This window comes from Cibotium barometz, chromosome 22 (assembly GCF_041138505.1).
Source record: "Cibotium barometz isolate CiBa-2024 chromosome 22, ASM4113850v1, whole genome shotgun sequence".
In the NCBI taxonomy this organism is placed as follows: Eukaryota; Viridiplantae; Streptophyta; class Polypodiopsida; order Cyatheales; family Cibotiaceae; genus Cibotium; species Cibotium barometz.
Genome location: NC_141067.1, coordinates 32097115 through 32169203, shown reverse-complemented (window position 1 = coordinate 32169203; position 72089 = coordinate 32097115). Strand labels below are relative to the sequence as shown.

At 40.9% G+C, this 72089-nt stretch overlaps 1 protein-coding gene across 1 annotated transcript; it reads right to left on the bottom strand.

Moving 5' to 3' along the window:
• Positions 1 to 25569: 25569 nt before the first annotated feature.
• Positions 25570 to 40023, bottom strand: LOC147626543 (eukaryotic translation initiation factor 4E-2-like). The gene is made up of 5 exons (XM_086816948.1): positions 39766 to 40023; positions 38690 to 38861; positions 38429 to 38554; positions 26015 to 26080; positions 25570 to 25888 (listed from the first exon to the last, which is right to left on the bottom strand). Exons 1-5 carry the CDS (start codon positions 39942 to 39944, stop codon positions 25838 to 25840), a joined length of 594 nt encoding a protein of 197 aa, XP_086673074.1. The 5' UTR covers positions 39945 to 40023; the 3' UTR covers positions 25570 to 25837.
• Between the last annotated feature and the right edge of the window lie 32066 nt (positions 40024 to 72089).

Below are 72089 nucleotides of genomic sequence, written 5' to 3'. Positions count from 1 at the left end.
TTGTCCAAAGGACATTATAGTTGCCATGTAGCTCCGCTCCCACGAAGATAGCTCCTCAATCGGAGTTCGTTTGTCGGTGCCTCCCCAAAGCTCCCGAGGCGACGAAAGCCAACACAAAGGGGGAAGAGTAGGTGAAGCTCTTACTCTCGTACTGCTTCCTATGCTTCTCTTGCTTGCTTCTCAGCTTCTTAGCATTAACTTGGATCTGATATGATAAAAAGATGCAGAGAGGAAGAGAGCTTAAGCTCTTGCCAAGCGCACACACTCACACAAACCCTAGAAGAGAACCCACAAGATGAGAGGCTAAAAATTGTTCTTCTTCTTCTTCTCCACAAAATGGTTCTACAAAAAAGATAAGGAAAATACAACATAAGTACTAAAGGACTATGTACATGTAGTCTATAATGTGAACATACTAAGTGAATAAGCTGGCAAGATAAGTATGCCATAACTCAATGGTGGACTAGTAGCTAATAGTCTAGATGTAGAGAATCACTAATGAAGATCTATCATGTCAACATCCTACCAAACACGCCAATGATGTAAGTGGCGAAAACGGTCACCCAGGCATATCATAAGTGTTAGCTCGTGTGTTGAGATTGACATCTCAATAACACATTAGTGAATTTAATTTTTTATTTTTTTAAAAAAAAACTTATCAATTGTAGGTCGATGCTCATTTTGCTTCCACATCTTCTTCCTCCTTACAGCCTCGCCATCCATATGCTCAACCTTGCGCCCCAACAACTACTCCCATAGGCTCTGCGTATGGCTATGATACTGCCTCCTCCGAGTAGACAGGGTAGGAAGGTCCCTTACTTCTACTATGCTAGCGTAAATTTCTCTGCAGATTTTGATCTTCTGCGCTGATAACGGGGACAGCTTCTCCTCTGCATGCTGCTAAGATATGCAACACCTCTTCTACTGGCTCTTTCTTACGCTTCCCTTCAGTGCCTTACTGTGCTGGAATTTTTGTTACTTACCCTCGCACAACTACAGTGCGCTTTTGGTGTTCTTTTTACTTCATTTGCAGCAGTGAGTACTAATTGTTGTTGTCGATTGACTGGTTGTCGTTGTGGTAAACGTTTACTCTACAAAGGATATCATCCAAAAATGGTTACCCCGTCTAGAGAGTGAGGCTGCGTTGCTTAAATTGACTGAGGGATTTGTTTGTATTATGTTTGGGTCTTGCTTTATTGAAGTTGTCTCCTCCCACCTTCTCTTGTCTACTATGCCAAGCTGCTTCTTTTTTGCAAACTTTTTACCTGCACGACAAGATGCTTTCCACCTTGGTTGTCTTTAGGGTCTTCTTCTCGGCCTGCTACTACTCAGATTGTGCAAGCTCTTTTTTGTCACCTTCCTTTTCTTTGTACTGCTACTTGTGTGAGTTGAGGCTCTAAATGACAAGCACAAGCTTGTTGCAAAGAGAATAGAAAAGCTAGACTGCTTGATTAGCTCAAGATTTTAAGCTTGAAGATTTTCTCTCTCTAATTTACTAAAAGGAAAGCACGTAATGGGAGGTCCCGATGCATCTCGATAGCTACCGGCATACTTAGGTATGGATTGGGTAGCACTCGGCATGGATTGGGAGCTCCCCGTGCATGTCAGTAGTAGTAGCTACCAGCATGCCTAGGTAGCACCATACATGCGTTGGAAGCTACCAGTATGCCTAGGTAGCACCTGGCATGCATTGGGAGCTCCTAGTGCATTCCGGTAGCTACCGGTATGTATTAGGAGCTCCCAGTGCGTGCCGATGGCTACCAAAATGCCTAGGTAGCACCCAACATGCCTTGGTAGCACCCGACATACGTTGGAAGCTCGCAGTGCATGTCAAGAGCTACCGACATGCCTAGGTAGCATCCAACATGTATTGGAAGCTACTGGCATGCCTAGGTAGCACCTAGCATGCATGCCTAGGTGCTACCTGACATGCCTAGATAGCTCGAAGTGCATACCGATTGAAGCTATCAACATGCCTAGGTAGCACCTGACATGCCTAGATAGCTCGAAGTGCATACCGATAGTTACCGACATACATTGGAAGCTCCCAAGAATGCAAGTTACTACCGACATGCCTAGGTAGCACCCAGTATGTAATGGGAGCTCCCGGTGCATGCCGGTATCTCTCGGTACATACTTAGGTAGCACCCAACAGGTGGGTGCATGCCGATAGCTACTGACATGCCTAGGTAGCAACCAGCATGCATTGGGTAACACCCAGCACATAATGGGAGCTCCTGATGCATGTCGGTAGCTACCTAGGCATGTCACTAGTTACTGACGTACTTAGGTAGCACCCAATACATAATGGGAGGTCCTGGTACATGTTGGTAGCTATCGGCATGCCTAGGTAGCACCCGGCAGTGGCTAATGCATAAACCTTATACATAAGGTCATGCATATTATGAATAAGGCTCATATATGTTATGCATACTATGCATAAGGCTTATGCATAGCATTCATAGCCTACACACAAGGCTATGCATTCATAGCCTACATAAGCTGCATAGGCCACCGCATACATGAGGCTTATGTATTAGCCATATGCATAAGCGTAATACATAAGCCTCGTGTATACAGCTTATGCATAAGGTTTATGTATGAGCTTATACATAATCCTCATGTATGCGGCTTATGCATAAGGTTTATGCACTAGCCTCATGCATGCGGCTTATGCATAAGGTTTATGCACTAGCCTCATGCATGAGGCTTATTCATATGGATAATTCATAAGCTTTATGCATTAGCCTCATGTAAATGTAAATGTAAATGCATGAGGCATATGGCCACCTCTTAAGAGATGCATAAAGGCTATGCATAGAGGCTATTGCTAATGCATAAGCTTTATACATAAGGCTTATGCATGAGCCTCATGCATAAGTCTCATGCATGAGGCTTATGCACTAGCCTTATGCATGAGGCTCATACATATGGCTAATGCATAAGCTTTATGCACTAGCCTCATGCATGAGGCTAAGGCATATGGCCACATCTTGATAGAAGGATAGCTCTCAAAAGGCTATCCATAGAGGGGAGAAAAAATAACAAACCCTATAACATGTAAAAGCATAAGAAGAGAGGAATCATAAAAGAGAGAGATCTCTTACCTTATGAGGCTTATATGTGTGGATAACCTACAAAATCAAACCAAATTTTTTTAAGGTATTAGTAATCCTAATAGAAAGCATATACAAAACCCTAACTTTAATAGAAATCTTAATGAAAGCTTTTGCATAACATAGAAAATGTATTGATTTTTTTTTTCATTTCTCATTGAAGCTTAACTCTTACCCTAGCTTTTGCATAGAAACCCTAGTAAAGAGCTTTGATGGGAGAGCTCTCTGTTAGGGTTTCTATGTAGAAGCTAGGGTTAATATTAAGCTTCAATGAGAAGGAAAAAATAAGAAAAAAACCTTAAAAAAGAGAAAAATAAAGAAAATACTCACAAGAAAGCTTTCATGGAAAGCTTGTTTGCATAAGAGATAAAGGAAAAGAGAAGACATACCTTACTTGAGCTTGAGGGGGATAGGGTAGAAGACTCGGTAGAAGTGATACATTAGATATAAACCTGTAAAACAAACACAAGGTATCAAGGCTAGGAGATTCAAATGATAAAATCGACTCGCGACAACAAAAGAAGCAGGACTACTTTTTCCAAGACATGTTGTTGAGCAGTGTTTTGTTTTTATATAGTGTAGCCGCATTTTTTCGCTACTAGAAATATTGCTCAACAACGAAAAAATGCTGCTCAACAGATTTTTTTGCTTCCCAACATGTTCAAAGCCCCACCATTCCCCTTCCAAAAATGTTGTTGTGCTCCCGATGTGTTATAGTGTATGTAAGAGGATGCAACCCTCATGTAAGTGCATCTCTTTTCTTTGCTACAAATGAGATGTTCTTACATTGATGTCTAACTTTTATACATATATTGTCTATATTTTTTATGATAATGTGGTATGAGGAAATATATTTTTGCATTGAGCATGTGGATTTAAAGAAAATATCCCAAGATTGTGGAATCATGGAAAATTTTAAGCAAGAAAGTGTGCGAGATACCCTGCTTGATTACATTAATGTCACCATTTTTTAATACTCCCCGATTATCTATGTAATGATTTTTACTTTGTTAGTTATTTGGAACAATTAAAAATGTCTTGGAATTTCAATTAACAACTTCAAAATTTTATATATGAAATTTCAAGTGGTTCAAGGTGGTATGCCAAGGTCCTCATGCAACTGTAAGAAGGCATCCAATTGGGTTTATTAGCAATCACTTCTACCAAGATTTGGTAAGATAAAAGAGACACATTTGTGTTACCTCAACATTGTGAACTGGTAACCATTAAATAAATTTCAAGTGAAGGTTCTAATAAAAATACTTTATGTATACGTAAATAAACCTCTTCAGGTTGTTCCTCTACCTAGATTGTGTTTCAACTGGACTTGAATGATGTCAAGTGGTTGCATGTCACACAAATTGCTCCTCGATCAAAGAATGATATTTCAAAATGAGGAGGTTGAGGATTTCATGGATGAGCTCGTGGAAGTAGATCAAGATGCAGATGAAGTAGGGGAACATGAGATACCAACAATTACCAATTAAGTATGGTTTCCAAGTAGATGCAGATGAAGTAGATCAAGATTCAGATGAAGTAGGGAAACATGAGATACCAACAATTACCAATTAAGTATGGTTTCCAAGTCCAAGATAATGAAGCAAATGAGAATATGCTAGTAAAGTAGAGTATGGACCATGCATCTTCACATATACTCATTGGCATGTATGGATTTAATTAAAGACATAATTAATGAAAGGTAATTCTGACTAACCACCAATACATTTATTTCATTGTGTTAGTCCATTCCTAGGAAAAATTAAATTTGATTTTTTTTTGGGTGCGGATTCCTAGGGTCGTGAACCCTTTTTTTATTTTTAGAGTCTAGTGGGAAATACGAATTTCCTATTTGGGGGGGGGGATATTTTTTGAATTTAAAATTAAGGAGATATGGGCATTTTCCCAAAAAGGTAAGTGAAAATAAAAAAAGAACCTTTTTATGACACCTCTTACACCCTTCATAAAATGATCCCCAAAATGGACAAATTGACAACTCATGATACTCATTGAATGCTCATTAGCCTTAATGAGTTATGTAAAAAATTGATTAAAAATTAATCAAAGATTAATCCTTTCACTAATCTTTTTCTCTTTATACTAATCAAGGACTCTAATTAACTACTAATCCCTAATTAATTCACACAATTGAGCACATCATTGGGTAGGGTAAGGTAATGCTAATCTACGTGCATCAACAAATGTGTAAATTAAACTAAAATTGGAGATTAATTAGACTCTTAATTTTGGTCTCCTCTTGTACGGCAAAATTAAGCAAAGAGAGTCAAATTCCTCCAATTGATGTAATTAGGTGTTTTGATGCATCTAGATGCTCTCAAAACACTCAAAAACACTAATTTCGACTACTCACATGATCAATTTAGGTCCCAATTAACACATTTTCTAATTTTTGAGCCACATGAACAAGATTAATCACCCTTAATGACAAATACTAGTCCATTAAGAAAAATTAGTCGGATTCAAGGGATTTTTGATGGTTTTAATATTTTTTTTGAAAGTTCAGCTGCTCCTAATGCTTTGCTAACACTCTAATGCAAATAATTTCAACAAAAAGTTTACACACAACTAAGCTCAACTAAGCTCAACTAAGCTCAAATCAATGATTCCAATTCTATGTTTAACACTAAAGAGAGCTAACATTCACTAAAAATTATATTCTATTGCATTTTTTGATGCAATGGATGCAAACTAATCCTAATACAAACTATGTGCCAGTCCTAAGAACATGAAAAACCACAATAACAAAGCAACAAAAACAATAAATTAAGCTAAAAATTAAGCAAAAAACATTCTTTACAAAAATAAAAAAGAGAGTTATTCTACACTAAATCACACACAAATCCATATCTTTTTCACGAGAAACTATTAATCAAGATAATGGGAATGGGTAATGTGTAGATTAGAGGAAAAACGATGGAAAAAGCCAAGGGATATCTCCTCCACAGTGGCACCAAAAATGTTATGACTCACCCTAATCCCCCTTGAAACACACCCTAACTCCACAGCGGCACCAAAAATGTTATGGCTCACCCTAACCCCCCTTGAAACACACCCAACAAGAGATTACTTGGTGAACCGCAAATGTCATCAGGATCTTTCCAATGGCTTAGCTTGTAACCCTTGAGGTCTCCAAGCTCTACAACTCCTTGAGAAGCAATTCCACCGTGCCTCCCGTGAGCGTTCTCACACCGGTGTTTTGCACTACGAGTACTCATCTTTTCTCTCACACCGGCATTTTGCACTACGAGTACTCGTCTCTGCTCTCACCTCATGTCACTCACACACACTCACTAGCATGCTTTAGGGAGAGAGATTAGCAAGAGCAAGACTCAATTATTGTACAATGGGAGAGTATGTTGTATTATGAGAGATATTTACTTATATACATGGCCATAAGTGTTCACACTCACTTCAACTGTGGCCGGCCGGGCACTCTAGGCTCATAAGAGGCCTAATGCTATTACAATGACTACTCTCATAATATATCCATGAAGTACATCACTTAGGACTTCATCCTAACTTTATACCACACGCTCTTGAAGTAAGAATTTTCATAAATACTCTGTTATACCATTATGGGCGCCCATCCAAGTTGTAGCTTCGGATACCATTGCTTCATATCTTAAATGTATGACCCTTTGGTGTATCTACCGTGACTCCTTGATGTAAGATAATGGTGGTAGCTCTTGCCGCCTTGGGTCGTAAAAAAGTGTGAAGGCGCCAAAGAGAGAACTGGAGCGGCTGGCTGTTCGACTTGGTTGACAAGCTGACAGCGCAAGGAGAGAGACTGGCTGGAGTCGAAGGGCTGACGGGCAATTCCTGAGGTGATGGCCGCCTTGTAAAAGGACAGAAGAGGCTTCTCCAAAGAACGTAGGAGAGCAGAGACGTGGTGAAAGGGATCGTCTTGGTGGTACCAGAGACAAGGGATGGCGACTGTGAGGCTGGCAACTTGCAGAGAGGCCACCTAGGAAAACTGGTAGGGCTGGTGGACTGCTGGACGTGAGTGATGTGCTGCAACAGAGAAGAGGCAGTGGCTGCGGGTATGGTTTTTGGCTGGCGGTGACCGAAGTGTGAGAGGGGGCCGCCTGGAAGAGAAGGACAGCTGTGGGCTGGTGAGCATGGAGGGCACGCGTAAGAAGAAGCAGAGGGCTGGATGCACGACTGAAAGGCAGAGCAGCTGACAAGGAGCTATGAAAGTGGACGCATAGGCTGGTGTGGGCCGCGTAAGTGAAGCCGACAGTGGACAGAGCAGGGTGCCGAGTGAAGAGAAGACAGGATAGTGTGGCTGCTTGGCTGGTGGGGCCGGTAGCATTGCAGAGGAAGTGTTCGTGGGAGAGGCTGACAGAGGATCAGCACAGAGGAAAGAGAGAGGTGTTTGGGTAGCTGCTGGCTGGCGACACATGCAGAAGTGATGGGCTGCAGAGAGTTTGAGGGTTAGCTGGTGGGGCGCTTTCTGAAGTGTGAAGTGGCCGGGTTCATTCTGGTGTGATTGGTACAGCAGGCAGGCGAGAGGTTCATGTGGTGATTGGGGATGTAGTGTATCCTCGGCACAGTGACAGGTCTGAGTGTTTTGTTGATGGTTGTGTGAGTAAGGCTTCTGTGTCGGGAGAAGCTTGTATAAAATGTTTTGACTGGGAATATATTTCTAGGTGTTTGCTTTCTGTATGGTGCCCCTGTTTGGTGCTGTCTGTCTGGCGTGGGTTGGGTGGTGAAGCGTGAGAGAAGTGTTCCAGCCGGTGGCTGGTGGTGCTCCCGTTGGTGTGTGTGTATTCCAAGTTTGCGAGGTGAAGGGCTATAGAGGCAGGGTGTTCTTTCTTCTTTTTTTCACCTCACACCAACGTTCTCTACCACGAGGATTACCTCTGCCTCTCTGAGGTGTATATCCACGACCACCTCTAGCACCATATAAAGGCTGAAAATTCTGTTGTGGTGACCTGTCCTGCCATCCACGACCATTACCACAACCACGTGATGCGAATCTCCCCCTGCCTCTAAATCCTCTTTGGAAATAGAAAGCCTGATTTCTACCATTATCATCATGGCTAGTAGATGCATCCAGAAAGGAATCACTGAGTTTGATTTCCTCAACAAGCAAGAGTGAAACCAACTCATCAAAGTCTGGTAAACCTGTACTCCGAACCGAGATAGATGTATCAAATGATTTATACTCCTTTCCAAGACCACGCAAGGTAATGTCCACCAAATCATCATCAGGCATGGGGGCATTTATTGTTGCCAATGCATCTGCAAACTTCTTTATTTCTTGCACATAATCATGGATGCTCCTTCTATTCCGCTTCACATTATGTATCTGTTGTCGCAACTGAGACTTGCGAGCACTCTTGTCTGTGTCAAACAACTTCACCAATGTATCCCATGCATCCTTGGGATTCTCAGCATCATGTATGTGTATGAGCATAGCATCCAAAATACATATAGACAGATAATGCAACACTTTGAATGCTCTTTCTGACCATTGCTTATGAGCTATAACCTGCTGCTGTGTAGGTTGTTGGGGTAGTTCCGGCTCTGGCTCAGCACCTGTAATGAGATTCCAAAAACCTTTTTCCTTCAGAAAACTTTTAATCCTGTATTTCCATGCCTGGAAGTTCTTCCTATCCAGCTTTTCACCAACAATCTGTACTGGATTATCCGACATGTTTGCTCAATGCAATACACCTTCTGCACACGTCCAAATCTGTAAACGAGACTTCCTCAGCTCACTCCAATGAGTGTTCTAGATACTCCAAAGTAGTCAACAAACTTCAAATTTGATGTAGAAAGTCAACCTGTATGCATCCAAAATGAACTGACTCACACAATCCAAGATACCCTGATTTGATGTGCTTTCCAAGGCTCCAAATTACAATGTAGTGGTTCAATCAAGTGTGGGTAACTTGCATTGACACCTAAACAACCTCAATGTTGAATATCAACACCATTCGACATGTGTACATATCAATTTTGTCAAACCCCCTTCTCTGTTCTGAGAAAAACCAGTAAAACTAGTAGTAATTTTGCTCTAATTTCTTCAATCTTTGTCCAAATTGAGTTATACCAAGACATAAAGAGCTCCATAAAATAGGACTATAAGGATTCACAAGTTTCCAAATAGAACTCAGCTAGAATTGTTACGGGACCAAGTGTACTAGTGTACACATTGGCCACTCTTGAAAAAGCTGAGAGCCAAAAAGAGGATGAAAGTGAATGGCAATATGAAATCGAGACATGATCTGAAGCTGAAACAAAAACTAAAACATCCACGGTTCCTTTAACGTAGCAGTTGCTCCATGAGTACATATCCATACTCATGCACTAGAGGAGATTTGCACCAAAGCCTCACCATCGACAACTTCCATGTACATATCCATACTCATGCACTAGAGGACATTTGCACCAAAGCCTCACCATCGACAACTTCCATGTACATCTCTACATGGGGGGACCATGGTGGGAGAAAGCGTGGTCAATGGTACAACCCATCACCTGGAATTTTCCTTCAAATTACAAATCTCTCCAAACCAGGCTACCATCTTCACATATCAATGACTTCTAATTCTTAGTGAAGATACCTATATTAGCCTCGCAAGTCAACGTGATTCTTTCAACCTTGCCAACAAGTGGCTACTTCAACACAGAGCAGTTCAATAAGAATCTAATTGACTTAATTCTTGTACTTCATGTATATCTACTTCATAAGAGTACTTAAGTATACATAAAAATAAAAAAAACACATGGGAAGAAGCATCCAAGAACAAGTCCTACTCAACAACATTTGATAAGAATCTTGCCACACAAAGGGACATCATCAAATGCCAAATTCTTCAAATGATGAACGTCGCTTCAATGAATCAATGAGGAACTGAGAATCACCATCTCATTCTAATGATTATGTCTACGTTCCTTCGGATCCTTCTCTCTCTTCTCTCCCATTAATAACATCTCTTATTAGCGTCCCCCCAATAAACCACTAACCTTTTCATTCACTAACTAGCTTTTCTTATTCCTTTCGGAGGAACAAAGACCATTGAACGTCACTTAACATCAAAGCCATTAATAAAGCTTGTCCATTCTCCCCACACAAAGGTCTTCACCGATGTAAACACATGATCGCCACCATCAGAAGAAGGGGGAGATGTTAACCCATTCCTAGGGTTAACAAGAGCTACCACCATTATCTTACATTAAGGAGAGTCTCATGGTAGATACACCAAAAAATCATACATTCAAGATATGAAGCAATGGTGTCCATAATGGTGGTGTAACGGAGTATTTATGGAAATTCTGACTTCAAGAGCGTGTGGTAGTAGCAAGTTAGGATGAAAAGTCCTAAGTGATGTACTTTATGGATATATTATGAGAGTAGTCACTGTAATAGCATTAGGCCTCTTATGAGCCTACAGTGCCTGACCGGCAATAGTTTAAGTGAGTGGTGTGAACACTTATGGCCATGTATATAAATGAATATCTCTGATAATACAACATACTCTCCCATTGTGCAATTGAGTCTTGCCCTTGCCCTTTGATGCAGTGAGTGTGTGTAAGTGAAGTGAGGTGAGAGGAGGGACGAGTACCCGTAGTGCAACGTGGTGGTGTGACAATGCTCACGGGAGGCACGGTGGAATTGCTTCTCAAGGAGTTATAAAGCTTGGAGACCTCAAGGGTTACGAGCTCGGCCATTGAAAAGATCCTCACGACCGTTGGAGTTCACCAAGTAATCTCTTGTTGGATGTGTTTCAAGGGGGGTTAGGGTGAGCCATAACACATTGTTATATAACTTTTTATTATTGTTAGCTTGAAAATTTGAGTGGAATTTGCATAATAATAACTATATTACTTGCAACATTTCTCTCTGCTCTTGGGTTTGGGAGATTATCCCAGAGTTTTGTGGCTATATGTGTTTGAGGGATTATACCACACCTATATCTTGGTTTGCATAGTTATACAGATTATACCAGGGCTATTTCATGGTTTTCTACGTCTATATATATACAAGTGATTATACCAAGGTTTTACCAGGTCTATATATACAAGGCTACTTTGTAGCGGCGGCTAGGCCTTGTGTATAATCATGTGCATACCATGAGATGACACTCTCATTCCCCCCTCTCTCTAAATTACATGGTTAAGTTCCTTGGCTAGATCCCCCTTTCTCTTTTAGTCTCTTGTAGTGAGTTGTGATATTTACTAATATGCTCCTTTAACCCTCACATAAGGATTTTACCCTACCTCAAACTATTGTGTTTTACAATAACTTTAAAACTTTTCCATCACAATGCATGTGTTAGTGATGCATACATGGAAGGTTATAAGCTTTGTAACATGTAGAGGAATCCAAAATACTGCCCAAAAAACTTCACAATAGCATCCAAGTGATCTGAGGGGATGGCCTAGGGGATAATGTTAAACCACCCAGGTTAGCATTGCTACACTAACTCATATTAATGGCTTTGTCAAGCTATATAATCTTTTCATTCTCTTGTATCAGCCACCTTTCATTTTGTTATAGCCAAACAATGATCTTAATTATATATGGGAAACACTAAGCTTCAAGTTGTAATTCATTTTTTTAAAACCCAATCTAATGTGACCATGATTATTTTTAAGTCAACCAATTGAGTGTGTAACCACTCAAATATATAAAAGATAATTATAGAGCCATGGCTCACACATTCTCTCCATTGGCAATTGATCAAGCTTTCCATACACTCTTATGAGCTCAAACCTCTTTCTCTCTTGCAATCTTGCTCTCATTTGTGTGCATCCCTTGCTTTTGTAATATGATAGTAAGCTTATGTGGGAAGATAAACTACTCTTGCATAGGTAGAGTTGCATTTTCTCTACTTGTGATGAGGAACTCTGATTCAGGAAACCCACTACCATAGAAGACACCATAGACCTCGCCGTCCCTGACGGGATTTGCCCATATCCCTACTCCTCCCGCACCACCCAAACCCCTCCACTTACTCCACCACAAGGGGTGGAAAATCATCTACGCCGCATACAGTTCCCTCCACCGTTATGAGCTCCCCCACACACCCCCAAAGGACTCCTTATCCTCTACCACTACTGCCATCTCCAACTCCAAGTCATCGAGGCCACTAGGATCATGCAGTTTGATGATTCCCATGTAGCCTTTCCCCTAGACTTTACCCCCCCCAAGAGGCCGACGATGCCTGGCAATTCTTCCACTCCAAGGGCCTCGACAATATCTCCAACGAAGTTGACAAAACAACGATGATGATCAAGACGGAGGAGTAGTACCCAACAACCCCCCCACTGATCCACCCCAACCGTCTCCTCTAAATCAACCTCCCCCTCCTCACCCATCTTAACCCAGTAGTACGAGCTCCCAACTGCCACCACCCTAGGAACCACCCTTTTGCTCTTTTCCTCATCACAATCCTCTACACCCCCTCACCTACCTACTCTGCCTCAATCACCAACACCCCCCTCACCCCCCATCCTCCAACTCCAATTGGTCCTTCCCCTAAACCTCAAAGATAAACCATCAGTGTCAAGAAGGCCCCCCTCTCTCTTTACCGCAACCCTCTCCACCATGGTACCCTCTCCGTCAACAACCCCCCTCCACCCTCGTCATAATCTCCCCCCAACTTCCATTCCCCCACACCTCTGGAGAGGAAGGCAAAATCCCACCACCCCCACCACAAGAGAATGAAGAGGTGGACCCACCCCTCAACCCCTTCAATCGGCGTGATCCCTTGGATTGCACGGAGTTTGATCAGGCAATCAACATCCTGCTCGATCAACAACTCCAAGAAGCCCCCATCACTAGCGTGACGGACCGTATGGACATCCATGTCATGTGGACCTACTTGGACACAAAGCATAGCGCATATGGAAGCACCAGCACCCCCATTTCCAATGAGAAGGTTACCAGTGACCCCCCTCCACTGCTCGTCCCATCACATTCAAACTTATGGGTGAGTAGCCTACCTAGCATTGGCCCTTTCTTCTCAAGCCTTTTATCTCGGAACAGTATTGGCGCCACATCACCTTTTATCTGGGAACAGTATTGGCACCACATCACCTTTGGATCGATCTTGCTTATTTTCCCATCCGCCAACATTGGGCTTGGGACCTCTTCTATAAAGAGCAAGCAATGAACCCTAAACTTTACTATAACTTTCCATGGTTCGCCCCACTGACACCCCAAAGCCCCTGCACCAAGGCCACCATGCTCACGAAGATCCATGCCTTCATCGACAAATATGAGCAAGTGCCTGATCCTACCATTGTGGATACCATCTGCTTCTTCCACCTCATCATTGCTCTTTTGAAAGCCTTCTCGGATTGGAACCACTACCACGAGGGCAGCCAAGGCATCGCCTTCGAGCTCAACAAAGACTCCACTTTGAAGCAATTATTCGGCTACTACGAGCGCATCCAATGGATGCCTACCTAGCACCTACAGACCTTTGAATACATGATGGAGACCACTTTTTGGATGAGCTACAAGGTCTTCCATCAATCCCCCCACATCCCAGGTCACGGTTTGACTTTATCCGATAAGTACTCTTGCCAGCTCTGAGGATGGATCTGAATTAGGGAGGGGGGTATGTTAACCACACTGGTTAACATCATTTTTCAAGTGTGGTCATGCTTCTTATAATCCATTGTTATGTAATTGCGCTAAGTGCTTAATGAAAAAGATATATGGGATGACCGAGCTTACGACTTGTGTAATGCCGATCCATAGGAATGAGCCTAGATGTACATAGATCTAGGAAGTTAGTTTTGGGCCCCCAATTGTAAATGGGCACCCAGACATTGTAAAAAGAGAGCTCATGTATATAAGTGATTTATGAAATATGAAAAGGGACAATCCCATTATCACAATTGAGTCTTGCCTTCTCTCTCACACACTCTCTTGTGGGTGGCTAGGGTGCTAAGCTTTTATTAGTTGATGCATGCTTGCTTGATTGTCGTGTGTGCATGTAGGAGATGATTCTTGCTTTGTCTTTTCTCCCCCTTCTTCTTGTCTCTTGCTCAAGATCCCTCTTGCATACATAAAGGCATGGAGTAGAGGTAGATCTTTCCATATCTCCCTTCCTATTTGCTCTCTACCTAGCTAGTGGAAGCTCCATTTGAGTGACACATGTGGAGAAGGAGTGAGCCCCTATAGGCCTCATATTGGGGAGTTAATCCTCATTAAGGTTGGTCTTCTTCTCTTCCTCTCTTGTAGAAGGTAGTATGTTAAAATATAGTAGTGCCTAGACCTATAGAGATGGTCGTGAAGCCTCTTGCTCTTAATACTGATCATGATGGATTGATGGAGTGATAGGTTATCTAGTCTTTTGTGGCTTCTACATCTCATGTGGAGATACTTGGTTCTAGCACTGTAATCTTGGTACATGGTTTCTCTCTCCTCCTTGAGGTTATAGATATATGCAGTAGGGCTTCATCTATCTCTCCACCACCACTGGGTGGTGAGAATCCCACTGTAAAGGTGTGCCTTAGGACCTCATACAGCTAACCTTTTCAAGTGGGTTTAGGACCTAGACTACTGGCCTACTTTGCCTTCAAGTCAAAGTTTGAATGAGTAGATCTTCGTGGGATCATTAATCCATCCCATGGCCTCGCAAATTTGATCCAACATCTTTAAGTACTAAATGGGATCTAGCTCTATCAAATTTGGTTATCATCCTTGGTGGGATCATTAATCCATCCCATGGCCTCGCAAATTTGATCCAACATCTTTAAGTACTAAATGGGATCTCGCTCTATCAAATTTGGTTATCATCCTTGAGATGAGGATTGGCTTGGTTTTTCCCAACTCTAAGCCTCTTGTTGCTATGTTTGTGGCAACCCCCCTTCCCATTTCAAAAACTATCCTCAACATTTCATTTGTGTATTCACATGAAGGTGGGAAGCAAGGAGGTGGTTGTGAAAAACCCTTTGTTTCAAGATACATTAGGAAAATTTTGGACTTAAAAAGGGCCCTCTAATAAATGGCGTGTCAACTTTTTCTTTTAAAAAAATGGGCTAATGGTTAATTTTTTGTAAATCAAATCAAAAGTTGTCGGAGATTGTAGATCGTGAATCTACTCTAGAGGATCTTCATCACCAATTTAGGAACTTCTTGAATATCAAAAATTGCTCATCATGCTATATATCATTGGAAAGACCTTAAAGAGTAGATTCTATTGTAATTTTTAAAATTTTAACCATCATTCCATTTTTTACAAAAAGCTGACATTGTATTTCTTAGAGAACCCTTTTTAAGTCCAAATTTTGCCTAATGTGGGATCGCATGTCCTATGGGGTTGGGCTATGTGGTTTTTCCAATGGAGCTTGTCCCCACTAGCCTACCTTTGAGTCTACAAGGTCGCTCTGCAGTTGAGGACACATTCGTGAATGCTCACATGTATCCCTTTGTGATGAGTCTATCCATGAAATTTGGTCGTTATCCCTCCCCATGTTCCATGTTCCTCATTTAAATAAAGAAGAACTAGAACTAGATTCCATGGTAATGGAACTTCTATAATGGGCCCCTGTGGAGAAAAGGACTCTTGCTTGCAATTTGTGCACTTGTTATTACATGTACTATGAAACTTTTATCCATGGTGGTATAGTAAAAGAGATATGTCCTAATGATTAGCATAAACTGCAATTGTTAGGATGTTTACTATACACGGCAGTTGACTTGGGACACCAAATGTTTGAAACATGTGGCGTCTACACATGGTTTCACTACTTCCGTGGTGGGGAGAAATTTGGTTCCTGTGGGAGTGAAACCGTGCTTATGGGAGCGAATTGGTTGGTGTGGAGGAAAACTAGTTCCAATGAAAGTGAACCTTAAGGTTCTTGCTCCTGCTCCTTCATAGGAGCTTTGCCTAAAGATAGGGTGGGGGAATGCCTTCTTCAAAAAATTTAAGGCAGAGCTAGTTAGTGAATATCTAAAGCTTGGAGGCCTGTGCGGCTCTTGTTTTTAGGGGTTTTGCTCTTCATCCACTCACATCTCTATTTTGTTGGCTCATTTCTTCCAAAGGCTCTCTAGAGGTGGATCTAAAGAAATCTAGTCATCATAATAGGGAAGCACTTTGTTGAGTGCTAGGCGTTTGCTGGGATCAAAGGCTTAGTGGGTTTGAGAAAGTGTGTTTGATGCATTTGTTGTTTTCTACCAATATCGGGTTTGCATCAAAGGCCCTTGGTGAATCTAGATCAAATCTAAAAATGGTTTCGAACAATTTTTTTTTCTATTGCTAGGCTCACGTGTCCAAGTTCATGTCTCCATGTTCATGCCTCCAGACTGACATCTCTAGACTCACGTCTGCAAGTTTATGTATGTAGGTTTATGTGTCTGAATTCACGTATATACGTTCACGTCTTTAGACTCATGTCTCTAAGTTCACATGTCCAAACTCACACTTCACATTTCCAAGTTCACGTGTCCAAGTTTATGTCTCTAGGCTCATATCTGCAAGCTCACTTCTTTTTTGTATATAAAATCAGTTCATATACTTCCCTAGTGTGAGATAAGCCTACTTGGGGTATGGAAATCTAGGATCTAGGCCTATGATAGGGTTAGTGTGCAATTATTGCTAATAAGTGTAATTTAATTCCCTAATAATTATGAAGGATAACAATTTTCCTTGGAATTTATAATGGGTAGTACCAGATTATATGACAAGAAAATCTTCCAAGGACATGAGTAGGTATGTTCCTACAAGTCTTTATGGTAAATTATAATTGGTTCATACCTACCTTATACTCGCATCTATAGGTTTATAGATCCAAGCTCATGGCTCACATGTCCAGACTTGCGGCTCACATGTCTAGACTCACAGCTCATGTGTCTAGACTTACATTTGCAAGTTTATGTGTCTAAACTCATGTCTTTTTGCATGAGACTATGGGCTCACGTCCCTTACGCAAGAGTTGGTTTGGCCTGGTTTTTTATGGTTTTTTATGGTTTTATGGGTTTTTAGACTTGACAGATTGCATTAATGATCCTAATCTTAGTTAATAGTTATTATGTCTAAACTCATGTCTTTTTGCATGAGACTGTGGGCTCATGTCCCTTATGAAAGAGTTGGTTTGGCCTGGTTTTTTATGGTTTTATGGGTTTTTAGACTTGACAGATTACGTTAATGATCCTAATCTTAGTTAATAGGTAGTTATTATGTAATTAATTAAATATTTTATTATTTCTTTTTGATGATTTAGCATGCTTCTAATCTACCAATTTTAACAATGCATGAAAATTTATAAAATGCATGATTCAACCTAATGGAGCTTAATGCTCATGTTTTTATAGAATGGATTCTACTCCTAATCACAATTGCTAAGCTAATCCTTGGATCAAAGAAATGAAATCTAAGCCTTTTTGGGCTCCAGTTTCATTCAAATCACCAAAGAATCAGGGTTTTTCCCTACCAATAGATGAAAATATAATTTCCTAATCACACAAGTAAACAAATCCAATGTCTCCAAAATCATATGGTTTTCAACGTGTGACCTCCTAATCAACACCAAGAAATATTTAGTGATCCCCATAGCTTGGAATGGATAGAAAAATGGAGCTAAGGCCTAGGCTAATCCCCCATAGGTAGTGCCAAATATGTTCATGTCAAGAGCTTACCTTAGCCTTGCCAAAGCATGTGTCGGGTCTTACCTTTGAGGTGCACTTCAACTTTCCCATTCTGGGTGTGCTAGCTCGTCCGTCATATCCTCAATTTATTGTCACATCATAATGCTCCTTTTGCCAAAGAGGTGAAGGGAGAGCTCCCTATGCCTTGATGGAGCCAATAAGAGATCCATCTTTGCAATGGTTATCTCTCATAAAAAGCGTGGAAAGAAGAAGAATCTAATGCAAGAATCAAACCTAACTAAGCAAGCAGGCATCCATTAAGCAAGCAAGATTCAATAGCATGCAGAAGCAAGCAAGAAGAAGGAAGAAGAAGAGCTCACAAGAAAACTATTCTAAGGGAATGATTGTGTATTTCCTATTCAAAAATGTTTTATATACAAATGAGTAGTTTTCACACTAGGTCCGCCAAACTTAAAAAATGGTATGGCCTCTAGTACTAGTCTTAAGAAACTATGTACACAGAGTCCGTAGGCTTTTTTTATTTGACATTAAGTGTATGGTAGGGATGTTTTATATGTTCTAACATTGTCTTACAAAACTTAAGTGCCCATTCATGCAGGTAAGATGGCAAAGCACCTTACAGTAGGTCTAACAAGCAAAAACCATGTTAACCAATGGAGTGGTTAATAGAGAGAGAGAGAGAGAGAGAGAGAGAGAGAGAGAGAGAGAGAGAAACCTAAAGTAAAATCTCCCCCAAATAAAAGATCTTGGAGACACATGAGATAGAGTACAAGCATGGCATATCTTCCATGTAGCATCATATCAACCTTATTTCTAGTTTCTTCTCTACCCACATGTAGAGCATGCATGGTAATCTTGAAACTCATGTAGTCCAAATAGACCACATGACCTATTATATATACTCATCAGCACATCCAATACTCCTATCAGAGGTGTCATGAGCTATGAGACAATCTTATCTCCTCTGCTGAGGTGAGGATATGCCCTCAATTGGCCAATGATGATATGTATGGCATGTAACATGTGTATTTATATGTATCTTGGGATCTCAATGAATCCATCCCTTAAAACTATCAAGAAGTATGTATCCATTTATATGGTAGTGATGTGTGGACATATGCTAACCTCTTTAGGAGGTTTTTTCCCCTAACCATATGTATACACTCTTATGAGTGTGTGTAAGTGATCTTATCATGTCACTTCACTTGTACTTTACTTATTCTCATCAATCAATCTCATCACTTTTACTTCATTTGAGTGTTGTAATCACATCGATCTATGTATGTGTTGCTGCATTTATGTGTGTATTACTCCAATAATTGGTATCAGAGCAAGCTCTCTTGGCTCTTACCCCCTTGTCATCTTCTCCTCGAGTTTCTCTTTTGATTGTCTCAAATTGAGATATCCTCTTAAGTGAAGAAGGTATATCCTATAGTGTTCTATTAACTACATTAAACCATATTTTTATGTATTTTGGAGCATTTTGGGCACATTTCGGGGCTTGTTTGCACTCTATATACTTCCCATAGACATCTCATGGGAGTGTCAACAGGTTGAATTGCATTTGTTCAATTTTGGGTTTCTTACATGGCAACAGCAACATTTTGTGTGCAGACAGGTCCGTCGTCATCTTTTCAACATCGCATCTTTAAGCATATCTTCACAAACAACTTCAATAGCATTGTCAACATTATCATCAATTTTTGCATTCCTTCTATCATTTCCACACTCCACACTCTATAATTTTTCATACACCTTACATGTTTCCTGTGGAGGGTAGTTCAACCAGCCTAACTCACCCCCCCTCCCTCTCCTGATCATAAATTTAGTGCCAGCCTTGGGAGAGGCGATCACTCTCAAGTGTATATACATGATGCTAGATATATGTGATTGTCTGAGAGAAGGCATCTATGCTTAGTGGGGTCATGCCAAACTCTACTAATAGAGCCTTATGTAGCATTGATGGCTTTCTTCTAATCATGTATGACAACGTCATCGCACCTGTAACCTTTCTATTCTCTTCCAAAAGTAGCCTTATCTAGCCTCAGTCCCTAAAAACTTACACCATATGTAGTTTTTAGGTGTAGCAAAGTGTCAAAAATCTAAAACTTATGGTAGAGGCTCTTGGAAGTAGTCCCCAAACACTATCTTTCTAGGCGGGCTAGGGAGACATGGGCTCTTTCTAGTCAATCATTGCTAGTTGACTTAGTGGTAGACATGGTCAACCATTGCTAGTCGATTAGTGGTAGACAGTGCCTCTTTCTAATCAATCATTTCTAGTCAATTAGTGGTAGACACGGTCATGTAAAAGCGGGGGCCTGTAAAGGTGACTTTGAGGTATACATGGTCAACCATTGCTAGTCGATTAGTGGTAGACAGTGCCTCTTTCTAATCAATCCTTTCTAGTCAATTAGTGGTAGACACGGTCATGTAAAAGCGGGGGCCTGTAAAGGTGACTTTGAGGTATACATGGTTCTTCACCACCTACCTGAGCCCCACGATAGTGAACCTATCCCCCAAATCTTCCAAAAAAGGTGTCCACAAAGGCTTCTATGTTTAGGAGAGAGTGAGAAACATTGTTTGACCCCAATAGTGCTACATATGTCCCTAGAGGGTCCACCTAGTGCAAAAACATGACCAATCTCTACCTCATATGTAGTACTATTGTTTGACCCCAATAGCACTACATATGTCCCTAGAGGGTCCACCTAGTGCAAAAACATGACCAATCTTTACCTCAGATAAGGCCATCACACCCCGAATCATGTTAGATGGGATTTGGAGCTCTTGCAAATGACCAAAGAGATAGGGGGTCACAGAAGTAAAACAAGAAAGACAAGTTTGGGAGAGAGAGAGAGGGGGGGGGAGTGTGTGTGTGTGTGTGTGTGTGTGTGTGTGTGTGTTTGTGTGTGTGTGTGTGTGTGTGTGTGTGTGTGTGTGTGTGTGTGTGTGTGTGTGTGTGTGTGTGTGCTGGTAGAGTGAAAAAGAGCCCTTGCCCTTCTTGTTTGCAGGGTTCTAGAGCGAAGAGGATGGCCTATGTGCATGACAAAAGATCATGTAAGGAGAAAAATAGGAGAAAAATATGCCATGTTTATTTGCACAAGGAGAACTTTAATTTTTTATTTACTGCTACAAAAAAGGTTTTGGTGCCTTGTTTAAGTTACTGGGAGAAACCACCTTCTTTGGGGCCAGGGGCCTTATTTTTTGTGCCCACACTTTTGTTATTGTATGACACACTACTCCCAATTCCAAACTATCATAGAGTTTTAAAAATCACCTTATGATTATAGAAGTAGCTTTATAACTTCTTTTTTGGAAACTCTGATTAAAGAAGTAGTTATATATCTTCTTTTGTGGAAACTTTGATTAAAGAAGTAGTTATATATCTTCTTTGTGGAAACTTTGATTAAAGAAGTAGTTATATATCTTCTTTTGTGGAAACTATGATCCCTTTTTCCATTCACACGAGCATGGAATTGGGTGAGCGTAGAATAGGGTTGTAATATCCATCAAAAGTCCTAGCTTTCTATGTAAGTTTAGCTAGCATGATGAGTTTATGTGACCATTCAATATTCTAGCTAAGATACTATGCTTTTCTATGATTTTATGCATTAAAATATTAAAAACATTAGAAAAACTCTTGAACTATTTGCAAATATTAGCTCTCTACAAGATTTACAGTGCTTAGTAGAGGCTTCCCTTGAGTACTATTAAGCCCAATCTTGACCTATTTTTCTCAAAACAAGCCCTAAAACCATTTTTCTTGTTTTCCCCAAATTTTAAAATTCCTTGCAAATTTTTGGCCACTCTCACTCACCCTAGCCTCTGCCAAATCTTACCAAGCCTTATGAGGGCTTCATTAAGGCCTTTTGAACTCTAACCTTAATAAGGGCTTCATTAAGGCCTTGTGGACTCTAACCTTAGCAAGACTAAACCCTAAAGGGGAGGTGACTTCAAAATGGTTGTAGGCACCAAATCCCAAGGCCATAGGTGTATGATGGCCATGATGCTCTCTATCAAGTGCAAGACTGCTTCATTAGCTTGTTTGCAAGCTTGATGAGTGTTTTTGCTATTTCTTAGCCTTTTTGACTAGATATTGGATCTTGGGTACTTCTTTGTACTTCTTGAAACCCTAGCTTCCTTTGCTATGGGGCTTCATGTTTCTTTCATAAAGAGAGGCTTGTACCTACATATGATGCTCTCTTGAAGCCATTTGGACATTCTCCATGCTTTAAAGCCATTTGGACATCCTCCATGATTTCTTGAAGTCTTGGCAAGCATTTCTTGCTCTCGTGAAGCATTTGTGAAGTTTCATCATTTCTTATGAATACATATGCCTATGTTGCATACAAGTTTCTTCATCAATTTCTTCATCATTTCTTGTGAATACATATGTCTATGGTGCATACAAGTGCAAACCCTAACTCTAGGGTTACATAAGAAGAAAAGGGCTAATTTGTGTTGACTATCTGCATGGAATGTTGTTTACTAATTGCAATAATCTTGCAAAAAATGGTGTCGATGGCATATAACCAAGTGATTTCATGCTATGATTGGATTTTCAATGCATTCTTGGCATTGACATGCTTCTTGCAAACATTTTAAGAAGAATCATGTGATTTTGATGCATTTGGAAATGTCTTTGATTTCTTGGAAGCCTTGGTAAGAGGAATATGAGATTTTTGGTGAAAAAGGCAAAGATTTGGAGCTTTTGGAAGAGTTGATGATGCAATGGTGATATTGATGGTGAAGAGACAAAGCTTTGGGGCTATTGGAAGAGTTGATGATGCAATGGTGATATTGAAATGTGATTAGGATGAAGTAGCATGAGTCCATGATAAGTGGGAATGTATGAGAAATTGTAAGTGGCTTCAATCCCACTCTCTTGTAAATCGCATTTCAATTTCATAGAATCTAGCTTGTGGTGAGGAGTACCCTTGGCAAGAGGAGGAAGAAGGGGCCAAAGGAGAGGGTTTTCTTGAATCTCATTACCTCTAGGCTATGGGAATGCGAGGGTTAGGTACCGCACGGTGTGGATTGGAGAAGGGTTGATCACTTGTATGGCCACATGGATAGCAATTGAGGGTTATGCAATAGCTCAATGCAATATGTGTATGTGGACATGTATGGCAAGGATTTGAGGGCTATGCATTAGCTCAATGGGACATGTCAAGTATACCTTATAGGAATGCTTTTCACATGGAATCTACAAGGAATGGATGATCACATGCATGATAATGTTTACAAATGGTTTGATGATGCTTATGGTGTCATTTGGGTGTGAAGATACATGCTTTTGGTAAATTGGAGCAATGCCTATAATCATTGGATACAACGTAAATTGAACATTTGGTTGTGTTCCAGCCATCAAATTAACTCTCTAACAAGCCATCAACCGTGTAAATCAAAGTTTTCACCAAGGAATTACGTCCATTTTTCCTCCACATGCACCCCCAGAGAGCTCTTGGTATGATTGAACCATCTTTTGATTCCCCATTGCAACAAGCCCTAGAACACCCAAATCAAAGTTTCGGGCTTGGATTTATGGCCATTTTTTGGGTTTTCGGTACATAAAAACAAAGAGTAATTGGCTCGGTCTAAACCAAAGTTTGATCATACCTTTTGATTCCCCCATTGCAAAAGCTTCCCTACAAGACTTAGAACACTCAAATAGGAGTTTCCAACATGGAGTTATAACCATTTTTCGGTTCAAGTGCAAGAGCAATCTAGTTGGTGGTGTTCGACAAGTGACTTCACAATTGTGTTTTCTTCGCCATTAGAGCTTCCCAACTAGCTCTCAATCACTCAGTTTAGGGAACATTTTCTTAGTCAAAAAGTCATTTCTTCTATTGCCATCAGCCAAGAGAAGGCCCTAAAAAGATCGTAGATGTACTTCAAGAAGTTGAGTGGGGAGCAAGAACATGGGGATCATGTTGATGATTGAGGCAAGATTAATACAAAGCTTGCTCATCGCTACTATGGACTATTCAAAGTGTTGAGGGGATTTGGTGAGGTAGGTTATCAATTGTTACTTCATTCTATTACTAGAATACATGATGTCTTTCATGTATCACACTTTGGATTCAATGTGCTTCCTCCCATGGATGAGGAAGGCATGATTGAGTTTGTGCCGGAGAGTGTTGTGGGCAAGAGGAAAAGAGTGCTTCGCAATCCCACTATGGTGGAACATTTGTTCCAATGGGAAGGTTTACCTCTTGAGGAAGCTTCATGGCAGCCCGCTCCCATGTTGGAGGGGTTTGAAAGGCTTATACATGCATTAGTGGATAATACTTGAGAAAAATGTGGGTTATTTACTTGCTGGAATTACAGTTTTGAAGGCCCCGTGAGTAGTGGAATTGAATTCCTATTCGTGAGGACTTTCATGGGTACTATGTGGAGTTATGGGGAGTTCATGGAGGGCTGATTTGAAAGCATTACATGCAATTTTTTATCACATGGTGGTCATCAGACTCTCATGATATTTTAGTACATCCTTGCATTTTCATCACTCTATGATATACATGGTTTACATAGTGTAGTGATGAGAGATTCCATCTCATGAGCTAAATGCTTATGGTTTCAAGGACAAAACCTATTGGTGGGGATGGTTTGCAAATGGTGGCATTATGCCCATGTACATAATCTAGCTTATGGATTAAGTTTGTATGGCCCCAAGGCCATAGTCATAAGGCTGGACAAGTATAAAGGTCAACCGATTATGAAGTGTGAACACATGGGGCTAGTATAAAAGGATAGTTCATCGGCGCTAATGGAGGTTAATCAACTTACTAATAAGTTTCTACCTTCTTGGAGCTCATGCTCTATAGTGTCCTCTCCCTCATGAGAGTGAACTTTTGTGTACTCCAAAGTAATGAGTGCAAACTCTTCTTCTCCCTTTCATCCACGAATTCTATTTTTTATTCCATTGATATGCATGGAGTTATTATGGTATCTAATGGTGGCATAAGGTGGTATTCAATAATTAGTCATGCTAAATTTTTTATGGCATATTTGAGCATCATGCTTGAGCGCAATGGGCACTGGGAAAAGTTACACACTCGGGGTTGGATGTGAATTTACCACATGCTTGGCTAACCTAATTAAAGGCTTATATCTGAGGTATTTCTGAGAGATTTTGTTTACAAGAACTTAGACCAAGCAACATACACCTCTTAAGGACTTAAATCTGACATAGAAAAATCCGTTGGGAGGACTTCGACAAGGCAACATACATCTCTTAAACACTTATATCATAGAGATGAATTCTTTAAAAGAATATAAGATGATGTCCAAGGTGGATGACCTCTACAAAGCATGCGAGTAAGAAAAGTGAGCACAGCTTTTGTCTTTGAGATGTGATTTTAGCGGTTTTGTTTGAGATAGAATTTAAAGCATTTTCTATAGATGCTACAATCTCCTCAATCTCCCTCCAAAAAAAGGTGTATTAATTATAATCCAAACCAAATTTTGCCAAGAAGTCATGCAAAACTTCACTGTATGAACCGACAAAGGGTATACAACTCACATATCATTCAAAAGATCTTGCATTGACATTGGAGATCACAAGTATAGGTATACTTGTGATTCAATCTTTGCTTCCCTATGATAGTGAAATTGTACATGTATTCTTGGCCTTTGGTTTTACTCAACAATTCTCTTAATTTCTTTGTTTTATTTCATCTTTCAAGCTTATGCCGTTTGTTATTTTACTAAATAGTAGCATAAGTGACCCATGCTTGTTCATCAAACAATGGTCCTTTAATGTTTAGTTAATTTATTAAATATCATTGATATGAATGGTAATTTGTTTGCATGCATTTCAAGGTAGTGCAAAGTATCCATAAACACAATATTATAACATTCTCCAAGATATCATTTTAGACTGCAAGTCCCTCTGCACGTGTACATGCATGTGCTTGGTCTCTAAAAAATGCCTATGCATTTCTTTGCGTGCATATGTGCGCATGTGTATAGCTCAAACCCTTCTAATTTCCTCACGTGTCTGCAGCACCCTCATTATAAAATCCATTGGATGTAAGTCCTTGGAGAGCACATAAAAACTAGTACCATAAGAGTGAAAACAATATGAATAAAGCCTGGTGGACCCCATACGCTTGCATATTGGAGCCTAGGCATTATACCTATTTTTGGCCAATCTCTCATCTCTTTTAGCATCCTCCTGGAAAAACAAAGGGTGGCTTATCAGAATAAAACCAGATATTAGTTCTGAAGCTTTTCAACTGGAACATCCAAACCACTACTGAAATAGAACTGACAGATAAGTAGCAAAAGTTCGAAACCTTACATGAGCTAAAAACCCTATCTTCTCATGAAAGTCCAGCAAATCTTTCCACTGCCTTCCAATGCTCATCTGCCAAAACATGAGAACACGGTACAAGAATGAGTTTTAGTGCAACAGCATACCAGTTAGAACACTTGGGCGTTAAACTAGACTGGTGGTCTCCTTGAAAAAAAAAAAGACAGGTGATAATAAGCACTAAATCACTTTCACCAAGAGTGTAATCAATTTTTGACCCACATGGCCACCTATATTGTATATATTATAATCATTCACACATGTTTTATCATCTGTGGATTACATGTACATACACTAGTGCTACATGTTTCCTTTTTACTTGGAATATCGATGGTACTATCGTATCACTTCTTGTCAAATCCCCACGGATCCCCTCGTGATCGATCTTGGTTCGAGACTCGAATACTGCAAACAAAACAAACAAACAAACAAGCAAGGGGGTGCACACCTCCCAACCATGACAGCCGTGGGTGAGCCCACAGTCTTGGCTGTCCCCACCGAGCCACGAGCTGAGCTAACTAGGTTGACGTACCGACCAATCTCCTCCTCGCGATGTCCCATACCGCCATGAAGCTGCCCTCGAGGGCCTCGAGACTGCTGCCGGCCTCGGCTACGTAAAGCAGGTGCAGGTCGATAAGCGTATTACGCAATCTTCGTTCACGAAATCCAAGAATCTTTTCAGGTTCGTGCGGAACAAATGTCATGTCCTCGACATCTATAATTTCTTGAGGAGTAACTAACTGATCTGCTCCACCCAGTACTTCCTTAAGACTAAGGACATGAAATACAAGATGAACTTTCACATGAGAAGGCAAATCCAATTCATATGCAACTGAACCAATCCGTCGTGTAACACGAAATGGTCCACAGTATCTAGGGGATAATTTCGAAGATCGACCTGTCCATAAAGTCTCGGAATCTTTCGGAATTCGCAAATACACCATCGTTCCTTCAGAGAACTCTCTGGGTGAACAATGTCTATTAGAATAAAACCTGTCTCGGTCTTGAGCACTTCTAATAGATTCCTTTGCAACTTGTAACATTTCCTGCATATCTTGCAAAAAATTACGTGCTGCATCATGCTGAAGTCCTGAGAATCCTACTGTAACAGGTGATCTAGGTTGAAAACCATACATAAGCATGAAAGGACTAAAACCTGTACTCGTATGCTTAGTACTGTTATATGCAAATTCTAACATAGGAAGAGAATCCTCCCATGAACTTTGTCTTTTGGATACATATGCTCGAAGCATATCCTCCAAAATCTGATTCACTCTTTCAATCTGGCCATCAGATTGAGGATGATCTGAGGAACTCAAATTCAAAGTTGTTTCCAACTTCTCAAAAACAAGTTTCCAAAAATCACTCGTAAACTTAGAGTCCCTATCACTGACTATGTCCTGCGGTAACCCGTACAGTCTAAACAATTGCTCGATAAACTGCTGTGCTAATTGCGTAGCTGTAATAGTCTTCTAGGTCGGTAAAAATCTAACCATTTTGGTCAAGCGATCTACCACAACCCAAATAGAATCGTGGTCTTAATGTGTTCTTGGCAATCCGGTAATAAAATCCATGGAAATACTTTCCCATTTATTACCTGGGATTTGCAAAGAATGCAACAACCCAGCCTGTCTAAAGCGCTCAGCTTTATTTGCCTGACAAATCTGACACTTGAGAACATAATCTTCTACATACCCTTTCATCTTCGGCCAATAAAAAGTGTGTTTCACTAATGATAGTGTCCTGTGTACCCCAGGGTGTCCAACAAAAGGGGCGTCGTGACACTCCTTAAGAATCTTGGACCTAATGTCCGAGATCTGTGGTACACAAATTTTGTCATTGCGGAACAGTAAACCATTCCGAATCATCCACTGGCCTCCTGTAGCCTGAATGGTAGACTGCTCAGTCATCGAGTCTTGGTCAATCAATGAGCTCTCGTCCTGGATCTTCTGCCAAAATGAACCAAAATGACTATCAGTCCTGCAAAGCCCTCTCAATGACTAAAATAAGTCAGTAGAAATCTCGGTGAACGACAAAGTATTCACCTCTCGAATCCGACTAAGCGCATCTGCAATACTATTCATGGAAAAGACTCTCTCACATTGAGTCTGCATACAGAAGCTTTCTCCCATGATCAGGGCTGCCACAACCATCCATAGCCTCTCACACTATGAACAGCATCACACCCTGACACATCCAGTGCTTCTGCATCACAACACAGACTCCCAAACTGTCTCTCACAGCACAGCATACCATACAGTCGACACACCTGTACAAACCCTCTCTACCTTCCAAGGGTACTATCCATCTCTGTCATGGATTCCCTGTCCCCTGTCTTGTCAGTAGCAAGGCTGTACCAAACATGTGTCCATTCCTGTACCCTTTGCCTGCATGTGACCTATCTCCTAGAGAAACCCAAAAACATGTTTCCTCGAGAAAACCTACGACCTGTTTCCACATGAAACCCTTAGGCCTGTTTCCCTTTGAAACTTCTGTCCTGTTTCCATACATCTAGTTACCTGTTCCCTCATGAAACATCTGGCAACATAGAGATGCCCATAACTGTAGGTCCCACTGTTCCTTTCTAGCAGGAAGAAAACAATCTGCTCCATGAGCACGCAGCCATGCGAGCTTGCATCACTCCCATGCCAAGAAACATAACCAAAAGATCTGTACTTGTAGCCAGAAACCCAAGCACATAGCTGAATTTGCAGCCAAACAAAAACAGCCCATAAACTGTCCCAAAACAGTCCCGAACCCAAAGCAAAGAGAAACTGAAAGTTCCATCGGTTGAACGCCATCGACATGATGTCTATGTTCATGGAAAACCAGCCCCTCCTTTCTGAAAAAACACGGCGTCCTCCAAAAAGCACACACCTGGCTGCCTGTGTGTCTAGAGAAACCAACCTATAAGCGTCTCTTGTGCAAAAGAGCATGAGCTTCAGCCCTCTGCGCCTGCAGTCCAGCCCCTTGTGCGTGGAGAAAAACATGCGCTGCTCTGTCCAGCGCTGCCTGCAGCCACCTGTTTGCCAAGAGAGAAAGAGAGAAAGGAGGCCTGTGACTGTGTCTTGTAGCGCAGCACAGCAGCCAGCCTTCACTCTCCAAAAAGCATGCATAAGGAGGTATTCAGCTGCGCCTCTGCACCCTGCAGCACAGCCCGCTTGTAATCCCTTCCAAAAAGCAAGAGATGACCAGCAGCGCAGACCCGCCAGCAGCAGAACTGTCAGCGCCTGTTTCTGTCCAGTCTGTACAGCTGTCCGTGCAGTCGTACAGGTCTGCATGAAATCTCATGTGCGCAGCCAACATAAGCATTCCACTACTCCTCCACGCAGCCCACATGCACGCCTCTTCCAAAAAGCAAGAGAGAGAGAGTCAAGAGAGAGACGTGGGCCTCCAAAAGTGGTGTAACCTCTAAATATTGCTTAGTGGCCTCCTAAGGTTTTGAAACCTTTAAAACATTAATTTTTTTTTTTGGCCACCAAAGGTTATAAAACCTTTTTAATTAATGTCTCTTTGCCCCCTTTCACACATGGGGTTGTCCACACATGGGCTTCCATTTTCACTCCCACCCGATGCCATTCACACTGTCCACCATGTCCCCGTGCACACCTGCATATTGTCCAGAGAAAAACACAGGGTCGTGACACTATACGTGGTGTCCCTATGCTGAAAAGAAAAAATATGACTAGACCAATCTATCTGGACATCAAGAGTCTTAAACCACTCAATCCCTAATAACAAGTCCACATTTTCCAGATGCATGACATAGCATTCCAGAGTATCTTTGTAGTCCTGAATCTGGATTGGAAGCATCTCCACCTTGCAATCCCAAACTTGTCTGCCCGCAGGTAGACGTCCCTCATAGGTATGGTCGCTGAGTGTCGTATCAAGACTCAATTTCTGCACAAGTTTGTAGTTAACAAAGTTATGCGAACTGCCAGGGTCTAACAGAATGTGAATTTTATGGCCATTCACTTCTCCATAAACTCGGAGAAGATCATGTATGCCAAATACCTTAGAATTAAACAGACAATCAGAACAAGTACTAGGGCGAGAAAGTACAGTAATTGACGTACCTGTCAAAGACAACTGGTTAGCTGCCTTTGGCTTGGGTCCTGCGTTTGACTTGGTACCCTTTTTCTTGGGGCACTCGTTACGCATGTGTCCTTTTTCTTCGCAGATAAAACAACGTCCTTCCTTCTTGAGCTTTAAAGCCCTAAGGAGTCGTTTCTTCTTGGCTGGTGTCGAACTTGTATTCTTCAAAGGTTGGTTCGAAGACTTGCCTTCAGTCGTGTTAGCCATAGGTGCGGAGAACTTTCTTTTATGCTTGTTCCCCTGCTCGGTAACGGGTTTGGACTTGGAAGAGACCATCGTATTATCATAGATACGAGCTGAATGAATGGCCTCGTCCAATGTTTTGCATTTGTTATTTTTAACCTGTAATCGGTACGAGTCTGGTAAACCAGCTACGAAAAATCCCAAAAGAGTAGTGGGATCCATCTTTGTAGCTTTCATCTGCAAGTCACGAAACTTCTGGAGGTAGACCTCATAAGTGAGGTGCTGCGAGGTCATGGTCAAAGCTGAAAACCGGGCAACAACATCGTAGTCATCCTCTTTCTTGAGGAATTCTTTCTTGAAAATATCTTCAAATTGTGCCCAAGTTGTTGGCTTTGGGTTCAGTTCCTTCCACCAAAGCAAAGCTTTGCCGGACAGGAAACCTGCTGCTAACTGTATCTTCTTTCCATCATCATATGGATGAAACTGAAAGTGAACTTGCCACTTATGTAGCCAAGTGTCCACGATCTCCTTGGTTCTTTGCTTTTGCTCGCCCCCGAACGGTTCCGGAGTAATATTGGAGCCTAAAGCAGAAGCCAAGGTATCCATTCCCGAGAAAGTAGAGAGGGTAGTGGTCAATAGAGTGATGGAGTTCTGCAAAGCTTGCATCTGGGCTGCGATTTGTGCCTGACGTTCCGTCGAAGAAGCTTCGAGAGCTACTTTGAACTCTTGGAAATCTGATTTTGACACAAACTCGTCAAAAAGATCGGCATTAGTGCCTTCCGTAGCCGGCAAGCCTTCGCGTTCCACGAGGGGCTCCAACTCCGATTCTTGGGTCGACATCGTGAAGAGGGTACGCGGAGAGAAAATTCGATCTTTGCACAATGAAAGTGCGAACGAACTCGAGAGCTTGAGAGCTTGAAAACTGGAGAACTTGAGAACTCGAGAACTCGAGACGTCGAGAGATGTGTGGCAAGAAGCCCACTAGAGGGGGTTTATAAAGGTTTCCCAAAAGCCAAAAAATCTTGAAAAGCTATGCTTAGCTTTTACTTTAACTTTTGTGTTTTTTTTTCTTTTTTTTCTTGAATAAATATATATATATATATATATTTTTTAATATATATATATGGATATATATATTCTCTTGTCTAAAAAAAATAAAACCTTGGAAACCTTTTGAACCTTGGAGGAGAGATGACTTTTAAATTTTTATAAAAAATTTTAACTTTTTAAAAAAAACGAAAGCTTGTAAAAAAAAACGTAAGCTTTACTTCTGTTTTTTTTTTTCTCTCCTGGATTAACCAGTCGGCTGTTTGCAGGCGACTAAAGCTGCCGGTGCATGCTTTCTTCCCGGCGGATGCTGACGTAACCTGAAGTAGCCGCCATCGCCAGCACCTTCGCCAGACTGCGCACCAGCTTGTGCCTGCCTTGCGTCAACTCGCACGTGGTCTGTGGCAGAGTAGCCTACCGTGCGTGGACTGGGTGGGCGCTCGCTTGGCCTAGGCGCCGCCTGGGCTGGCTGCGCAGGCCTGGCCACACAGCCACGTGGTCTGGGCGCCGGCAGTACTGGGCCTGGGCTGGCTACGCAAGCCTGGCCTGGCCTGGCGCTGCCTGGCTACGCAACCGCCCGCCTGCAAGGTACCTGCCCGCCTGCCACGTCAACACAACTCGGCCAGCAACCCACTCGCCAGCACTCTTTCGCTCTCTCTCTCATGCGTTCAACGAAAGCAACGAAAGCAATAAACGTGCTTTTTTTCTTTTTCTGTTCTCTCTCCCTGCAAGTTATGCGACTGCACACAAGGCCTCTTCTTTGCAAAAGCAATCAACCCTATTCAACCTACCATCTCCCATCAACATGGGGTTCTTTGATGAAGGAAAAATACATACAAAATCTGAAAACTGCAGTATGCACAGAAAAAACAACAAGGTTTTTAACACATACCGTACTTCGACCTCTTCTTCTCTACCTACCGACTCGCTCGTTCACGAGGTATGCTCTGATACCACTGTCAAATCCCCACGGATCCCCTCGTGATCGATCTTGGTTCGAAACTCGAATCCTGCAAACAAACGAACAACCAACAACAAAGGGGGTGCAGGCCTGACTCACCTCCCAACCATGACAGCCATGGGCGAGCCCACAGTCTTGGCTGTCCCCACCGAGCCACGAGCTGAGCTAACTAGGTTGACGTACCGACCAATCTCCTCCTCACGACGTCCCATACCGCCACGAAGCTGCCCTCGCGGGCCTCGAGATTGCTGCCGGCCTCGGCTGCATAAAGCAGGTGCACGTCTGCACTAGATCCAGGCTCCAAGACCATAGAGCTCTCACAAACTCGCGAGACTCTCTATATCCAATAACTAACCTTGGCCACCCTTTTATAGGCTCTTGGCCGGTCATCGGGCGTCCACACTTGGCCGCCCGCCCGTCCATACTTGGGTGCCCGCCCATTAGTATTTCCCTAACTCAGCTCGTCAATCAGCCTGCCTAGTTCCAAGCTTCCCCAAGCCTCGAAACTAGTCTTGCATGCGTATAGCACACGGTAGATACCCACTGTGCACATGACATGTGCTGATCCTCCTTGCAACAGGAATGTTTTGGAAAGGGTTTATGGACTGTTTCGTGGCAGTGCATGTGGCTATGAACATGAGCAATGCTCGGGACTGTTTTGAGATCAGTTTGAGGACTGTTTATGGGCTGTTTTTTCTTGGTAGCAAATTCAGCTATGTGCTTGGGTTTTTGGCTGCAAGTACAGGTCAATTGAAAGTGTTTCTTGGCATGGGAGTGATGCAAGCTCGCATGGCTGCGTGCTCATGGAGCAGATTGTTTTCTTCCTGCTAGAAAGGAACAGAGGGACCTACAGATATGGGCATCTCTATGTTGCCAGATGTTTCATGAGGGAACAGGTAACTTGATGTGTGCCATTGTTGGCACTGTTGTTGAATGGTGCCATGAATGGTTCTGTATGGAAACAAGACAGAAGTTTCAAAGGGAAACAGGCCTAAGGGTTTCATGTGGAAACAAGTCATAGGTTTCTCAAGGAAACATGTTTTTGGGTTTCTCCAGGAGATAGGTCACATGCAGGCAGAAGGTACAGGAATGGACACATGTTTGGTACAGCCTTGCTACTGATTGGGCAGGGGACAGGGAATCCATGACAGAGATGGATAGTACCCTTGGAAGGTAGAGAAGGTTGGTACAGGTGTGTCAACTGTATGGTATGCTGTGCTGTGATACGAGTTCTCTTTTGAGAGACAGTTTGGGAGTCTGTGTTGTGATGCAGAAGCACTGGATGTGTCAGGGTGTGATGCTGTTCATAGTGTGAGAGGCTATGGATGGTTGTGGCAGCCCTGATCATGGGAGAAAGCTTCTGTATGCAGACTCAATGTGTGAGAGTCTTTCGATGTGAACATTGGCTGGACTTGTTTGTGGATGCCGAGTGGACAAGAAGCCATGATGCAGGTTCCTTTGCAGGCTTCAGGGGTTCTACTGTGACGGCTGAGTTTCCAGCCTTATTGTAATCAAAGCTCTTATAATCAATCAAAGAAATACCACAAGGGGCGCCACTGCGTTTTGGGGCCAATCGGTGTCCGTGTACTGTTTGCAGGAGCACTCTAGCTCCCCCTGTTTGTTTTCCTTTTCTAGGTCTTCCATGGCATTGAAGTGTTTTATGTGCGAGTGTTTGTTTCACCGCCCGTCAGGCCGGTTTCAGCTGTCCCCACCGAGCCACGAGCTGAGCTAACTAGATGGACGTACCGACCAATCTCTACCTCGTGACGTCCCATACCGCCACAAAGCTACCCTCGCGGGCCTCGAGACTGCTGCTGGCCTCGGCTGCATGAAGCAGGTGCACGTCTGCACTAGATCCAGGCTCCTGACCATAGAGCTCTCACAAAGTCACGCGAGACTCTATATGACTAATGACTAACCTTGGCCATCCTTTTATAGGCTCTTGGCCGGTCATCAAGCGTCCACACTTGGGCGCCCACCCGTCCATACTTGGGTGCCCGCCCGTTAGTCTATCCCTAACTCAGCTCGCCAATCAGCCTGCCTAGCTCCAAGCTTCCCCAACCTCAAAGCTAGTCTTGTGTGCGTGCAGCACACGGTAGATACACACTGTGCACATGACAAACATACTGGTATTTTCAGCTACTGTTGAGCAACATGACATTAATGTGGAGAAAGTCATGAAGTTGCTGGAAAGCAACGAGCTCTACGTCAATGAGAAGAAGTCGGAATTTTATTTATTCAAGGTTCATTACCTTGGATATATAATTAGTGCAGAAGGCATTCGACTTGATCCGGCCAAGGTGGCCGAGATTGTCAATTGACATCAGATCCTTTGTGGGTATATCCCAAGCATACTCCACCCACATAGACAAGTTTTTTGACCTCTCGGTGAACCTCACCGATCTACTAAAGGGTGTCAAGACTAAAAGGTAGCGGATTCAAATGACTCCACGAGCATTGGAGACATTCAAGAACCTCAAGGCGGTTTTATCAGAAGCGCCTTGTCTAGCGCTTGCCTCGTGGGACGAGCCGTTCCAAGTAATCACCGATATAGGTAACATCGCAATTAGAGGTGTATTACAACAAAATGGTCATACAGTAGCTTACATGTCTCGTAAGTTACTGCCCATGGAAAAGAATTACTCGGTCTACGATCAGGAACTTCTCATAGTTATTCACGCTAATATTGAAAACATTTTCTTTATGGCCGTGACTTTGAGGTTCGCACTAACCATCAGGCATTACGCTGGATTCAGACAATGCCAAGTGCACAGTGGAGTGACCGACAGCACTGCTGGAGCCAGATATTTCAGTAATTTGGTGGTATGATTAAGCACCTTCCAAGAAAGGCCAATTCAGTGGCCGATGCTTTGAGCCGGAAGAGACAAGTGACTTTGATTCAAACCACTAGACTCAACCTTGTTGGTGCGGGACTAGACAACATGAAGCACACGTACGCGGATTCCGAGGAATTCGGTACACAATGGGAACAGGCAGTGGATGCCACAAGACCATGCCACTTTTTGATACGCGATGGTTAGCTTTTCTACAAAGGCCGGCTGTGTGTCATGCAGTCGTTCAAGGCAACTTTTCTCCATGACGCCATCACTGGTGGTCATCGAGGCATGAATTCAACTTTGGAGAAGTTAGAACGACAATATTATTGACCAAAGAGGTGTTTGCACATGTGCAACAATGTGACATTTGTCAAAAGATGAAAGCTCCTCGTGGGAAGAAGATAGGGTTGTTACAGCCCTTACCAATTCCCGAGGGACCTTTCCAAGATATATCGATGGATTTTGTCACGAATCTGCCTCCCAGCCCGGGTAAGCATAATACTTAGTGCTTGACTATAGTTGCTAGATTTAGCAAATTTGTTATGCTTATTCCATGCAGGGCCAATGTGGCTGCCGAAGATGTCCTCCCTTATTTAAGTATAGCCTAGTCTCTAGATGCACCTCTTTTGGATCTCTCTCGAACATATCCAGGATAATATACACCATTATGTTTTCATTCACATATACACATGCATACAATATGCTCAGGTAACCTTGAAAAATACAAGACTTAAGCTCATGGATAGGTGATACTGTCAGAATACGCAGCGGAGATGATGACAAAATCTGGAAACACAAGAGCAAGTGCAGAAAAAAACAACAATGGAGAGAGACATGCCTCCCAAAGAGTCATCTGCAAACATGAGCTTAACAGCCTCATCAGGAAGCTCCCATCCAATCTGGTATCCATCACCCGAATCAATGAACCGTTCTGCTTCCGAGTCAAAGAGGTATCACACTGCTCACAAGGATCAACACTTGTTATGGTGGGATGCTTAGTCCTGGAAATCTGCTGAAGACCACGCAAGGCCTTCTGATACCTGTCAACCACCCCCTCTGAATCCGGAACCACTTCTAGTTAACTGCCACCTGCCTGGCTTTCCAAGAGGTCCCCGTGGAAAGAACATCCTCATCTATAGGAGTTTCTCTGTCCCGAATACTACGAGACATCAAAGCATAGGTTACCTGTAAAGTTTCCTCTGACTAACGAACACAAGAACTACCAACATCAGTACTGGAAAGTTCCTGCCAACTGCTGCCATCAACTGGCAAGCTATCCACCATTTGGTCCGAGAAAGCCTGCACCTGCGGCGTATCCACGCTTAAGTGGCCATTACCAGACTGCCACTCATCACAAAACTGAGGACCTGGGAGAGAGAGTGCTGAAAGCTTGTAAACTCCATTCTCCACTCCGCCTTCCCAAACCACCTGGCCTGTTGCCTTATCTCAGAGAGCAACAAAATGCTCATCAAACTCCACCCGTATGCCAGTCTTGCAAACATGATGCACTGACAGCAGATGAAAACCAAGTGACAGAACATACAACACCTGGAAGGAATGCTTCCCCCCTTTGCCATCGGGAACTATCTCCAACCTGCCCTCACTATGAACTGGGATAGTGGATGTATCCCCAGTGAGAATGTGACCAGAATACCTGCAGAGATCCTATAAAGCCGAACAGAAAGAAGTCATGTGCTAGGCAGCACCACTATCTAGAATCCACTCCCGAGTATCCGTTGCGGAGAGTCCTCCAACCTCCTCCCTGCTTGAAGAAAATGAAACATCGGTGTCCATCACCTCCAAGTGCACAAAAAGCCGAAGTCTTCATGGTTGCTGCTAAGGAGTCTTCACCCTTCTCGGTCTTCCACTTGGAACACTGCCTCCAATAGTGGCCTTTCTCGCCACAATCATTCCAGGTCCTCTCTGCCTTTAGTTTCTCGGGGTCAGCATCAAACTTCTGCTCAGAAGACTTCTCCGTTGAAGCCTTCCCTTTGCCCTTGTTACGGCCTTTCGACCGTTGGCCAGTTAAGGCCTCCGAACCTCCACCCTGAGGAGGGTTCGAGAATCTTTCCTCCTCGTCCAAGACCATGGGCACAAGCTCCTCCCACGAACAAATCTGCCATTGCGGGGATGTATTCTGAAAAAGGGTGGATGGGTGGGAACAAAGAAGAACTTACAACTGCAAGTGGCTGTCCAGCAAATCAGCCCGCCGTCCTCTTGCTTCTCCTCTTCCCAAACACTCCACCAATCAACAACACAACAGTCCCCCTCTTGCTCACACAAATCCCAAGGACTATCAAAAGCCTAGGGCTCTGATACCATGTCAAAATACGCAGCGGAGATGATGACAAAATCTGGAAACACAAGAGCAAGTGCAGAAAAAAACAACGATGGAGAGAGACGCGTGTAACTCTACTATATATACACAAGAAGAATCCCAAATACAAGACGAATGTGACAAGGGACTGGGGGGCCATTTTATATGGCCCCCATAGTGCAGTCGGCCTGTTCCAGAGGCAGCCGACAAGCACTAAACCTCCACGACCAGCCAAAAAACCAGTCGGCCAGGAGTGTCGGCCGGCACATGTGGGAGGTCGTGGACCTGAAGCAAAACAATCAGCCAGCACCAGCATGAACAAATGCAGTCGGCCAGCATCAGAGGTCCTCCTGCCATCACAGAGTTGCCACCCAAGCCACAGAAAAATAGGGAAAATGGGGGGGAAATACGGGGAGTGAGGAAAAATGAGAAAACACCTACAAAGGGCGGGCACACCCACAACAGAGGCCCTGGTGTCTGGTAAAGACAGGAGATGACTTCTAACAGATACATCTCAGATACCCATTGATTAATCAAGATGAAATATGAATCCAATGATCTCCGAAACTTCTTAAATAATATACAGAACAGAATGTTTAGTACTGCATATACAGCTCCAATCTGGAAGGATATTGCCCCAATTCATCTCAGCCTATCATTGCTGGGTACTTAGGGTGAGATGGAGCCTCAAGAAGAGCACTCATTTTGTATCGTATACACATAAGAGACACACAACGCAATTGAGGTGCCCCATAGATGACTTACGCCCTTAACCACATGGCTCGATTGATGTCACATAGATATCTTGCACCTTCACACATGCCCCTACACACAGCAATCATCTCCCTTCCCACTTGTCTACAGATTGCATGATTAATCCTACCAACTTAACTCATAGTAGAGAACTGAAGTAAATTAGTGAGATGATCCAACCAACTTAAAAGGAAAATGTAGAATCATACCTGGGCTGCTTCATTAGATGCGGTTTTAGTCCACAAAGCTAGTTTCTCCACTTTACTTCTTATGCTCACGACAGAACCACAGATCTCATCACTTTCATTGAACTGCTCACCAATCATTGCCAAAACCTGCATATTCAAAACAACACAAACTTATCGACCGAAATTTTCACATGAAATTATTAACTTGTACTCCAAACAATTATGATAATGCATGATAAACATAAGAATAAAGTCGCAAGAGAGAGCTAGGAATCTCCCTACTGTGTAAAGCCAGAATGTGTCTGTCATACTCTTTCCTCTAGGTAAACCAATAGACCACTTTCCACCCTGTGCACATATTGGATCTTCCCACTTGGGTTCAATACCAGCCTTGAAGCAATGGAAATCTGCTCCATTGGCCAATTGACTTGGCTGGATCACATTGTTGTAAATGCTGCATCACAATGCACAATCAGTATAGAGTTCAGAGAGTACACAGCACATACCAGTAAAAGAAAAATAGAGAGCTAACTCTCATGTTTACCCTAGAGCTGCTCTTAGAAGTCAGAAGCCTAGGGCTGTTCTTGAATTGAGTAGCAATATAGAGAAGACTTGTGAGGCCCGAAAGGACTGGCTATTCTGCTTGTCCACATTAGCTACCAGCAATGGCAATAGAGGCCCTGGTTGCTCTTAAATAAGCAATTAAGTCCTGAGAGAAGCCTAAGCTCCCAAGCCAATATGAGCAGTGCAGCAACAGCAGCTGATAGTTTCTTGGCTGGCCGAAACTGTCTGCAGCTTGGCTTCTAGAAATCAGCTTGGTCTTGCCAAAAAAAGCTTTGCTTAATGGTTTTCTGGTCTTCACACGTCGCCTGATCCTATGGTCACCATATGCGTACAACCAACCCAACTCACCATTTACCCAATAGGTATCTTCCTAGCTGGGGTGAGCCAGTGTGGTCGGGGTTTTGCTTTAACTCAACCATCCACTCCTCATAAATACATGCCTTACAAGCACTACATCATTTCTTTACCCCCTAACTTGTTGTCGGCACACTGAGTCCATTATGCCATGGGCTTAGTGGGCACAAAAATCCAGGCGAGGGGGCATGGCAGCAACGCATTTGATCAAAAGAGGAGTATTCAATCTTTCTACGCAAACAGTGGTGACATTGTGCTGGCAGACCCATGGTTGTAACGCTCTCTATGGACATGTAGGGCAGATCTAGAACCCATATGCACATGAAGGCATCTATGGAAGACATGATGTGAATGTGGACATGTAGACACATGCATGGAAGACATGATGTGCATGAGAAAATGGGCAATGAGAGCCAAAAGGGAAGAGAGAGAGGGCGTACCACCAGAAGTCCTCGACGGTGGAGAAGGTGTAGACGGGGCGGAGGGAGCTGCCCCACGTCTTCTGCTTGGACTTGGCGCTGTAGTTGTCGTACCAGAAGGTCCAGGAGCGCTCCAGCCGATGCTTCGGGGCTCCCGGAATCTCCCCTTCTTCAAGCTCCACCTCGTCTGTGGCCGCCATAGCGAAAGATCTCGGAGAGAGCAAGAGAGTATCCGCAAGCGTGTGTTTGGTTTAGTACGTGTGAGAGAGGGAGAGAGGGAGATAGAGAGAGATTATATGGTCCTTTTGTTTAATCGCTAAGAGTATTGAAATGGTGCTGGTCAACACTCCCTTTTTTTTTGTGATGGAGGGTACAATAATTTGTAATTATAATTTGATGGAAGGTACAATAATTTGCCATCACTTTTAACTACATGGGAGTCGGTAGATTCGAACCTTGTACCTCTCTTTCAGAAACCAAAGGAAATAAATTCCAAGCGGCAGCTCAAGCTCTATTCGCTAGGCTGTCTCCGCCACCCCGAGAGAGAGAGAGAGAGAGAGAGAATTCAAAATTCTTTGCAAACATCCACCTACATTAAGGTAGAGTGTAGGGTCGGTTAAAATTTCTTCAGTAATGTATCCCCATTAGGCCCACATGTGAGTGCAAACCTCCAACTTTTGAAGAAAGGGCACTCAAGTGTCACACCCTTTTCACACTAGAATCTACCCTTCACGTGATCAAAATTACACCTTTTTGAATGTTGTGATACTTGCTTGATGATTGATTTTAAATATTACATGTACTGATACTTGCTTGATGATTGATTTTAAATATTACATGTACTGATACCAAAAATGGTCTCAAAACTCTAAAGGCCTGCAAATATTCTATGATGACTTTCTACGGGTACATGTTAAGTATTCAAATAGATATAGGTCTTCTATGTTGAGTTTCACATAGAGAGAGAGAGAGAGAGAGAGAGAGAGCATTATAAAATATTGTTTATTTGTAGATAAATTTAGTTAAACGTATGTATGATATGAACTGACAAAGAAAGAGAAACACATACACACACACACACACACCTTATCGTTTAGAGAATTGGTTCAATCTAATTGAAAGTTTCATCCTTGCCCACCTCCAGTTCCATGAAACTTTTTGCCTTTTACAAATGCCACCTTGGAACTCCCCACTAAATATGTCCTCATGGTATTGTTTTCATGAAATTTTCTATCATTTAAACAATGCCACCTCAGAACTTCTCACTAAATATGTCCATTTCCATAACTTTCATCGATATCTCTATTAATATTTTCTTTTTTAATGATAGAACGTTATATTAGTAGTTTGGTAACCTAACATATGGAGCTTTTCTCTAGGGGGAGAGTGTGAAAAGATGCTCTCAACTTTGTGCTTGTGGAGGGGATTAATGTATTCAGGGCCCACTTATTTACTGTAGTGCAAAATGTGAGGTGGGGCTCAATCCTCCCAATCCAATCTAGCCACCAAGAACAAGGTTATGTAAAAGGGAAAGGTGATGGGTCCCAATCCAACCTAGCCAAGTGTACCTAGGACTCCTACACAAGGGCCCCCCACTCCCGTGGATGGATGGGTTCTTGCATGTAATGAGGTCCTATGCAAGAGGGGGGGGGGGATTGAAATAGTCATTACACAATGGAATGCACATGTCAATAATGTATATACATTTAAAAGGACAAATTCCTTTTTTTTTTTAATGGCACGATTTAAAAATAGTTTAAGGTGTTTCTAAGCAAAGAAAGAAACCTTTTTGTAAGAAGGATTGTAAAAAGGTTTATATAGCTTGAACATTGCTCGAAGGCAAATTTCCTTGAAGATGTCTAATGAAAATGACTAAAAGGACAGAGGGAATTTTTAAAAAAATGATATCTTACTTTCCTTCCTCATTCTTTGATGACACATGTCTATTTTTTTTGCTTATTTGTAAAATCCACGATTATTAGAATACTCCAATGTGGATTTAGGGCTGTTCAGGGAAGAGACCATTGAGCGTATTATTATCAACATTAATGTATATAAGTTTTTTTTCTCTAATAAGAAAAACAAGTTCTTTGTTTAGGAGGAAAATCCTTTTAATCACACAAACCAACCCTTTTATTGCATAAGGAATAAAAATCTATCTTTTAATGTTCTTCACTATCACAAATCCCGTGCTTCTCTCATACCATAGCTTTGCGCTTGCACGGTACAAGGATAAATTGGACTCACTTAATCCCAATTTGTTAATTACAAATGAAAAAACATCCTTTACAAATGAAAAGGATGTTCTTTCATTTACAGAAGATCATTTCCCTCTTTAAGGAGGAATCTAAAACTTATCCCTAATTGATGATACAACTATACCATAAATTCAGCAACATAAAGCATTAAATACTCCATTCTTTTGGGGAAGGAGAGAATTAAATTAATCTCAAATCTTTTCATGATAAAAACCATCAAAGAGATAATTATAGATATGCTTATGATACTCATTAATTAAGAAATCATAAGAAAAGGGGAAAATCTCCACACAAGGAGAGTTCCCATAGGCAACTTAGCATTACCAAGAGATCGATTAAGGCATAGATTTTTAACACAAACCCATTTCTCATAATACCCTAATCATTACGTGTATAATTTAATACTAATATTGTTGAAGATAATTTTGTTTTGGATACTAGATGTTGGACTTTTATAGTAAGAAAAGCACAAGCGGTAAAGTACCCCTCATTTGTTGAGAGGAAATGCAATGCCTTATTGAACCTCTTCTTTTGTGCCCTCGAGACCAGTTATTAGCTTTCTAATTGATCTACATGAAACATTATTGTTGTCAATATTGAAAGTTCTCTCCCTACTTCTCTCTCTCTCTCTCTCTCTCTCTCTCTCTCTCTCTCTCTCTCTCTCTCTCTCTCTCTCTCTCTCTCCAACTCATTACGATATATAAATAATGATTGTGTGGACTTACTGTCTCACGGTGCCATGGAATCCTTCACTTGAATTGGCCAAGTAACAAGTCTTGGATTCCATATCGTAAAGGATCAAACTCCAGTGTGAACTACAACATGCAATTAGGAGTATGAGAAGTAACATAAAAAATATACAATAAATTTAGGTCACAATACTAAGACTATAAATGAGATTGCATGTCACTTACTCTTCATTGTATGCCATTAGAATTTTTTGAGCTACATCAAAATTTATCGGACTAAACCATGGACATACATCAACCATTGCAGTAAGAACCGAGGAAAGGAGGGAATCTACAATATATACACGATTTTGAACATCGAATGGGAGATTTGATATAATCAGGCTGCACAAGAAATTTACATTATATCCGTTACTTTGGACAAGCAAACCACTTTACAATCAAGATGATGACAAGGACGTAGAAAACCTTAGAACTGCTATCATAATTCTATCATTGACCTCCCTTAAAACATTGGATAAAACAACAATCTCCTCCACATCGAAAGGGAAAAATTGTGCGGTGCCTTGCACCTGGAAGTCTAACGTGAAATGAGGGGACAAAACAACTCAAAGCTTTAACATTCGACTTATGCATTTCCTGAATAGCCGCTTTCTTCATCCATAATTCTTGGAGCTCCTGCATCCTGGCTTGGTCTCCAATCCTTTGTGCGTTGACCCTTGTGTTCACGAGAATGACTAGGCTCTATCACTTCTGTGATCTTAACTTTTTTTATCAAAGGAGGGATTTCCAAAATTCCTTTCATTCTTTTGCCACTAAGTAGGACGGGCTCTAGCGTACTGTCATATCTGAACCTGAGTAAACGAAGCGAGTTCATGTCTTTCGGCATCACAATGTTTCTGTGTGCATGCGCGGCAAGGACGTAGCTATCCTGAAAAAAATCGACATCCTAGTCTTCCGCAGCCTCTTGTAAACATCCTAGGGAAGAGGCTTGCCAATGCATATTAATGCCAAAATCCTCGCATATCGACCTGACTACGTGCTGGAATCTATGTTGCTCGTATCTGTGTCTCCTCATTGAGCACAGTGTAGACATTTTCTTTCCCGAACAGCTTTTAAAAAAAACCTATTTTAGGATCATTTGTAGATGAGAGCCTTGCGGTCTTCTTCATACGCGCCATCTAAAAATAGTCATAATGTTACATGATAAGTTTTCTCAATAAATATATAGGACAATAAAATAGCAAACAAATCACTACAACGCGATATGGGCACATTAGATACAATCACAATATAATCCTCGCGTTTGTAGTGATTTATCACGCATAGCCCTTCAAAACACAAAATAAGACAAAAACTACTAAAAAAGATAACTTGGATAACAAAATAGCTTCAAATCACTATAACGCAATATGGGTACATTAGACAAAATCTACATCAACTCCTTGCGTTGTAGTGATTTCTCACACAGACCCTTTCATTTGACAAAATAACACATGAACAATACACCCAACAATACCTATGACGATAAAATAGCTTCAAATCACTACAACGCGATATAGGTACATCAGACCTAATCGTCTCATACCCTCCTCGTGTTGTAGTGATTTCTCACACATAGCGTTTCATTTCACAAATTAAGTCACGAAAATAAGTGATAGATAACATACATGACACAAAACAATGTATAGGACAAGAAATTATGTCCAAATCACTATAACGTGATATGGCTACATTAGAAAAAAATCATAATTCATTCTTCGCGTCGTAGTGATTTATCAGACATTACCTTTCGTTTGACCCAATATCTAATGAACATAGATAAAACATGACATATATGATTGAATATAACATTTAGGACCATTAGTGATTGCTTGATAACTCACCAAAGAATCATGCAAGGAAAATGTTGAATAGATATACACTTGCTTGATGAATCGCAGGAGATGGTGTAGATGAAGCACAACAGAGGAATACACGTAGCTGAAGGCTGTCCAAAGACGGGGGCAAAAGACAAGGACACCTGGGGAAAATACAAACAAGGGTACAAAAGTGAAAGACGTCGACCACATTTACCGAGGACAAGTACAACATTTATTGAGAATGATAATAGTGATGATACGTGTTAGACACATATGCGAAGGAGTACGATACATGTGCAAAAGAACATGTCAATGGTGACACGTGTCAACAACACGTGTGAAGGAGGATGTGGGGCCGTACTACTCATTAAATAGATGATGATTTTGACCAATCCATTTTTGACACCTATCATCAACACGTGCGCAGAGCACGTGGTCTGCCATCATGCATGTCTGCCATGTGTACAGACCGTTAGTTTTCGTGAATAAAGCTGACCCACATTCATTATTCGTTGCTTCTTTCTCTCCTACAATTTTTCTCGCAGTTGTGAGACTGGCATGCTGCTTCTTACTCTCGTAAAGTCAATTTCGTTACTTGCTTCTTACTCTCCCAATGAATTTCGCAGTATGTTTTCAAAGATTTATGCGTTTCAATTTGGCCGAAATTATATAATTGTTTTATAAATATTCCATCAAATCACTATAACGTGAAGGTAGATCTCAGTAAGAATTCTCCCACGTATATCGCGTTGTAGTGATTTTGCCTACAATTGTAAATTTCTTGCAAATATTTCTTCAAATCACTACAACGCGAGAAGAGGTATTGGTGCGAACTCTCTCTCGCATATTGCGTTATAGTGATTTGTCCTACTATCGTTCTTTTTTTGCCTCGATGGGAATTCTCCCACACATATCGCGTTTTAGTGATTTTGGCACATTTTTCTTTGCATTTTCATTTTCTCACTAATATTTCATCAAATCACTACAACGCGAATAGAGATCTCGGTGAGAGTTCTCCCACCCTTATCACGTTATACTGATCTTGCCTAATCCTTTATTATCTTACACAAAAATTTCGTTGTCATGACATATTTCCTAGCTTGTAGATGGATCCTTTCAGGATTGAGGTCGAGTCTGATGCTGGCATTCAAGAAACCCCAAATGAAAAGTTGTTTGACTTCCTTTATAAAGTTCGACAGCATCATCGCTATCCTGAAATCTCACGCATGTTTAATTTCAATTTTCCCATCGAAGATATGATCATTTTTGCACGTTTGTATCTTGAGGAGAAAGAGCAGCAATTTCAGTAGATCACTTCAAATGGTATAGTCATGTTTGATGACCTTTAGTACGTGCACGTGAATGATGTTGAGCCTTCAACAACCCTAAGACAAAAGTTAAACAGGGATGTTTTAAAGGTGCCAGATGATAAGAACTTCGAAGACACACAATAAGTGCCCCATTCACAATCGCAAGTGTTGTCTCGTCGCCTACCACTATGGATTTATCTGCTACTTGCATGTGCTGCTTGAGGATGAAAAAATTGCAAATGAAGAAATTGAGGAGAAGGCAGAGGAACCTCCAAGAGAAGAAGATAAAGTTTAAGAGACTGCGGAGGAGATAAACTTGGCTGCAGAGAGGGACTTAAGTGAGCAGTTGGATATCGACGCGCTTAGAAGAGAAGACACCTTAGTGGTTACAGGTGACGAGTAGCCCTCTAGAGAAAGCAGGGGACATTCTAACCCCACTCCTCTCCACATTTCCTATTGGTGACAATGAAAATTTGTTAACTACAGATATTCAAGCTGTGTTTGACATAAGGAAAGACTATTATTTGGCCATCATTGCACATAATCTTGAGGAAGATGAAGATTTTATTGATCCAGATTTGGATAATTATTGGATTCAAATGTCAAGGACAGTGAGTTCCATTCTGCTGCCGACTCATTATCCATGATGTACAAGGATGCAATTCGTTATGAAGCCAACCTTCCCACTGAAGAGAAATTTCAGACTATTCAGCAAAGACTTAATATTTCACACATGGGAAGGGAAGGGGCGTCCTCATCGGCAGTCCAAGACACCAACTCAACAATCGATATATGGACAGATGGTTTACTTGTTAATGACAAAAATCAGAAGGTGTGTTTACTTGTGTTAATGACTTTTTATTGTGCTGAGTAGCTTATTCTATTTGTTGTGTTGGCTCATCGACAACATTGTTTTGTAGCTGGTTGTGTTTGAGGATGAGTTTCTTGGGCGCAGAGCAGGCAAACGTGTGGGAGGACTCGGAATGGACTCAGCACTAGGGTAGTACATAAACCGATTGAATTTTCCACAATTCATTATATTCCACAAAAAATTCTCAAAAGACAATGCAAAATTTCATTTGTTTGCAATCAAGACATTATCCAGATACCTTGGGGCATATCTCGTCAGGTGGAATGTAGACAAAGTCATGCTTTTGGAGAAGCAGTTAGCGTTGCAAATCTTTGGGCAGGGCCCTGGAGTCTATGCACTAAGGAGCAAATATTACTTAGCCTATACTGCTTATGGATTGGCATGTGGGGTTAAGGATCCCAATATGCTAAGTGATTATGGCAAAAGGGAGCTTCTCAAATTCACAAAACCGAGGGTTCCTCCAGTTTTACACTTACAGGATGTTGCAGAGCCATCTTCAAAAAGGGCAAGGCTTCATGCACCCGAGGATGATATTGAGCAGGTTAAGAAGTAGTAGTATATTCCTATCTCTTGTAATAATATTCTCTCTCATGTAATGTCATGTCACTTTTGCATATGATCATTTCTGAATTTGAAATGTTAATCATGGATCTATGGGTATCCAAATCTTTCCATTTCTTTGTTTTGTGCCTCGCCATTCTGCATGCTTAATACTTGCATTAGATCTCCTCCATATATCTTTTTTTCTTTCTTTATTCACAAGTTTCACTGCTTGATTAATTTCGGATGCTTTGAACTACTACTTCTTTTTGGCTTTGTGTACAAGTTTCCTATATGTCCACTGATGTAATTCCTCTAAACTGTTAGCTTTTTCTGCTCCTCCACCATGTCTTGTATGATTGAAATACCCAGAGCGTGCTTGATAATGTGTTTTCTCCATTCCCTGGGTTGACCATATTGATAAACTACCATACTTCTTTGCAAACCAAGGGGTATGATTGTATATAATATGCTGCAAGAGAATAAAAGAATACATTAGTTAGTATATTTTTCAATATACAGTTTAAAAACTAGCTCAATGCATAATCAATCTAATACCATATAGTGGGTGATGTGTTGATCCATCCATGCATCAATCATTGATCTCTTGAACTCATCTAGCACTGTTTGAAATATCTCATGGTCCTTCTTCATCCACACTTTCTTGTCACAGAACTTAAACATAGTGTCTAGAGATTTCCACACCTTGGCTTTCCGTGTTCTTGCTTGACCATTGTCTGCATGGTCTACTACTGCACTGTGAACGCACTTCCATCTGTTGTATTTTACGATCTACATTGATCGTCTTCTTCTACGATCTTCTGGTGTTGGTTCAGATAGAAACCTTCTTGCTTTAACACCCCCCAATGGAAGGTTTCTTAGAGGTAAATTCTTCCCATCCTTAGACCTTTTTTCATCTTGTTCAATTTTTGCATGTCCACCATGCAAACCAATGTTTGATAGAACTTTATCTAGTGCTTTGATGGATGTAACCTTTGTTGTATTAGGCTGTAGAGTCCATGCAAAACATATGTATAAAAACAAGAGTTTTTCAATGATTCTGTAAAGAGCATGCATTGTACAAATGTGGACACTTGACAATGGAATATCGAGAATTGGCTTAAAGTTTGGGTCTTTCAAGTGGAATATCTGATGCCTTCTTCCAATACCTCTTATCAAACACCTTTGTACTGCACATGCAATAGAAGCAGGGACATTTTAAATTGGCACCCTTTGACACATTGTGCATACATTTCAGAGTTCTAAGATCACCCACCACCATATGCCACTCCACCTTATATTATCCCATGCCTTTTACATCCAAGATTTTTCCATTTCTCTTCTCTCGCTATGATCTTGGGTATCGATGTCTTATGAAAGACCTAATTCAAGACATCAAAATTCTCTGATTCTACCTGCAATACATAAGAAACATAGGAATGCAACACCCATCAGTGTTTTTTATATGTAATTCTTTTTCCAGTCTGAGTCTAATAAATTTTACCTCAAAGGATCCCAAAGACAATATATTGTTTTCAGATTGAACACTATACGATCTAGGATCATCTTTTAGAATAGATGTATCAAGTGCCCTGTTCATCAATGTGATGGTAACCCTTTCTAACTTTCTCTCCTTCACAATTTGACACTCATTAAGCTTTAGCACAAATTTGAGGACACCATCACATTCTTCAGGAGTAGCTTCAAATAATTGAACAGCATACAATGATTTTATATTCACGTGATCACAATTTTTTTTTGTTAATAACATGTGTTAACATGTTATTAACATGTTAACATGTTAACATGTTCTCAAAAAAGCCGGTGGGGCAAGCGACCTGGTAACCGGATAAAATCCCGCCGGGCTTTTGCTATACCCAGCGGTCCCGCCGGGGAAACCTAAACCCCGGCGGGGTCGTCATCCAGCCCGGCGGGGTACAATTTCCTATATATATATGGGCCCGGGGGGCCCTTTGGGAGTTCATTGCTGACAGCATACACAGGTAATGAAACTTGTGTGTGTGTGTGTGTGTGTGTGTGTGTGTGTGTGTTCGTGCGGGCAGCCGCCCACTGTCTCGCAATGCGCGGCAGGATGTGGGTGGTCCGCCACACGAGGGATGTGTGTGTGGGTGTGTGTTCGTGCGAGCAGCCGCCCATTGTCGCAATGCGCGGCAGGATGTGGGTGGTCCGCCACACGACAGGTGTGTGTGTAAGGCCATTCTTCGGAATGGTGCTTACCTTGGGGCACTTAGTCGGTAACGTGGCTAGTCTGTGTCCTATGGTAAGTATGGCACGCCGTAGCGGTACTAGTCGGTAACGCGGCAAGCATAGTATCGTTATGGCGATGTCACCTTCCCTTCCCTTCCCTTTGTCAAATGTGGACATATGGTCGGTAACGCGGCCAGTGTATGTTCGTATCCTATTCGTATTTCCATAGAATCGGGTGGCATTTTGTCGTTAACGCGGCAAGTTGGTGTCGTCCGCTAGTGCATAAATTGTGTTTTGCATATTGCGGCATTTGATCGTTAACGCGGTCAAAAAAATGTTGTAAATTTGCTTGCATATTACGGCATATGATCGTTAATGCGGTCGAAAAAATGTCGTGAATTTGTTTGATTTGACTTGTATTGTTTTTATTGTGTTTGATCCATGCGATACTTGGTTGCTAACGCGGCATGAGTCACTCCCAATCTATGAATCGATCACCAACGTTAATTGCATATTGCCACTCTATCCCAGGTGCCTTTTTTTTCCTGCTATTTGAAATTTGGACTCTATTGGAGGTATCACTGGATCCAACATTGTCCTCCATCTCAACAAATAACCTATTCAACCAAGCATATAACAATGAATACACAAATGAAAAAACAACAAATCACTCACGTATTACAAAACATACATTAGCAGACAAAGTACTTCGAAACTATCTTGACAAATACAAAAGATCATCACATAACACAAAACTACTTCAAACTATCTTGCAAAGTCTTACTACAAAACTACTTCGAAACTATCATGCACATTGCACCCCCAATGAAGGATGCCTTTTGTACCCAATTAAGGATACTTTACACAATCAAAGATCTATGCTTGCCCAATACTCTAGTATAGGACAATAGACCTTCTCTAACATTCACAAAGAAAATCAAAGATCTATGCTTGCCCAATACTCTAGTATAGGACAATAGACCCTTGTCTACTCTAAACTATATCAAGTATCAAGAACCAATACAAGCCCCTAAGCAGGACTCTTGGCTCCATCAAACCATTCATAAAGCAGAATGAGGTAGATTACGTACGTGGCTCAAATGCAAAGCTGAATGACTCCAAATTTGTCCCTAAATCTCCGCAAGTATTAGCTACGAACTACACCCTGCCCCCAGTTCAAAGAACTAAGGACGAGTGGCTCAATAGCCTTAGGAGTGCCTACAAGGAAAGACGACGGCCCCTAAGATAAGGACGTTCTTCCCAAGAGGACACTTCTAGCAACTCGAGAGCTCTACAAGTACTTTGAGGAGAGATATCACGCCCCCAAAACAAGGACTATCTCCCCAAAAGTTGTACGATGGGTGTCGGGCAGTGTTTATATATAGAATAGTACCCCGCCGGTGTTCCTTCTTTTTCCCGGCGGGCCCGCCGGTATAATTAATTTTCCCGGTGGGCCTGTCGGGAAAACCAAAAGCCCGGAGGTGTTACGGGACTAGTGGGTTCTGGCAGGTCATTGCTCAGGTCATGTGAATATACAATGTGATCACAAGTTTTAATATGTTAACAATAGGTTTTGTTAACGTGATCACGAAATTGTGAAGACGTTAATGAAATCCCTGACAGCATATGATTGTAAGGTCTCCAAGTCGTAGAAAATATTATTGTATCTATTGTTGTAGACCACATCTCCTCTTGGTGTAGCATAGGTGTCTTCAATATATGAAATGGGGTTCCCAGTGCTTGCAGTACCTCTTCATTTACTTGTTTACGCATTTTTTTAACTAAATAAGGATTTGGCAATAATGATCCTTTCATACTAGAATCCTTCATCTTTTCCTGCAAAGTCTTATAAATGGCTGAGTACCCTTTGTGTGATATACCAGCCTCATCAAGTATTGCCTTGATGTCCTGTGGATTGAGTTGATTCTCTTTTGAAAAAGTCTTCTATTTGCTTTTCTAAGACCTTCTTATATTTATTCTCGTTCATTAGTGCTTCTACATTCTGGCGATCTAAAAGAAGACTTAAATGTGCGCCAGAAGGTTCTATCGTTGATTCTTTATCAAGGATAAATATTGATCTGATATCAAATTGAAATGCAGAAATTGATATATATGAACATATGCAAAAAATCATAGGATACAAATTTAGAAATGGGAGGAGTGATTTAATAAATAAAGACAGAACCAAGGAGCAAGTCCCATCACCTTAATTTTTGTAGGTTTAAAGCCTCAATAGTAACTATAGTGAAACCTTTTGAATGTGTTGATTTATGGCCTTTAATAATACTAACTTGAAAATTGATAAAGCTTAGGAGGATGAAATTGCATGAACAAGAAAGAGGCCACGGTATCAGCTTTTACAACAAAGACATAGATCCTTGCACAAGTCTCATTGATTCATTTCTCACAAAAATGAGCTTTAAAGTATATCCTTTCACATAGGCTACTTAAGAGCCTTTTCTTTCTTGACATCCATGTGTTTAAGAAGGGGGCAGGGGCGGGGGTGGTGGTGGTGGTGCGAGTTGCATGGTTGTCCTGATGGCTTGGGTGGGTTATACTTGGACGTGGTAGCACTACTACAACTTCTTACATGGTATTAAAGCTTAGTCTTGTGTTTTTGGGCATCCCTCACTCCTATATTCAAGTGATCAAATAGAGGAGGGTGTTCGAGGCAATTCAAACATGAAATGATAGAAGGTGTGCTTGATTGTCCACATTTAGAAACATGGGAAGTCAAAGAGCCATATATGGCTAGAGTGGCACCTTATGATAATCATCTCCCTCATACGATATTTTTGGGGGTGTCGGGGGTGGTGGTTGTGCTTGTGCTTGTGCTTGTGCTCGTGAGATCATGTTGGTTGTTGCCTCCTCTTCATGGTGTACATTTCCTGGTCACACATTGATGGCCTAGGTAGTGCTTAGACGTGGTAGTGTTATTAGTATTAAAGCTTAGGCTTGTGGTTTTGGGCATCCATTGCTCTTATTTTCACGTGACTCAAATGGAGGAGGGTGTGCATGAAATAATGGAAGGTGTGTTGGATTATTCACATGTAGAAACATGGGAAGTCAAAGAGCTATATATAGGCTAGAGTGGCACCTTTTGATAATCATCTCCCTCAATTGATATTTTTGGGGGATAGCACACTGAGAGATGGAAGCTTGATGGAGGGCTTGTTGTAGTTCCCAAGGGGGGGTGGTCATGCTCATGGTGGTCTAGATTGTGGTTGGAGATGATGGCACTGTTGGTGCTATGACTCTCACAGTACAATAATGTATATATTTGACCATCCTTTTTAATTTAAACTAATCCCAAGTATGCTGTATATTTAGACTATTGATTACTTGATGGACAATTCATACTGATGAAGAATAAGTAATGTGTGTGGAAAAATAAAATCATTAACAAATCATAAGATAAATTGGTCCATAAGTGACATTTAAGGGGCATTAAGGTTGGTTAACCTTTTATGTTGCTTGAAAGTTAGCTCCAAAGTCATAAAGTTTTCTTTCACATGATTATTCCTCTGATATTCGGTAGGACCTTAGTTTGTGTATATGATAGAGCACATCATCACATCATTGTTGTCAAAGTAAAATAGCACATGACTTACAAAGATAATGATCAAGCTTAAGCCATGAGGGATTGGTGAAAAAAGGGCTTTGTAATCAAGTAAAGAGGTAAATATTTAGTGCCAATATTTGTGTATATCAAAACTCTAAACGAGATTTTTGGGGATTTGGTACTAATCTAGGAATAACATAGTGATCATAAACTAGCAATATAAACACAAAAACCAATAGTATAAGAGTAAGCTACTAGACATGAGGATTAAAAATGCTAGATAGCAAGAAAGCTAGCAACATTGTGGAAACGAGATTTTTGGGGATTTGGTACTAATCTAGGAATAACATAGTGATCATAAACTAGCAATATAAACACAAAAACCAATAGTATAAGAGTAAGCTACTAGACATGAGGATTAAAAATGCTAGATAGCAAGAAAGCTAGCAACATTGTGGAAAAAGGTATTGCGAGACACCAACTAGTGGTAATGCATGTTAAATGACTACTTATAATTTTACATGTTAGTGTCCACCACATGGCCAGCTCCTAGCCAAGAGATTCATTGAGTACTATGCCATTTTTTATTTTTCGAGCTTTATGTTGGAGAATAACATGTGCCTTTCATCCACTAAACGCAATGTGTGGCACAATGTGGCTAGTATTTGAGGTTACGGTTTCATGACTTGAGCTAATAAGTTTCCGTTGCACATGTTGGGGTGTCCTTCCTCTTACACATGTTGACTTGAGCTAATAAGTTTCCATTGCACATGTTGAGGTATCCTTCTTCCGACCACCACTTACACATTGAAATTCTTCTCATGCACACAACCTTTCCTTGTAAACAGTAGTGGCATTTCATTAAGGAACCTCCCAAGTTGCACCTAGCGAAGCATATAGTTGTTTAAAGAGTAGTAACTACTCATAGTTGGTAGATTTTTTTTGTGTATAACACAAGCCATTATATCATGCAAGACAATTAATTATGAATCCTGTAGTTTTTATGAGTAGGCCTCATCACTTGTCAATTCTAGTTTCAATGAGTCTCATGAATATATCGTGTTTGAATAGTGTTAACTATCTCTCAAATTCTTGAGGTGTTCTTTGACCACTATGCCTCTGGTAGTTGTGTGTATTTCTTATTTTGAGTATAAGCTAGCTATGCATGGAGCAGAGAATGTGTTATAACCTATGGCAGTTTTGTCATGTGTATTTCTTATTTTGAGTATAAAGCTAGTTGTGCACGGAGTGGAGAATGTGTTATGACCTTTATTTTCTCGTTGAAGTTGCAAGGTGCATTTCATTTGAGAGTTTATTGCTATGATTAATAAGTTTTATTGAGAAGAAATGAGGTCCAAGTCATGTGGTCCAAATCTACAATCTTCTGTCAATGGTCAACTCGATATTTAGACTTGGGTGAGTCTAAAGTCATGTGGTTGGGGATCAGTATTCTACAACCTTATGCTAATGTCAGCTCGGTATATCCAACCTTTGAAGAGTCCAAAGATGCAATAAGCCCAAGTTTAAAAGTGGATTTATATTCAAATAGACCATTCCATCGAGGTAATGCTTTCATGAGATAAGAGTGTTATGGCCCATTTTGGTTCTCTCTAGAACTCTCTCTAATCACAAAAAAATCAAGGATAAGCAACGATTATCGTAGGATACTTACCTTGTGTCCAAGCTCAAGTCTCTTGAAGCCATCCAAGCTCACCTAGTGGTTGCTAGCTCCTCTCCTTTGAGCTCTCTCGTCCAAGCTATCAAAGCTATCACCAAGAAAGCTACTTCACCTCCAACAAGGACTCACTCTCCTCTCAATATCTACTCTCTTTCACACAAAGGATAGATCATGTAATACAAATTAGACTAGCTTCCACTCTCAACTCTCTCAATTTCTCACACATAGACTAGAGCAAAGAGAAAATTTATAATTAGAGAACTTGAGTAGCACAAAGGGGGATTGTGTCCTTTCATTATGAGAAAATAATTTATATACAACTAGCCTTTATTCACACTTGGACGCTCAAAATTCATAAACTAACTAATTGAGCTTGGTCGTGGCCAACTTTCTCATAAAGATTAAAACTTTTGGAGTGCCTTTTATGTGGTATCTAGTTAACCAAAATGGGGTTAACATATCCCCCTCAAAATCATACCATAGCTTGAAAGCCTCATCTCCAAGTTTGAATATATGTAATGATTGTGGAGTTCCTGTAGAGCCTTTTGATTAGTCTTATGAAGTAAGGATATGTTATCCCTATGTTATCCAAAAGTATGTACCATGTCTTCAAATGTTATATACATATATGATGGAAAGCAACAAAGACACGATGGTAGCAATACATCATGACTTCCCTAGGTCCTTGTTGCATGTTGAACTAAAGATTTTAGAGTCATATACCTCACAGCATTCCATGAGTAGGTTGGTTTATTAGTACCACAATCAGCTTCATGAATTCTACTTTATGACTACAATTGATGGATTAGGTGTAGTATCATTCTCCAAGCTCTAACCTAGAGGATCATATGTTGTCTTTAGTCTTGGATTGTGTTGAATGTGGCCGACTGAAAGTAGGAGAAATTGTAACAAAAATGATAATCTTTTACTTTTTCCCTAGTAAATTCGTATGTTGTGCACCTTTCCTCAAAACAGCATATAATCCACCTAGAGAACTAGAATCTATCATTTATAAAACCTACCATACTCTTCCAATATGGAGGAAATCTTTTTGCCTCCTCTACCATTCTGACTGTTGAAATTTGAGCATAATGATGAGCTATGGTGGATCAAACACTAGAATCAACATCATTAACAAAGTGATTTAAGACGTAATTAGTGAATAATTAGCAAATAGATTAATGTAGGCATGGATACTCAAAAACCAGCAAATTCTCATTAAGGCTATGCCTCAATTTATAGAGTTTACATCAAGCATCAAATCCCATTGATTTCTCCATGATTCACTCCCAGAATATCTCCACCTCTTGCCTGATTCTCTCCACCTCTTGCCTGATTCTCTCCACCTCTTCTCTTTTCCCTGAATATCTCCCAGAATAACTCCACACTCCTAAATTCTCTCATGCTACCCTTTATTCTCTCCCAGTAGATTCTTCTCACCTTTTCACAGGTTCTTTCACAATTACATCTTCTCTTTTACAGCCTCTAACCAAGGGCTTGTTCCCGCACACACCCTATTCACTTGTATATTTCAACACCTCCCCTCAAGTGAATAATCCTAGCACACCTGGACCCTATACCAAGTTTCCCTCTTACTTGATAGCCCGCGACCAGTGCCTCAAGTCCCTAAACTCCATAGTCCTTGACACTCTCTCTCTCTATGTGTCCAAGGCTACTATAAGTGCCCGCGACCTCGACTAAAGTGCTCACACATACATTTACCACGTGGCCTACATCATCGGTGGCTCAGAGGTGGTTTTACTTTATTGGGGCAGGTTACATTGGGTTGTGGGGTCTCTCTCTCTCTCTCTCTCTCTCTCTCTCAGAAAAGATGATCCGACTCCACTTCCTTTGGAGCCTCCATGAAGTTTGCCAATGTCGTTCCTTCTTCACTGGGTTTGCTGTAGCAGTCTCTCGCCATGTGTCCTGGCTTTCCACATTTGTGGCAAGTGAAGGTCCTCCCTCCTACTCTACCTCTTCCTCGTCCTCGTCCTCGAGAGAATCCTCCTCGGGTGAAGAATGCTTTTTCTTCTCCTGCTGTTGACTCGAGCCCTTTCTTCTCTTTGCCTCTGCTCTCTTGCTCTAGTAGAGTTGCTTCTATCTCATGTATCTTCAATTCAGGTACATTCTTTAGTGTTGCTACAATGTTTTCATAATCTCCTTTGTCCACACTCTTCAGAAGTACAGCTAATGCTTCATCATCTTCTACCTTTTTGCCAATAGAGCTGCCAGCTTAATGCTTTTATATTTGTTTAAGTGTGTGATTAAAGGTTCACTTTCCTTCATGTCCAATTTGTAGAATTGCATTAACAGATTTATCTTTGAATTTTTTGCTTGTGTACCAAATAATTTATTGAGTTCATCCCATGCATCTTTTGCCCATTGTATTCCTGTGATGTGATGAATGAATTCATCATTTAAACTGAGTGCAATAAGTCCCAATGCTTTTTCATTCCTGCTCTTCCACTCATTTTTCCCTCTCTCTGGGCATTCATCTCTCCCTTCCACTCATTTTTCCATCTCTCTGGGCATTCATCTCTCCCTTCAACTAATCCCCACAGATTTTTCCTCATCAGCAAATACATGGTTTTTGTCTGCCATGTATAAAACTGTTCCCCATTAAATTTGGCTATTTCCTGTGCTGAACTCATGGTGATGTGAAGGGGGTCGTACCTCGATCCAATTTCAAGATTTAAGGGTAGTGTCTACCCTTTTACAACTCAATCTGGTGTTTAATAGATGATTACAACAAATTTATCAGCATAAAATCACCAGAAATTACACTAAATCAAGGGTAACCAATTTGTACGGGATGGTTGGAGTATCAAACCAACTCCAAATTGCAATCTGAAGCTATAGGGATCTGTATCAGATACCTAATGGTTAATTTGAACCCTCAATTGCACCAAAATACAGTGATTAGCACTGATTAATCACTGATTAGCAAATTAATACCCTGTTTTGTGTGCAGAAAACAGAGTATGCGGGGAGTCTAGATCTGGTGCCTTCCACTTCAAATGAGCTCAAATGCTTTCAAAGGCATCAATAGCAATGAGTCTAGTGGAGGATTAAGCCAAGAAACACAAGATTTGACCAAATATTGAAAGCTTAATCTCTGTTTTACCAAAGTCACCTGCAGATTTGATGAAGAGCTTGGATCTCAATGTAGACTTGATGAAATTGAATTCTGTCTTCACCAGCTTGTAGAGCATGCTTGAATACACCTTGAGCTAGGAGGAATTAGAGAGATTTGACTTGAGCAAGAAGAAATCTCCAATCTGCTTCAGAAAAACGGTGCCCAGTAATCAGCGAAAATCGACAGTTCTTCGTGGCGGTTTGCGCATCTGATTGCATAGGCTGAAGCCCCTTTGGGTTAGCTACCTTGGGCTAGAATGGTTTGGCAAATGATTGAGTATGCAAGGTGCTAGGGCTCCTCCACTAGCTGGGGGTGAAGGGGTGAAGTGAAAAATAACTAAAATTTTGATTATTTGCTAATTATCTACTAATCTTAATTAATGAGATAATGGGCTCATAAATTTGATGGCTTCTAGGCATGGCTCTGATACCATGTTGAAATTTGAGCATAATGATGAGCTATGGTGGATCAAACACTAGAATCAACATCATTAACAAAGTGATTAGTAAATGATTAAGATGTAATTAGTGAATAATTAGCAAATAGATTAATGTAGGCATGGATACTCAAAAACCAGCATTTTCTCATTAGGGCTATGCCTCAATTTATAGAGTTTACATCAAGCATCAAATCCCATTGATTTCTCCATGATTCACTCCCAGAATATCTCCACCTCTTGCCTGATTCTCTCCACCTCTTCTCTTTTCCCTGAATATCTCCCAGAATAACTCCACACTCCTAAATTCTCTCATGCTACCCTTTATTCTCTCCCAGTAGATTCTTCTCACCTTTTCACAGGTTCTTTCACAATTACATCTTCTCTTTTACAGCCTCTAACCAAGGGCTTGTTCCCGCACACACCCTATTCACTTGTATATTTCAACACTGACTGTATTCCAAAGTTTTTAATTCGGCGGGGGTTATTGGCATCGTCTAATTCAATATTTGATTCAATACTAACATATGTATGCTAACTCTATGGAAGCCACTCATTACAATGTGGAGAGTATTCTAGGGCAAAATCATTGATTATTGAAATAAGCATGTCATTTAGATGATTATAAATGAATTGTTATAACTTAAGAATGCCATGGGGAAGAGAGAGAGAGAGAGAGAGAGAGAGAGAGAGAGAGAGAGAGAGAGAGAGATTTCCTAAAGTTTAAGTTATTTATGAGTGTCGTATGCCTTTAACCATCATTGTGTTGCAAAAAACTCTATTAGTAGCCTAGATGTATGGCGAGTGTTGAGAGACAATTATTTAGGATAGCAAGTTCTAAGAAGCCCTACCCATCCAATATGGTGGAGTTTTGGAGTACTCTACACTAAGGTTTGAGGTTTATTGCTATTAGATGAAGGGGCTAAAAATATATAGCAGTAGTATTATCAGAGAGATATAGATATGCATGGAATATAGACATTATAATAGTGGGATTAGCATATCTCTTCGTAATTTGCCTTACTAAGGCTATACCCCCTAGGGCTAAATCCTCAACACAATGTCAATGTTATATTAAAGATGATAGAGTGTTAGTGAAGAAAAGAAAAGGGTTAGAGTCTGTGAGGGGCCCTAGGAGTTAACAACAACACATCAAGTTTTGGATGCTCTCTCAATGAGATTATCCATTCTCTCGTTAGCTTGTGCTATCAAGGTTGGTATCTTACATGTAGCTTGTTAAAGAACTTTGTGACAATTCAAAAAGCAAGGATTCACACTTCTTAAAGTCATTAATATAGCACAATATGATGGCTATTTCTTTGAGGATACTAGAGATGACGTATGAAACTATGACCTTACTTGTTTTGAGAGAGTATTATTTGGATATTTGCGATTGTGATTGCATGGGAATATGTTAAATGGTGGATTGCAGATTGAAAATATATTACTAGGAGTCTCTCATAGAAAGAGCTATGGACTTTTAGTCATGGATCTGGATGTGGTAGGGGAGGGTGGGGATCTCAAGTTGTTTCGGGCAAGGAAGAGTATGGTGCTTAAGAGCTTAATTAGAGGTAAGGCTCCTCACACTATAGTTGGTATGACTCTCTGATACGAGGTGGTGGAGAGATATCTAAACTATTTAATTAGTAAGTGCGATCACTTATATGTGTTCTTATGATAATTTTTATAGTGATAAATTACTTGTTATCAAAGTGGTTATCTTAATTTTCTATTCACAACTAATTTTTGACTACCTTCACATATCTTGGAGAGATTGTCATTGATCTATTTTGCAGGTTGTTGGAGGGAATGCGAGATAATGTAAGAAAATGTATCAGCATTGCTTATGTATTGACAAGGATATTTTTCCAAAGTTGCTTGCAGCATTACGACATGAGGATGAGGATAAGGATAATGAAGAATTTCCTCCTTTACTAATATCCTCTTTTTACTAAAAGTCATGATAGTTTATGTCTTGGTTTAGAAATGGATTAAGCTTCATATGCTTATTTATTTCTAAAACTAATGTGCTACTTACATTTTGTTTCTATAGAATAAAGTTCTACTTTAGTTGGTTACATATTGATTATGTTTTGATCTATTGTTTTGTAGCTGATTCTACATATCAATTCATTGATCAGGTCTACCTGTTATTTCCCTTTCTATTTTAAGCACATTAGTTGTAACATTTTTGAGTTGGTTATGATAAAAATAGAGTCTCACTTTAATCACACATTACTTAGTTTTTGAGTTAGTTATGCTATGATTTTTTACTAGAAATCATCATTATTGATTATGTTTTGATCTAGAAGTAGATTAAAGTTATCAATAATATCTTTAGTATTATCCTCATTGCAATTGTGTGTCTGTGTGTGTCTATATATATATATGTATATTTTTTGCACTATTGTATTGTTGTTGTTGTTGTTGTTGTTGTTGTTGTGTGTGTGTGTGTACATACGTGCGTACGTACATACTCACACACACACACACACACACACACACACACACACACACACACACACACACACACACACACACACACACACACACACACACACACACACACATAGTTTGGACAGTTCTTCGAGGAGGAAACGAAGTTTCTAGATATAGAACCCGGTAGCATGTCACCTTATGAAGCAGTCTGTGAGTATAAAGTGAATATACCAATGATGGTTTAAAATCAAGAGAGAGTGAATCTCAATGGAAAACATGGATATAGTCTTACAACAATGCTATAAAACTTAGCAAAGCGCTAACCATTCATCCCAAACACCTTGTGTATCATGGTAATAATTCCTCAAGTGAGTTTCCACCCATTTATTCATAAGGTGACATGCTAATACTCTCATGATACATGCTATTATGCTCTTATCAGCAATGGCATCCCAAACAAAAGTCTCTTTATTAAGCTTGTCTCGGTGAGAGGAGCGGTAATATGCGCATACTGCTTGATGAACCTCCCTATAAAATGAAGACAAACCCAAGAAATCCCTAATGTTTTTAGGTGTAGGCCAACTCTTGACAAACTCAACCTTTTTAGGATCCACCAAAATGCCTTCCTTACTCACTAATGCCTTCCTTACTATAAAATGAAGACAAGCCCAAGAAACCCCTCGATTGAGTAGTGTTTGTAGGTTTAGGTCAATTATTAACACACTCAACCTTCTTAGGATCCACCATAATGCTCACTATGTGTCCATGATACTCAACCCTCTACGCCACAAAAGTGCACTTGCTCTCCTTTTCATACAATTTGTTGGTCCTCAAAGCATCCAAAATAGCCCTTACATGCATCAAGTCCTCTTGCTCACTCTTGCTATAAATCAAGATGTCATCTAAAAATAAAAGCACCCATTTGTAAAGGAAAGGTTGAAGCACTTTATTTATCAATGCTTGGAAAGTGGCCAGTGCATTGCACAACCCAAACAGCATAACCAAGTCGTGGTAGAGCCCCCTCTTGGTTCATAAAGTTGTTTATACTCATCACCCTATTTGATCCTCAGTTGGTGATATCCCAATCTCAAGTCAATCATTGAGAAGTAACATGCACCCTTCAACTCATCAAGTTGGTGATATCCCGATCTCAAGTCAATCATGCACCCTTCAACTCATCAAGTCATTCACATTAGTTTGTGGAATATGGAATCTCTTAATTGTTGACTTGTTTAAATCTCTATAGTCCACACACATGCAAAAAAGTGTCGTCCTTGTTCTTGACCAAGAGTATGGGTAATGCAAAGGGTGATTGACTAGGCGTAACTCGTCCCATATCCATAAGCTCTTATACTTGCTCTGCCACCACTTCATCCTTTTCTACCTTTAATAACCTATAAGGTGGTTTGTTGATTGGCTTGGTATGTGGCTGAAGCTCTATCCCATGATCCACCTCTCTCTTTGGCGGCAAGCACTTCGACATTTAAAACACATCATGACAACCTCTGCATGCCTTTATGTATAACTTCACCCTTTTCACCATTATCTTCTTCTTGGAAAAGTTGTAGCATGTATATATATCCCACATTCTTGAGATCCCTCTTGCATTGTGTGGCATTAACCATCTTAATCCTTGACATATGATTCTCGACCAATGTAACCTCTACATTACCATGCATAAAACTCACATATCCAAGCTGAATTTATTGTAAAAGACCCAAAAGTTGCTAACCAATCACATCCCAATACAATGTCAATGAGGCCCATATCCAACACAAGCAAATTGGCCTTGTAAGTGTAATATTTTGTGGAGTACCAAATTGTTCATGGGAGAGAACACTTAAGCCTTGTACGATAGAGAAAAGGAGAGCAAAATGCAAGGGTTATATTAGTTTGCATCTTAAGCCACTCTAGGTAGAGTAACTCTCTCCTATGGAGAGCTAGGGTCCTCAACCCTGGCTCCTTGTTGTCACCACAAGGAGCTTTGCAAATGGGTGGGGAGAAAAGAGAGAGAGATCTATGGAAAGCTCAATCCCTCTACTTTGCTGCACGGTGAGTGAAAGCATGAGAGAGTAGACAAGAGAAGGAGAGAGGGAGAAGACAGCACACATCAACACCATCACTCACCCAGACAATCCCTAAGCATGCATGCAACAAGGAAGAAGAAACAATTATCCAAAAAATTCAATCACAACAGCAAGAAGACTCAAACTCTATTGTGAGAAAACTTCAATCACAAGAGCAAGAAGACACAAACTCTATTGTGAGAATGGGATTATGTGTTCTGTCATTAGTAAAAATATATGAAATACTCATTTGTACAATGTCCAGCCACCTAAGTAATTTCCAAGGGGCCAATGAGCTAGGATAGGCTAATTTCATAGCCCAAATAAACATCATCGACATTACACAAGTCATATTACGCTTGGTGTTTGACTATCTTTTGACATTACATAAGTTGTAATTAAGCTCGATGTTTAACTATCTTCCAACATTGCACAAGTCATAAGCTCAGAGATTTCTCATAATTGTTTTACATGAAGTGCATTGAGCAATATGAAAATATGGCTTGAAGAAGTTGGAATAATGTTATCCAATGTGGTTTCAACATACCTCCCTCCCTAATCATGGTTATTTCCTTACAATTGTGTAGTGAAGCTCTATGGAAGACTAGTGGTAGAATCCACTAAAGTTTCAGTAGAAGTCAAAGCGGGACTTTATGTACTAGGTGGTTCGATGGAAGGCTTTGTAGGATGTTCAGAAGATGGTTTTAAACATATCATTGAAAGTGAACAGCCTTGTGTTCCCCTATACTTGCTTATAGTAACCGAGTATTTGGCAAAGTGTGGGACCCTTGCTGATGGGGCGTGCACATCAAAATACAACGGCCGCGCACCAGCCAAAATCCATTGCGCCCACGCTACTTTGTGCACTGATCTGCTCACCAAAAACACAAGACGCATTAAATCTCGCTTATCCGCCCAACACGATGCGACCAATGCTCCACGCTCTTGCGCGTAGCCAGTCACACGACCATGTGGCAAATGAGTGTACTATAATATCACATAAAATATCAAATAATTCCAAAATTAATTCCATAATTCTCATTTTCATAACAGGAGAGTGATAGGTTACATTTGTTATACCTATTTGTCCATTAGAGATTGGTCAGTATGGTGAGGATGTAGGCACAGGTCTTGCTGGGTATTCTCCCATTTGACTCCATCCTTGTTAACTAGGCCCTTAATAATGTCGTGGATCATGCCTTGTGCTGAAGTGAGCTTCTAGTAAGGTTATGTGTCTCAAGGTAGGTGCAAAGCTTCATGGATCACATCGACAGGGTGAGAACTAGGGTCAAGTCTCGGCAGTCAAGTTAGCCCCTGTGGCATCATGGACTGTGCTAGTGTTGAGGTGTGGGTATCATAAGGTGAGATGAAGTAGAAACAAGTGGTGAGGTTGGGACCCCAAGTGGGGAGAGTAGCCAGCCCTCTAAGTCCAAGTCTGTGGAGTTGCTCCATGACCTATGGTTTCTTGGCAATTTGGTAGCACTCTTGGGTGTGGTAAGTGAGCTTGTGCTCCACCTTCTTTTCAAACTAGTTGCAGTTGTGGATCATGTGGCTGCAACTGCCGACTTCGCAAAGCAGCTCCACTCCTAGTAGGGAGATGTTGGTGGTTGCTACTTGGTATTCCAAGAGCTTGGCAACTTTGGTGGCCTTCCTCTTCTTCTTAGTGGATGTAAGAAGTGCAGTATCTAAAGAAGTCTCTAAGGCCCCAACAGTAGCAATTGCACCATGAGGATGGTGGAGGGTGCAGAGGGCTAGAAGGCAAGGAAAATTTTGAATAAAACTAGCAAGACTTTGGCTCGCTAGAGAAGGAATAGTTGAAAATGAGAGGGCCCCCTCTTTTTTTATAGTATTTTACTTGGGAATGTATGTACACAGTTGCTAAGTACGTTTGTTGACCATTCTTAGGAACTTGCATATGATGTATATGCATTCAGAACTTCAAACGCGTGTGCTAAAATATGATCTTGCATGCTACAAAAAAAAATGAGAACGTGCATGTGATGCAAATGTGAACAAGCATGCATAAAAAGTGAGAGCGTGCATGCACAGATGTGAACATGCACAGATGTGAACATGAGAGCACAGATGTGAACATGCATAGATGTGAACATGAGAGCACATCTTACATAGTTTTTTAAAATAGCAGTACATTAGTTTAGTGGTATACTGATCATCACTAGAAATCAAGGTGATGGGCCGTACCATGGGGCTAGGTTTTCACCCATCATGGCCCCCCATCCTGAGATGTACCTAAAAGGCTAGTAATTAGAGAACTATGTTAACTAGTGTTGGCCTTTTTGCCGACTCTCGTTCATCAGTCTTTATGCCCCTGCTTTCTTTTATTTTTGCTTTCTTCTCTGCCCCTATTCAACTAATTTCTTTGACTCTTTTTTTGTTGTTGCTTTCTTTGATTTTTTTTTGAGATTTTCTTATTGGTGGACCCTCTTCATATGGTGTGGTTGAGGTACTTGTTTTTGGACAACTTAGTAAGGCTTAAGAGGGATGTTGGTTGTGGAAAGGAAATGGTTGGTACAAGGCTCTCAACGGCATCATAGGCTATTGAGTTTGAGGTGGAAGGAACCATCCAAACTGCTTCGGCCATGGAAACTGGCTTGGCATTCTTCACCAGGATATTCAAAGGTTCGTTCAGTCCCCGAATGAACCAGGCCATCAACTGTTCTATATCCAGTGGAGACGAGTATCTGAGGAGGAGGGAGAATGCTTGGTGATATGCTTCAATAGTTCTACTCCCGTTAACTCTAAGAATTCGTTCATCTTTGTTTCTAAAAAGCCGAGAGGACAGAACCTTGTCCTTAGGTAAATTTTGAGATCAGTCCAGGTTTGGGTATTTCGGTCGAGACGGTTTGTCTCACAGTGGTTTCTCCACGCCACGCTAGCTGTCTCACTATCTTCAGCCTTGCAAGAGCCATTTTGCTCTTCTCATTGTACCCGGTGACATCGAAGTATTCTTCCATTGATTCGATCCACTTCTCCACAGCCTCGCCCAAGTTTTCCCCTTCACCCTTGAAAGGTCCAGGCTGCAAACTATGAAGAGTTTTACGAACATCCAGGTCGAGCTCTTCTTCATCAAGTTGGGGGTTAACACTTCTACCACGACGACCTCGATCCATGTTCCTATCAATACAAAAATTCTTGTTAAGTTTCTTTATTTATGATTCAATCCGATTTTTGATTCAACTGATTCTGGGGTTCTTTAAATAGTTCGGCTCCCCACATAATCATGGGGTAAAGATACTCATATAGAACGCATTATTAGATAACAATTCATTTAGAATATCTCATTAATATCTTTATCACAATAATGGTCCATTAGACTGAATTTTTTCATTTGAATAGTCCTCCATGGAGATTTCAATTTTTAAATTTATCATCCCTTAACTTGATCCACTGATCAAAAGTTAACAGTAGCAATCTGCCAGCACAACCCACTAATCTCATAGTGATTGGCTGAAGTCATTAACATCATTCTAGTTAAGAACATCATCACAGGGACTCCTCCCATTCATCCTCATTGCGGTTTCGCTCAGCTTATTATATTTCAACCAAATTTCAGGGATCATCATTTTTCAATCAGAATCCAAATCAACTCATCAGTTCTCAACCAGAATTTAAAAATCATATCAATCACATTCGAATTCATCAACTGGATAGCATTAATGCTTATAATTTCAAGTCTTAGATTTACTCGTATATACTGCTAGTAAAGAGCTGCAGTTATACCCTCGGTATATACGGGTAGTCATGGTTCTTGGAACTATAAGGTAATTACCATCATGTCTAGGCCTCAAGCAAGTCAGGGATTCCATACAATTGCGGTACTTCTATCTGAAGACCCAATTACCAATTTACGAATTTCAGTTTGAATATCAAATTGTATGAATTTCATCACACAATTACAACCTTTTAGTGCTTCTTGATAAATTTTTGACATATTTGGCTTCTCGGTTGATCCTCATTAGCCAATTGCTCTGATACCAACCGTAAGATCCCTATCCCCACCGCGCAACAATTTCAGGGGTGCTAGCAGCGAAAGTAGCACTTCTTGCGTGGGGCAGGGTCCCACACTCGGGGCCTCGCCCACGGATATCCGGACAAGAGACTAATCCAGCGTTTTTTCCAAAACCGAACCCAGAAAAACTTCCTTTGCCCAGAAAGCACGGGCGATTCCACCAAGATAACTTTTTCCTAACGTAGTCAAAAGCCTTCACTAACTGAACTAATCTGACCAAACTCGTAAGTTCCATAGTCAGATTAAGGGACAGATTGCACTTGGATCATAGAGACCAACGCTTTTTTCCTCATCGAGAGGCACAACCGTTCATCCTTTTTCCATAGAACAATTTTTGTCCGGGATTTACTTCAGCTATCGAACTAAACAAAAATTGAGTCTCGATTTACGGATCCATCAGTCCAGCCTAACCCCATCCAGTCCCATGGGTTAGCCAACCGCCCAACCACTGTAGAGATGGGATCCAATTAGGAATTTGGTTAGGTTTTTTCCCGAGTACCAGGGAAAAGACTAAGTAAGAAGGGCACTCGAGAGGAAGTTGAGCTAGTCCTTTAGGTATCCATTAAATGTGGTAAAGTGAAGGTCTTTCCAATTCTTATTTTCTCGAAAAAATTGCTAAACGTTGAATCTATGTCCTCATGTGTGTGTCCACAATCATTAAAAATCCCAACTGAATAGTTTTGAAAGCACCCCTTTCAAACAAGGAGAGACAAATATGCAAACAAGTACTGATTAGCTGTAGCAGTAAGTTCTCTAGAAACTTACAGAATGATGAAACCACACTGGAACCTTCATTTATAGATTGTTAGTTAGCTAGAGTAGACATTAGTGTGGCTGGTCCTCTTGATACTATGGGCCCTACATTAGAAGTAGAAGAACTTTCTTAATTTTTTGGTGAGGTAGTAACTACTTGAAAAGGTGGGGTGGGATTCCTAGTTATGGAAGTGGCATGTGCAGTATCACTTGACACCTGTTTAATAATAGGCTCTTTACCATTGCCAATATTGAGGTATTCTTAAGCTTCCCTTGAGTTCAAAGCACCAAGAACTCAAACATTTCTCCTTAGAAGCCCATTTGTTGCTAGATCACCAAGAGGGTGCTTATCCCCAATAGAATGCAATGGATCCAACTATGAGATTGGGGTCAAATGTACATAAACCATTTAGTGCAAAGTACCCATAATGACCCTTCCCATGTCCATTAGTGATCATACAAATCAATGCCACCTATAGTTGCCATGCCAATCCGTATCCTTCGGTATCATCTCTAGTCTAGAGATGGATGTCTTATTTTGAGCCATCTTGTCGTGGATGATGCACACATATTTTTGTGGTTATAAATCTGAAAATGTGTGCCATGCATAGTACATGTTTCTGCAACTTTGTTTGCTAACTCATGCAAATGTTCCTTTCATCTCTAATGTTTTCTCGTCCCCGATAGACTTGGCTTGCTGGCTCCCATTCTAGCCTTGAGTGAACTACACAAGCTACACTTGGAGAACTCATTTATCTTTATCAAGGCCACATGTGGGTAATATTTATTCCAAATTCTTCCAACAAAAGACTTGGAATAGCTTTCTATCATATCCCAATCAATCAAGTGTTGTGTTGATCTCATCTAATATGTCCACTTGCTTATATATTTATGGTATCTTTAACTAATTTCCCTTGAACCGTTCTACTCTTATTAGGCATCTACTCTGAGTTAATGTCCACAAAGTCTTGAAGTAGTGCTCTAGCCAATGCCAGTATTCTCTAGGCTTCTTCCAATTATGCATGTGTTTCCATGCACATTTTGATGCACACTAGCCTCAAACTTTTCCCTATAGTGGTAAAAGGATGGCTGTGAGATCCCTTCTCTCTCTACGCACCGAACTCTTTAGTACTGGCAGCGGAAGTAGCAACCTCACGCGCAGGGCAGAGCTTCCTACTCGGGGCCTCGCCCACGAATGTCCGGACAAGAGACTAATCCGGTGACTCTTCCAAAACCGAACCCCGAAAAAAAACTTCCCTTGCCCAAAAAGCATAATTAAATAGACACACCACTTACGCACCCAATATGAAATTGCCTTTTCTTAGACTCAACTATTTTCCAAAATAGCATTGCAATAAAACCACAGTGTTTCCATCATAATCCTCAATATTCCAGTTCCACAATCCAATTCCAACTTTTCCACTTTCCAATCATGAAATCCAATTTCCAATCATTCCTTCCTCGGCGTCCCTATGGCATCATCGGCAACCAGAACGCTCACCACCTGGTCAGTCCCTCTAGGCTCACCTAGTACTTCACTCAAGGGCCTTTTCAATAGTTCCTAGCCCATAGTACCGAGGAATATAACCAAGATTTTTCCATAAAATCTATATTCCATTCATTCCTTCCTCAGTGTACCTATGGCATCATTAGCACAAGAACACTCACCACCTGCTCACTCAGGGGCCTTTTCAATAGTCCCTAGCTCATATTAGCTAGGAGTATAATCTCATGAAATCCATATGGACTCTCCGTTGAAGATCAATTAGATCAACCAACAAGATCCATTTAAAAGAGCCATGAACTCATCCGTTGAAGACCAGCAAGGCCAATCAACCAGATCCATGCCCATGTTCAGAAAACAACTCCAACTCATTTTCTTCCTCAATGCACACATAAGTATCCTGGGCGAGACCCAGAGCCCAAGAACCGTATGGTCAGCACCCTCTAGGCTCCTTCGCAGGTGACCTAGCACCTCACTCATAGGCTGCTTCCTTGGCCCCTCATCCACCATACCGGAAGCTCACCATTTTAACTGAACCGAGGCTGGTTAAGACCTCGACCAATCTTACCACGCGAGACGTCCTTCTTTGAATCTCTGTCAACTATTGCAACCTTTTCCACTTAGGTCCCCACCACGACCTCATTCCACAAGATAGTCAAAATGCTTCCTTAGCATTCTTGATGTAAAACAATCTTAAAAAAAAACAGGTTTCGAATACAAATACAATTTCCAAACAAAATTCCCATCTTTCCACATCATTCACATCCTTTCACATCATTCCTCATTGTTTCTTATCATTCCACGTCATTTCTCATCATTCCACATCATTTCTCATTATTCCACATTTTTCCATAGCAATTCACATCACATCGTTCCACATCAATTCACATCCATTCACATCATCCCACATCAATTCACATACATTCACATCATCCCACATCAATTCACATCCATTCACATCATCCCACATCATTCCCACATTTATTCACATCATGCCACATCATTTTCACATTCATTCACATCATCCACACATCAATCCATATCCATTCACATCATCCCACATCATTCCATATCTATTTACATCATCCACACATCATTTCCACATTCATTAACATCATCCCACATCATTTCCACATTCATTCACATCATCCACACATCAATCCACATCAATCCACATCAATCCATACATCAATCCACACATCACTCCACATCACTCCACATCACTCCACACATCACTCCACATCAATCCACACATTCCACATCCTTCCACACATCACTCCACATCATTTCACACATCACCCACATCAATTCCAATTTCTACAAACAAGATGGTCTCTTTTCACTTTGAGCGAATCATGTTTGATTATCAACTTTCCTTGAGTCACATCAGAATCTTTCCTTGATCTAGTCACATCAGAATCTTTTTTCCACAATCAATCAAGTTAAAAGTACAGTTACTCTACTTTTTATACTGACAGGACTTTCTAAGTCTCGGCCATTACTTGGCTTAGTCAAAGGTAACTTTTTGTCAACTCAATTCAATTAAGTCTAAGTTCCCGTTCACTTTTGGATCCTCGATCCTTCCAAGAATTCCATATTCCTTTTCCCAAGGAATCTTGGAATAAGTCAGTCACAAGTATTTACATTCATCCAACTAAGCATATTTCTGGTCTTTTCCTGGAAATCTCTTTTCCCGTTCAGAATGTACTTAAGATTCCATTTCTCGAGAATCTAGACGTATACTTCATAATTTCAAAAATTAAATATGTTCATGATTCCTCTTTCTGATTAAAATTTATCCATGTTTTCTCGATGCATTCCTATGAATATTTTTACATTCTTTTCTCTATTTTCCTAAAATAAAATATCATGGAAATCCCTCTTTTATCATAAAATATTTATGCACACCTACTCATTGTAAGATTCCTCCCTCCAGCTTTTGAGGTGTAAAGGTGTAAGAACCTCCCCTTTTGTTCTTGAAATTATTCCCCTCTCTGAAATAGAAGAAAGATCATGTTTTACCCTGTTTTGGCCTAGAGAGAGAAAATGTCTAGAGAGCGATAATCCAAAATCGAGATATCTTTGGATATAAAAATCCTCCTAATGTCTAAAATGGATTCCCCTGAAACAGAAGTTCAAAATGAACTTTCCAAGGTGCATTAGGAATTAATTGAAAATGTGTATAAGGGACCTTAACCTAAGGGTCTACATTTTCAAAAAAATTTGGATTATCATCCAATTGAGGTTCCAACGGGCCAATTGGCTTAATCCAAGTGTTGGGATGAGATAAATCCAAAAGAATAAAAGAAAATACCAAAAAATGAGTAAATGCTCACATAAGATATAGAGTTGACTGAGTACAAGGTTTATTAGTTAAAAATTATGAGATATTACTAAAAAAAAAGATATTTTGGAATAATGATGCATTTTTGACACCTTGGTAGAGAAGAGGGGGACTCTTGAGGTAGGCACCTTTTTCACATGTGTGGAAGGTTTTTTAATTCAAAAAAAATGTGATATTTTTATCTCTCCTGGAGATCAAACCAAATAAAAAAGGGAGCCAAACTGGTCCAAATCTTGTCCAAATTGAGTCAAACTGAACCTGAAAATTTCTAGAACCCAGTTGGACTTGGTTAGTGGCCTCCGTCACCTATAAATAGACCCTCAGTCATTTGTAAAAAAATATTAGAGCTATATTATGCCAATATTATATTAAAATAATCATATTTTCTATTATCCCTTAAATTTTTCTCTCTGAGCTCTCTCTCTCTCTCTCTCTCTCTCTCTCTCTCTCTCTCTCTCTCTCTCTCTCTCTCTCTCTCTCTCTCTACAACAACTCTTGGAGTTTCTCTTCTCCTCTTGGTGGACCAATTGATTGGTCGAGGGCTTCACTGCTAATAGAGAATCAAGCCAAACTTGGAGGTAAAATCAATTTTTATGGTTTTTTTCAATTTATCTCAATGACTTTCTTCTTCTCAACCCTCTCAAGCTTGAGAAGCTTTC

What these genes read in the sequence shown, in the direction of transcription:
- LOC147626543 (XM_086816948.1), bottom strand. Translation starts at nt 39,944, where the DNA reads ATGGCGGCCACAGACGAGGTGGAGCTTGAAGAAGGGGAGATTCCGGGA. An exon ending in ACCGTCGAGGACTTCTGGTG is followed by an intron (nt 38,862 to 39,765) that starts GTACGCCCTCTC and finishes ATTGTGATGCAG; the next exon opens with CATTTACAACAATGTGATCC. An exon ending in CATCTAATGAAGCAGCCCAG is followed by an intron (nt 26,081 to 38,428) that starts GTATGATTCTAC and finishes ATGTTTTGGCAG; the next exon opens with ATGAGCATTGGAAGGCAGTG.